The sequence below is a fragment of the Lytechinus pictus genome, chromosome 3 (genome assembly GCF_037042905.1).
Source record: "Lytechinus pictus isolate F3 Inbred chromosome 3, Lp3.0, whole genome shotgun sequence".
Classification (NCBI taxonomy): Eukaryota; Metazoa; Echinodermata; class Echinoidea; order Temnopleuroida; family Toxopneustidae; genus Lytechinus; species Lytechinus pictus.
In genome coordinates, this window is record NC_087247.1 from 72,153,848 (window position 1) to 72,225,936 (window position 72,089).

Genomic DNA, 72,089 nt, shown 5'->3' on the forward strand with positions numbered 1-72,089 from the left:
GGATTATACATTTCAGGGGTCGCAGAAGCGAGGGGGGGGTGGCTCCAGCCACTGCTTTTTTCCACAACTGTGTTAAAAAACGTAACAAGTGGAATGCCTCTGGCCGTCTCACCTGCATCACGCGATTCAATATAGCAGCAGTGCAGATTTTGAAAACTACTATAACTCGCACAAGATGTTCAGTGATACTTGGTTACTCTTATTTCCAAATTTTATGAACTACATGTAGACCAATACACTTATAGAGATATGATGGCAATTCAACAAATACCCCCAACGTGGCCAAAGTTCTTTGACCTTTCATGACCTTTGACCTTGATCACGTGACCTGAAACTCTCACAGGATGTTCAGTGATACTTGATTACTATTATGTCCAAGTTTTATGAACTAGACCAACACACTTTCAAATTTATGGCTGTAATTCAACAAATACCCCAATTTGGCCAAAGTTCATTGACCCTAAATGACCTTTGACCTTGATCATGTGACCTGAAACTTGCACAGGATGTTCAGTAATACTTGATTACTATTATGTCCAAGTTTCATGAATCAGATCCATAAACTTTCAAAGTTATGATGGTAATTCAACAGATACCCCCAATTCGGCCAAAGTTCATTGACCCTAAATGACCTTTGACCTTGGTCATGTGACGTGAAACTCATGCAGGATGTTCAGTGATACTTGATTAACCTTATGTATAAGTTTCATGAACTAGGTCCATATATTTTCTAAGTTATGATGACATTTCAAAAACGTAACCTTAGGTTAAGATTTTGATGTTGATTCCCCCAACATGGTCTAAGTTCATTGACCCTAAATGACCTTTGACCTTGGTCATGTGACATGAAACTCAGGCAGGATGTTCAGTAATACTCGATTAACCTTATGGCCAAGTTTCATGAACTAGGTCCATATACTTTCTAAGTTATGCTGTCATTTCAAAAACTTAACCTCAGGTTAAGATTTGGTGTTGACGCCGCCGCCGCCGTCGCCGTCGGAAAAGCGGCGCCTATAGTCTCACTCTGCTATGCAGGTGAGACAAAAATGACCATTTGATTGTGATTTTTTGCATGGTCACCCCCCAAAAAAAAAAATTTGACTCAGCCCCCCCCCCCCCCCCCCACTTTGAAAACCATTCTGTGGCCCCTGCATGCATTTATGTTGTTTTATAAGAATAAAGCCGACTGTTAGGTCTACACCCCTAAGAAAGAAAGAAACAAAAATCAACTCAGAGCGCGAGCGGTCGATCGTGGAAAATAATGGGTGAAAAAATTCTGCCCCCCCCCCCCTCATATTCGTGGATCTGCAGTGGCGTACCTAGGATTTTCCACAGGGGGGCAAAATCGCCCGCCAAAAAATTTGACAAGCAAAAAAAAGTCTTCAATCTAAAATAAAGGTTTTCGTACCAGAAAAAAATTGACAGCTAGGTCTTCAAGCTCGTCAGGGGGGGGGGGGGGGCCAGGGATATGTCTTTTGTATGGGTTGTGGCTCGTCAGGGGGGGGGCAGATTCGTAAATGAATAAGTTAGACCTAAATTTAGGCCGTAATTTAGAGGGCTTGGCTGGAAATTAAAGGCCAAACCCACACCCGTACCCGTTTGGAGTTGCCAATTTTAACACGCAATTGACTTTGTTCTTACAAGTTACTTGCCTTTTGAGTTTGTCACTGGTTTTTGAGAGCGAGTATTTGTCGCCCAAGGGTTCGGGTAGGTGTAGCATAGTGTAGCGGTAGTGAAGTGGAGCCTACACGAACATCACTTGAGGTACATCTAACTTAGATCTAACGTACTTACAGATTGTTTTGAAGAGTGCCAACACTCACAGAACTAACCAACAAGGATAACAATGTATGGGACACATAGATCTAACTTAGATTTCAAATCAAACAAAGTCGTCACGATCACTTCCAACAAAATTACAAACTCATGTAATTATTACAACAACAACAGATAAGTTTCCACCCACCCCCACAAATTATACTTACTCTGGAGAATAATTTGCTGTACAGCTCGAATAACTTTTGATGGTGTAAGGGAGTTTGTAGGGCGTGTTCCTCTGCTCCTCGAAGCAAGATGCGCAGGTAACTTCCGCCATCTTGTTTTTCCCGCTAATAAACTTTGAACATGCGATTTGATTGGTTAGCGAATCAAATACTGTTTGGAGTTTGAGAAGACAGTTAGTTGTGAATGCATGGATTTTATACCGAACATTCAGAATTAAAATTCAATCAAGCTATAAAGACCATTCGATTTATATCTATGTCATTGTTGCATCAATAAGTGAATATGTGAATTTTTAGACTTTGTGTATATTAACTTCCTTTTATCTCCTTCACCTTGCTTCAATTGTTTATAAAAAAAAAAAAGGTTTACAACCTCCCCCAATGTCATGAGAATTCCAAATCCCCATTACCATTCAACTCCTAAACACTGACCATTAAACAGGCGCGTAGCCAAGGGGGGGGGCGGTCGCCCCCCCCCCAAAAAAAAAAAAAAACGTCCCCAAAAAGAAAAAAGAAAAGGGAAAAAAGAGAGGAGAAAAGGAAAAGGGAAGGGAGGAAATGGAAGAAAGGTAGCTTTGTGTTTTTTTTTCTTTTTATTCTTTTTTTTTGTTTTTCTCAAAAGAGAAACTACTTCACTCTTGCTTTAAATTTATATATGAATTTTGCTTCCGCGCTGCGCGCGGTTAAATGACAATACTGAAGTTCTCCATTGTTTCCCAACACTGTTTTTCCACCTCAGCTATATGTGTTTCTTGCCAGTTAAAGTTCAAATTAGGGCATGGAATTAGAGTAATTAAGGTTAGGCCGAAGTATATGAAGTTATCTTTTTTTTAATTGATCGCGCAACTTCTGTTCGGGTCCGCTCCGGGCGTGTAAAATCTTTATATCAATTTCTGCCATCACCTCCATAAAGTCAACTTCTCCCGCTTTTCAGCTCATTACTAAACAACCATAATTTCGGGGCAAACAGGTTCCTAATTCTAAAAGAGGAAGGTATAAAATTTGTGTCGTATTAAATAAAAAAGTACAATATTTTCTATCAAACTTCATGTCATTTCCCTGCACATTCATCTCCTGTCCTGTTTTGCGCCCTCGATCAGTTTGAAATTTTGAATGACACTTAAGTTTCTTTATAATTCAAAATGAAGCGCTTCAGGATAAGTCAAAGAAATTAGGCATCCTTTTTTATATAATTTCAATCCCAGAAGGAAAAACCAGTAAGACCAGTAAGAATTTTTACTGGTTTCCAGTAGAATTTTACTGGTTTCCAGTATATTTTTACTGGGCCAGTTGATTTTTAACTGGACCAGTAAAAATCAACTGGAGACCAGTTCCAACAATTGCATTCCAGTTGAAGCAATTAGTAATACCAGTTAAATTGTTTTTCATCAAACGGGCGTTTCTGGTCCAATAAATGGTTTCCAGTAGATTTTTACTGGTTTCCAGTATATGTTTACTGGACCAGTTGATTTTTAACTGGACCAGAAAAATCAACTGGAGACCAGTTCAAACAATTGCATTCCAGTTGAAGCAAAGTAGTAATACCAGTTAAATTGTTTTTCATCAAACTGGTGTTACTGGTCCAATAAATGACTTTATTTCAAGTCAGATCATTTGACGAATTATGGAATATGAATCTTGCAATTCAGAGAAAGTTATTATCGTTATCATTGTTATCATCATTCTTCTTATAATTATCATAATTATTATCATTATGATTATTATGATCATTCTTATCATTCTTATTACTGTTATCGTTGTTATTGATAGTGTAATTATTATTATTAATATCATAATTATCAAATATTAACATTATCATTAAAATAATTATTTCCTTTAATTATGATTAAGATCAAAGCAAGATGTATTCCTCTGATATAGTCAACTGGTCTAAAGTAATTCATTGTTTGAAATTGAACTGGTCAAGACCAGTAATACCAGTTATTCTGATGATGCTGATCACGTGGTTTACCTCATTTGCATATTTCCTATTTTAAAAAGAAAAATCAGGATTTAGAATGGAATATCCTTGCAATGGCACTCATTGTTGTTTAAAAACTTTCTAAATAAGTGTGTGAACTAATTCACAATGAAAACGTGTAATTTCATATATCACATTTAAAATAACAGCAGAAACATTAATTTACTAACCATCTTTTCCATCACATTTCACTGACCATGGTATATAACAAACCAAATGCATGTAATAAATTGATCCAGTAAGACCAGTACGAGGACCAGTTCGAGGACCAGTCAGACCAGTAGAAAATACCAGTAAAGACCAGCTTGAATTGGATACCAGTATGAAGACCAGTGAGACCAGTAACAACCACCAGAAAAAAGACCAGTATAAAATTCCAGTAATTCAAGACCAGTTTAATTTTTAACTGGACCAGTAAAATTTTAACTGGACCAGTATGACCAGTTAGACCAGTAAACCGATGTTCCAATTTCCAGAGTTACCAGTTAAAATTCTACTGGTCTAACTGGTCCAGTGGAACTGGTTTTTCCTTCTGGGATATAAATCACAGAAGTTTCAACTTTTGGCGCACTATTTTCCTTGTAATGAAGTTCAATAATCTTAGAAAATCAATTGAATTAGAGACGATGGGGTATTAGAGATATCTGCATTTGATGAAACGTCTGCTCTTTGAAATTCCAGAGTTTCATTGCTCTGCGCGGGGAGGAATATCTTCCTTCCGGCATATACACTTCTTCTCCTCTGTTTTGCGAGTTAAATATGTGCACTGTCGCTAAATTGTTTGTAATCAAATCTGATCTTTCCAAGGGAAGTATTCAATATATCATTGAGATTACCCTTTTCTCTGGACCCTTTTCATGGCAAAAAAATTGATATAACGCTTCAGCTTCCGCGCGGGGTTATTATTATATTAATTTCCTCCATTGTATTCCTTTTTTGTGCGTTCACAATCACTTTTGAAAACAAGGTTCATGAAAACAAGGTTCAAAATCACAATATAGTCAACTGAATTGGAGCTAATATAGCTACTAGAGACAAGGCTCCTTTTCATTTTAATTTATGAAACACCAAAAGCTTCGCGTGGGAGGGGGGGACTCCCCCTCCCTGCACCCACCCCCTAGGGAGCGCGCTCTGTAAGTGTTAGCACGCTTCGCGTGCATTTACCGCCCCCTCCAAAATGAAATCCTGGCTACGCGGTTGCCATTAAAGACCAAACGTCAGCTAACTTCAAAGGAACACCGTGACTCAATTTTCTAAGAAGTACGAGTCATACTCGTCTTTAACTTTTGTTCCCTCATACTGAAGAACTATTGTTCTTTGAAGTTGGCTGACATCACTGAGGGTTGGTCTTTTACAGTCAGGGCTATTAGGATATATAATGGGGGTTTGGAATTTTTTATTGGGGGAGTTAATTTGTAAACAAGTGAAGGTGAATCATGACCAAAGGGATTAATATAGATAGGCCTAACGTTCAAATTGCCCTGTACTGAAAGGACTGTAATTTACGTTGCAAAAGCATTATAGACCATATGAACCCAAAGAAACAATTTTGCCCGGGGTGGGCACACATGCGTGACCAAATTATTTCCAAACACCCCTTATATAAACGAGTGTGCAAACTAACCCCCTAAACAATTTTTTGCGGGCTTCAGTTCATTGTACATTTTTGGCCCAGCCTAAAAAATTAAGTTGTCGCCAGAATATGACCCTAAGGTATTACAGACTACATTTAAATGATAATTATCTCAAGTAAATTTTAGACCAAGTGATATGATTAGATAGCTGATGACACATGAAACAGGTAGATGGCACTGTACGTAGAGATGATGGTGTTTTCAATAAAATTATATACAGGTGCATGTGGTTTATTCATGCAGGAAGGTTATAAGTTGCCATGGTTGCAAGTTAAAGTGTGTAGATATCAGTACTGATATGCTATATTATACCAAATATATAGTAAGACCAAATTGATAGCAAAAAAATGGGATTAGCAATGATACAATTTAGACCACATCTGCTGGTAGCCTGGGTTTTAGTGCATACAAACCAATTAAAGGGGTACTCCAGGCTGAAAATATTTATAACTAAATAAACCAAGTAAAAGTTACAGAGCAAAATGTTGAAAATTCCATCAAAATCGGATAACAAATAATGAAGTTATTGAACTTTAAAGTTAAGCAATATTTTGTTTAAAAAAGTTATATGCACATCATGATGAATATTCATTACATGTAGGTGGGCTGATGATGTCACATCCCCACTATCCCTTTTCTTATGTAATTATATGAAATCATAATTGTTTCATTTTTTTCATACATGTGTGAATAATGTGTCTCTATTATGATAAAATGGGTTGCAGCAATGAATATCCAATGCACTAAATCAGTTGTCTATCCAATTTTTTAAGTTCTTGGTAGAAAAATTTGAATAAACCTAATTTCATATATAAGATACAAAAGAACAAGTGGGGATATGACATCATCAATTTACTCATTGAATATTCATGCCTATGACATACTGTTTCACCGGAATGATGCAAATCTTTAAAATGCCATAACTTTGTTATTCGACTGATTTTCTCTATCTGTTTAAATCCTATTATTTTCAGCTCAGAGCATCCCTTTGATGGCCATTTTTTCAGATAGTTTCTTCATTTTTCAATGCTTGCATGGCTTGCTGCTGCTTACTATAATACTATGATAGCAATCCATCTTAAGTTCAATGACCTTCTCTCATTGAACTATTGCTCACTGCGACATATTGAATTAAGCTATAAGAAAAAAATCAAATAAAAACATACTGTTTTGGGTCATAGTTTTAATATCCATCCACTGTTTTTTTATTGTGGAACATTACCATATGTATTCACTATTGCAAGATACTTCATGAGTTGGCCTCAAATCCCTCAATAACCTAAAACATGGTTACAAAGAGTGTACACAGCAGACAATACTTGACAGAACCAATTATTGAATTATAACCTTTTGGAGGGTGCTGTATTCACATGGTAAGTCTGAAAAATAAACACTAAGCACCTTATCCACCCCTCCCCAAGAAATTTTGAAAACGTACATGTATTGTTTTACTGAAAATCATTTTGCATAATTCACCAATATTGTACATCAAATGCTTTTATTTCACTCAATTTCACTTTAGAAAACACAAATATGCCGACAAGCTCAGTCGCTTCACTCCCTCATTTTTTAGTTTCTTCAAAAATTTTTAGGCATCTTGCCCCCCCCCCCCAAATTTTGTTGTTGCTGCGTACAACCTTGATTCAAACTCATTCATACACAAATAGGTTCTGCCTAAAATCTTTTACATTACATCAAGACTGAGTTGATTTAGAACTATGTCATAAAGAATGAGAATTTGGCAGATGTGAGCTAACTCCATATCTGTTTATATCACAAACATAGAAGACAATGTCAATCATGATACGAATGATAAATACATAATCTCTTTTAATGGGTGGGGGTATGGTATACAGGTTTTTTTTTATTTGGTTCATGAAAAATTATATTCTGTACCTGAAACTGAAATGTACCTCAAAACAAATAATGTGGATCTCATTGCCTTAAGTATGACTATTCTCTTTCAATCTATTGCAATGAAATTAAGTACTACTGATAGTATATCGCCACACTCAACTTTACTACAAATACATCACATTAAACAGGACTCTTATGGTGAACATTTACAAGACTGCTCCACTTATAACAAAATTATTCTCATTTAAAATTATCTACATAGAAATATAATGACACACATTACAATCTAATCATGATTATTATAATAATAAAGATACCCGGTAATATATAGGATTTGTTTAGCGCACACATCCACCTTGTTGGGTGCTCAAGGCACTCCTATGTTACCCCGGTTAAGCTAGTCTACCGATTCTGGTGCTCACGGCTTTATGAGGAATTGCTTCCTGCCAGTACCCATTTACCTCACCTGGGTTGAGTGCAGCAGAAGTGGGTAAATTTCTTGCTGAAGAAAAACATGCCATGGCTGGAACTGGACCCACGTCCCCGATTTAAAGAGGAGAGTATTAACCACTAGACCACAACTAGATTTTGAAAGCATCTGATTGGGAAGTGCAGAAGCTAGCATTAGGATTTATCTCATGATTGTTTAAAAACTTTTGAGTGCACTCATAAAGTAAATTCAAGTTAAGATAAAACATAAAAAACAGGTTATCTTAAGGCAGCTGATAACCTTTATAATATTAGTTATAACCACACATAATTACAAATAAATGTAAAATGAAATAAAAAGGGGATTGCTTTGCATGATATGCGATAAGGAAAGACGACAATGTCTGTTCATGCAGTACATTCCTTTAATCAGGATATAAAATATAGATATGACACGATCCTAAATCCCACAGTAAGTATGTATGAAAGATTATGAAAGATTATACCTTTATCTTGTACTGATTTAACCTTTTTGTGTGTATTTACTTTAATCAGTTTTTATGTGAAACAATATAAAAGCATTTGTAATTCAGCCTTTGGCTGCAAGAAATGTTTTGAGTTATCAATAAAGACCACTATTATTATTTATTATAACATGTTCAGCTATATGTAAGTACATAAAAACTATATGACAAAAAATACAAATCATACTGTTTGAATATTCTTTTCAAGGCACATTTCAAATCCCAATTCACTCCCAACTAAATGGAGAATAGTTTAATATTCTCAATTGTGGGAAGATCATAAAAGATCCATAAAATGGATTCCAATTTCACACAGATTTATAACATTGTCAATGTCTTTGCCTATGCTTTGTTTCTGGCTATGTACATTACAAGTGACAGTAATCATAATCTCGAACAAAAAAATTCAACAAACAGGAATATGCAAATACAAAAATAATGGAAGATAAATCACAGCTTCTTACTTACTGGCAGCACAACAATATTTTTTATATTTGGCAGATATAAGCTTGCTAAAGCAGAATTTAATCAAATAAAATTAACAAGTGGAATGCCTCTGGCTGTCTCACCTAGCATCACATGATTCAATATAGCAGCAGTGCTGACTTTGAAAACTACTATAAAATAATTATTCACAAAAAACACCATTCATAAAATGATACAATACTACGATCATTGACATTTGACCTTGATCATGTGACGTAAAACTTGTCAGTGATACTTGATTACCCCTATATCAACATTTTATACACTATATCTATAAACTTTGAAAGTTATGACAGGAATCTAATAATTACCTCTAAAATGGCTTAAGTTCAATGACCTTAAATGACCTTTGACTTCGGTCATGTTTTATGAACTAGACCAATATACTTACAGAGTTATGATGGTAATTCAACAAATACCCCCAACATGGCCAAAGTCCATTGACCTTTGACCTTGGTCATGTGACCTGAAACTCGCACAAGATGTTCAGTGATACTTGGTTACTCTTATGTCCACGTTTTATGAACTAGACTAATACACTTACAGAGATATAATGGTAATTCAACAAATACCCCCAACATGGCCAAAGTTCATTGACCTTAAATGACCTTTGACCTTGGTCATGTGACCTGAAACTCGAACGGGATGTTCAAAGATACTTGATTACTCTTATGGCCAAGTTTCATCAATCAGATCCATAAACTTTCAAAGTTATGATGGTAATTCAACAAATACCCCCAACTTGGCCCAAGTTCATTGACCTTTGACGTTGGTCATGTGACCTGAAATTCGCACAGGATGTTCAGTGATACTTGATTACTCTTATGTCCAAGTTTCATGAATCAGATCCATAAACTTTCAAACTTATGATGGTAATTCAACAGATACCCCCAATTTGGCCAAAGTTCATTGACCCTAAATGACATTTGACCTTGGTCATGTGACGTGAAACTCAAGCAGGATGTTCAGTATTACTTGATTAACCTTATGTCCAAGTTTCAAGAACTAGGTGCATATATTTTCTCTAAGTTATGATGACATTTCAAAAACTTAACCTTAGGTTAAGATTTTGATGTTGATTCCCCCAACATGGTCTAAGTTCATTGACCCTAAATGACCTTTGACCTTGGTCATGTGACCTGAAACTCAGGCAGAATGTTCAGTAATACTTGAATAACCTTATGGCCAAGTTTCATGAACTAGGTCCATATACTTTCTAAGTTATGCTGTCATATAAAAAACTTAACCTTAGGTTAAGATTTGGTGTTGACGCCGCCGCCGTCGGAAAAGCGGCGCCTATAGTCTCACTCTGCTATGCAGGTGAGACAAAAATCATTGCCTTCATAGGCAACACCATGGGTGATTTCAAATTTGGTGTTGGTGTTGGTTTTGAGAGTGTGAAAAAGGCTGCCGATCCAAGCTCTAACACAGAGCAGGGTTCAGCACGATGATATCGATCGCATTATCCATGACATCATGCCTCTCTTGATCATCTCAACATCACCTAAGAAATCTCTATGATGAAACTGAAATCAGAGAGAAATTGCAGTAAAATAATATCATACAGAATGCAAAGTCTTAAATCACATCAGTAATCCAAAAGTTAGTGTTATTGCTCATTAAAATCATTTTAATTCTTGGTTTCTTGATGTGATTTACGACTTTGCATCTGTACGATAAGATTTTACTGCAATTTCTCTCTGATTTTAAGACTTGAATGTATAAAGCTCCGACAATTTGTACCCATCTAGCTAATTTGACTGTGATGAGTCATTCTGTTTGTGAGCTTGAGATCACCAACACCAACACCAAACTTGAAGTCCCAATTTCCCTGAATCCTACAGGTTGGTGCTGGTAAATGGGGAAATTACACGCAGATCGTCAACACCAGCTGTAATGCTTGATTCAGCAAACAACATTCAACACCAGCACTCAATATGAACTGCCGGAAATACGTCTTATTTACTGAGGTCAATCCCAACACCAACCTATGACCTGTCACTTGTCAATGGTGTTGCTACAACACCAATACTAGATTTCAATACAATACTTGAAATATCCCAATGTAAGTTTAACAATACATACACCTGACCTGGGTTACTGTATGCAACATTCACAAATAGTTGATTATCACTGATGCATCTGAAAATTTGTTATATACTCCAGAACAATGGAGAATTTATTATATAAAAGCAACTATCTGATAATAAATAATCTAAAGTTAATCTAGGTAAATATCATTATCGCTGATACAAGGCAAACAGAGATGAAATGCAAGTCATAGGGCATTCATGCGAGGACTTGATTTTGAACCAGTAATTGCCTTGTTCAGGAGAAAACTTCTATCTGTATTACTTAAGTACAAACATATTGCACCTCCTGTTCATGGTCCAACACAGGTCATAGATTGGTAATGTAATAAGGTTTATCATAATCCCTGATAACCTCCCATTCCCCCTCTTTTGGATTGTTCCTGTCTGTATGCTAACTGAAGATCTTTAAGGTTTGCCTCTAACATGTTCACTTCATCCCATCGACCAGCTTCTTGAGCTTGATTTAAGTAACTACTGATAATGTTCATTTGTTGGATTAAAGGATCATCAGACAAAGCCTGGACAGTATCCTGACTAACTGCACTTGGTTTCCAACCTGATGGTGGATTATTCAATTTCCCTTCACTTCCACTGGATGTCAGCCCTACCATCATTCCAGCACCAACCTCGTGTGCCTGCTCTTTTAATTTGTTCAGCAGACCCCAGCTGGACTTTCGTTCATGACCTCTCTTAGGGCTGTCTAAGAGTTTTGATTCTGCTTGTTGTTGCGCCCTCTGTTGAGCTGACTTCTCTAATGCTAGAGCTTCTTCTTGCATCCTCTTGGCTCTTGCTTGACGTTCTTCCTCCAGTCTCTTAGCAATGGCTGCTTTGCGTTCTGCTCTGAGCTTGATAACTTCTTCTTCAGATGGTAAAGGTTGAAGCCCAAGCATGTGGTCTTGCAGGAAGCGAACAACCTCGGTCCGGATGTTTCTCCTGAGTTTCATCTGAGCAGAAGACAATGTCTTTTCTGTCCCTGAACCAAGGGAGTATATCTTTTTGCTAGTAATAAAATGTTGAAAGATACAAATCTTATGTTGTTTTCCCAACAAAGGTAAAATACAAACAGATTCATTCAAAACTTGAATACTTGAAAAGTGCACCTTCTATTACTGTTTATCATAAATATAGAATACATTTTATGAAACATAGATGTGTAAGTGGGTTACTAGATGGATTGACAAGGCTTTATAACAAGTGTTTAGTGAATATTTAATTTCTTTGATAACCCAAATTTGTGCTGCCAAGCTCACATGTACTAAGGATGGAGTCATCATGACAATTTGAATGAGATTCCAGTATACAAATGATGCCAGCCATTCTTTTGGCTACCCTAAAAACTATTTTTTACAGAAAAGTCTTATCAAGTCTTATCAACCCATCGCTGAGAAACATGGCCTAAGAAACCACTAGAAGAGTAGATGCAAACATTAATAATATTATCTTTCCACTATTGCCAAATGCCTACAGAAAACTTTGAAAAGATGTGCTTTGAAATCAACTGAAATAAAAATACAAAATTTTGACCCGTTTAAATCAATATGCAACTCTACACCAAAACCAAGTTGACATACCATTGACTTTTCTATTGATAAAAGCCATATACAACAAGGCAAAAGCGATTTTGTGTCTCGCCAACCTATGAAAATAACAAGAAATATCGTGATTTGTGAGGGCACGCAACAGAATTGTATCAAAACTTTATTGTGAAACGACTGGGATGGAATAACACTTGTCATAAGAGTCTTGCATGTAAACTTTACTGTTGACCTGAAAATGTATTTTCACTTTACCATGTGACCTCCCACTGCAGCATAACATGCAGGTCGCCTACGTACATCTACCATCCAAGTTTGGTTGAAAAGTGACTTACGGTTGCGGAGTTAGGTGTCATAACAGTCTTGTATGTAAACTTTAACGTTGACCTGAAAATGACCATTGACCTTACCATGTGACCTCCGACGGCAGCATAACATGCAGGTCCCCCAAGTCCATCTACCATCCAAGTTTGGTTGAAAAGCGACTTACGGTTGTGGAGTTATGTGTCATAAGGTTTGTGACGGACGGACGACAGACGACGGACGGACGACGGACGGACGACATTTGGATCCCTAAGTCTCGCCTTCACCTCTGGTGGGCGAGACAAAAAGGAGCTGTAATTGTGTCTTACTATAAATTTTCTGATTTAAAAATTTAGTCTTTCTGCATATGTAAAAAGAATTTACACCAGGAAAAACATATTGCTGATACTTCAATTTAATAGACAATAAACTAGTAACCCCCTCAAAATGATACTTCATACAAAATCCTTTGATGGGGTTTTACTTACCTTAAGAGATCTAGAGCATCAAAATATTTCAAAAGCACTGTTCTTTCTCGTTCTGCTCTTTCATAAGTATATTCCTCTTCACCATTTCTAAAATGATAGGGAATAACATGTGATAACTTTTAAGATTAAATAAAACAGTTAATACTTGCCATATACCATTAAAACTTAAATCATTAAGATGACTGTTTTGATAAGGAATGTAATCAATCATCCATCATTTAAAATGTTCTCTGCTCTTTTTTCAGTCAATGGGGATCCAAACCAAACCAAAAATTGATTTAAAAGAAACTGGGAAAACTCTGAGAAGCACATCTAGGTTAACATTTTCAGACATTAAATCTAAAGAAAATAATATTTCTACACTTCCTTATCTTTTCTATATTTTTAATACTAAAAAAGTGTAATTGCTACACCTTTGGGGATTGCAAATTGGTCACATAGTTGTACCTGTAACATAGGGTAGGGTTAACTCCTCTTTTTGCACCAATACACAAAATGAAGAATAAGTCATTTTTTCAGATGTTTACCCAGAATTATATATTTTCTCTTAAAGAAAATGCTATCTATAAATATTTTTAGGAGTAACCCATAAATTCCTCATAAATACAAAAAAAAAATAGAGAGAAGTCTTTACTGACTGCGTGATATATTTTTGTTGAATAAGATTTTCTTCTTTTTTCTTTTTTTTGGTCTGCTTTCTTTCTTACTTTCACCATTCTGTTATAATTTTTCTTTTATAACGGACAAATCATTTTATCACCTTTAATCTATGTTCAGTTGCAGAAAGAATACTTACAAAATGGATGTAGCAATTTTCTCATAAATTGGAAGTTGTTTTACAATCTGCTCTCTCACTTCAACCATTTTCTGTATAAAAATTAGAAAATTGAAAAAGATATATGTAACTTTAATACCTTCAAGAATCATTTATTTTTATTGAATTTTATTTTTTTATATTTTGAAAATAACATGATAAAATATCAAGAATTCATTCTTCAGTCTTCTCTCTAACTTTACTTATGACATTTGACATCACTTTTCTTTAAAACCAGTGTATATCACTCCGAATCCTGAGATGAAAATCAAAGGAAAGCTCCTTTTCCTTTTGTCATAATAATTATGCATGAGTGAGATTGAGATAGTGGTTTTTTTCTTCATACTTGTAACTCAAATGACAAATCAATGCATTCAAATTATTGATGCTTAGGCAGTGCAAGTTACTGGAGAGGCAAATGAAATGCTACCTTATTGGAAAAGCAAAATTTTTATTGTCATTATTTATTTGGCAAATAGAGCAACACCAATTAAATGGAATTCTATATTTTTAGAGCAAGGCCAATTTTCTACAGTGCGTATAAAAAAAAAGTTTACACTTTGAAAAAACCCTGGGAATTAAAAAATATACAACGTATGGGTAATTTTTTCACATATAATCTTGGGTTTGGGTCTCATCTATACAATGAAAGTAAAAGTTTTGTTAGAATGTTACACTTGAGTGAGCACTGTCCATTTGTGTAAAGCTCGCAGAAATCTGTTTGCGCAGAAATGCTCATTTTCATGCTGTGTCAAGGGGAAGGGCAAAATGAAACTGACCCTGCAAAACATTTCTCATACATTTCCCTTGCACTTTTAGTCAATAAAAAAAACGGACACATTCAAGCATTTTGTAACAATTTTGCCACCCAAATTGAAATTTCAACACTTAGTAAGCGCAACCTTTACCCTTTTTGTGCCAGCTGGTTCTGATGACATAACTGAATCTGAATGAAAGTTTATATCAGACATCTCCATCATTTTTTCTCCACACTTTTCCTATGCTTGGCAATGATTAACTCGAATCTCACAAAATGCAGCAACTCTGATAGACAATATTTTCACCAACTGTATCCATAATGATTTCGATGCTGGTATCTTGTGCTCAGATATATCAGATCATTTGCCAATTTTTTGTGTTAATAAGGGTGATTTTGTTGATGACAGATCAAACAACCAAGCCTCATTTAAACGATTAATCACAGACCAAAGGATTTTGACCTTTCAACAAAATCTACTGCAAACTGATTGGCAGGATCTGTACCTGCTAGATAATCCTGATGAGTCCTATGAATATTTTATTCGTATATTCACTGATTTGTATGATCAATGTTTCCCTCTCGTCAAAGTGATAAGTAAGAAGAAAAGCAAGAAACCTTGGGTTACTAGTGGTTTATTAAAGTGAATCAATCGCAAAAATAATCTATATTCCAAATATGTCAAAACGCCAAATTATTCAAATAAAACAAAATATGTTAGATATAAAAATGTTCTTGTTAGGACGCTTCGCTTAGCAAAACAGGTATTTTATGACCACCTATTTCAAAGTGTTAAGGGAGATATTAAGAAAACTTGGTCACACATCAATTAATTATTGGGCAGGGGTAAGAAGCATTTGATCCCATCAGAGATGTTCCATGAAGGCTCATCTTTATTGTCTAGTAAGCATAAGGCTGAATGTTTTAACAAATATTTCATTGGATTGCCTGCGAAAATAAGTAGAGAAATTCCAACAGTACCAGTCTTTTCATGAGTATTTAAAGCCAAACATTGATAATACTTCTCTGTTTCTTGAACCAACTGCTGTCACTGAAATCATTAATTTTGTTTCATCACTTAAGTCATCAAAGTCAAGCGGTTCTGATGATATTGCCCCTAGGGTTGTTAAGGAATGTATTCATTATTTTGTTGAACCATTGTGTGTTATTTTTAAGAATTCTTTGTCACATGGGATAGTCCCATCGAAGTTAAAAGTGGCTAAGGTTGTTCCTGTTTTCAAAAAAGATGACAAGAAGAATATTGTTAATTACAGACCTATAGCTCTTTTGCCAATATTTTCTAAGCTCTTGGAGAAGATTGTTTACAAGCGATTGAACAGGTTTTTGTTGGAAAGAAACATTTTGATCCCTCAGCAACATGGTTTCCGAAAACACTTCTCTACTAGCATGGGTGTTTTCAATTTATTAAATACTATTATAAAATCATTTGATGATGGTAATTTTTGCCTTGGAATTTTCCTTGATTTGTCCAAGGCATTTGACACGATTGACCATGTCATCCTTCTTAGTAAACTTGAGCACTATGGAGTGCGCGGAGTAGCATTGGCTTGGTTCCAAAGCTATTTACAAGATCGTACACAATATGTCATGGTTGATGGTGTTAAATCGCAATCTGGTAATATTCATTATGGTGTGCCCCAGGGTTCGGTACTTGGTCCTTTGTTATTTTTAATCTATGTCAATGATATCATTAACTCATCAAATGTGTTTTTGTATTCTCTGTTTGCTGATGACACAAGTTTACTATTGTCTAATAGAAATTTTGCTACTCTTATTTCAGTTGCAAATGTAGAAATTAAAAAGTTACTTGCATGGTTCTGTTGTAATAAACTTTTGCTAAATGTTAAGAAAACTAAATGTATTATTTTTCGATCACAAGGCAAAATTATTCCAGACGTTGTCAATATTCTTGATGTTGGGGGCCACAATGTTGCTCGTAGTGAGCATATTCAATTTCTAGGAGTAATTATTGATGAGCATTTGACTTGGAAACCCCATTTAGAATCAGTGTGTACAAAGGTTTCTCGAGGTGTAGGTGTTATATGTAGGTTAAGGTGTGTTTTACCTGGGTCTATTCTAAGAATCTTATACACCAGCATTGTGCTTCCCTATCTGACTTACTGCAATGTTGCACGGGGTAATACTTTTAAGACTTACATTGACAAACTAAAAGTTTTACAAAAGAAAATCATAAGGCTCATCACCAATTCGACTTTCAGACACCCTAGTAAACCTTTATTCCTTCAGCTAAAATTGCTCCCTTTTGACGAGTTAGTTGCATTTAATTGTCTGATTTTCATGTTTAATCTTCATTTTTGCCCCCAAATTTGCCTACTAAAAGACTTATTTCCCCTTAACTCTCAGATACACAATTACAATACACGTCAACATAACTTTATCCACCGACCTTATGTAAGAACTAATGTATCCTTAAATTCTTTCATAACAACCTGTATCAAGGAGTGGAACAGGTTACCTTCTGATATTAGGAACTGTACAACTCTTTATCGGTTTAAAGTGCAATGTAAAAAATACCTCTTTGACAATCTTTTATCTTAGTTAAATTAGAAAGTTTTTTTCTTCCGTAGAGTCTATTATGTTTTACAGGTATCTCGTAGTTGGCCACCCTAGTCATGTGTGTTTGCGTGTGTGTGTGTGTGTGTGTTTGTGTTTATGCTGACACTTGTTTAATGTACATTTTGTACATATTTGTAGTCGATATATCTGTTTATTATGTATTCTCCTTTGTCATTTTATACATTTAGATCTACATCTTATTTAGAGGTATAGGGCCCCACTCACAAGCTGTGCTTCTTCGGGGTCCTAGAAAACCGTTCATATTGTATCATGTATTCTTTTGTACCATCTGATCATTGATTTGTACTCGTAATATGTCTGGTTTTTGAATAAATTGAACTTGAACTTGAAATAAAAATCAAGCTTAAGCCATTCCATGTAAATCACAGCTCAGTGTAAAGCAAATATCGTCACGATGGCCTCGGTGTGTGGGGGAGTAGGGTGGGGCAAAAAGCACTCTTCAAAGTGTTTTGGGCAAGGAAACAAGTCAAAAAAGGTAAAAGATATCTTCAAATCGATTTTACTAGCTAAATTCCACGTGTTCTTCATGATTAAGGTACTTTTATTCGCATAACTATTTCAGAGTTCTGCGCAAATCATTTTTCACTAACTTTTCAAAAGTAAGTGGTGCTCACTCAAGCGGAAATATTTTTCGACAGTTATATCGTCATTTGCTTAAATGGATCTGTACCAATGTTAAAATTTGGAAAAATCTTCAGGATTTTACAAATTTATACTTTTACAGGATTTTTTCAAAGTGTAAACTTTTTTTTGATACGCACTGTATAAGGCAGATTTTTATTTTACAGCACAAAAGAATTTTTTTTTTTTAAGAGATCAAATCCAAATTCAATAATATGGGCATTGAGGCCAATCAACAGGGCATTGAAGGTCATGGAAATGGATAGCATTATAAAAGAGAAAATGATGTACATGTTCTGGTTACCATCTTATAATTGGTGAGAAGGATCTTTACCTGGTATAACTGTACAATGACTGGTTTGGAATTTCTTTCTCTGACCATCTTCAACCTCTTCTCCATAATGATTGTACAATGTTCACAAACTCTGAGTGTGACTACATCACTCTTCTTACTTGGTGATGATTCAACATCAGCTTGTTTAGAAGATGTTTTTCCTTTGGTTTCAGCTTCTAGCACTTGCTCTGTACACAAACAGGTAACCATGTTTAATCATCAATGGCTATAGGTCACTGGCTATCTCTTCATTAGGTTTGTTCGTTTATTATTTTATGTTAAATTCCAATCACTCATTCCACAATTCAATTAGTTCCTACCTAAACACTATGCCTCAGAATGCCTTGTATTTAACTATTTCACTTAATATTTTCATTTCCATATGTCACAATGCCAATTCCATTCATAAAGAGTGTGTTTTATAAATTTCAGGCATTTAATGGGCAAGTATATTCCTAAGGCATAGTGATAACAATAAATTTTATCTCTTATGATGTTGCTTTTGAGTGTTTGACATAGCAACTGAATAAAATGAAACTGAATGGTTTAGGAGAAATGTGAAGCTTTTAATAGTTGAAGAGTTGATGGGAAGGGACATGCCAATATCTTTTATATCAAGCTATCTGATTGATGATTGGCATGATAATGTTACTGCAGAGGCGTCGATCCTAGGGGGCAGGGGGCGGGCAATCGCCCCACCAATGAAAATATTGGGTGGGCAAACATATCGTTTTGCCCCCCCCCCATAATTCTGGATGTGCAAAAATAAAATAAGATTGTAATGTTACACAGAAATCGGATAGCGAGATCGAGATACACAACTTGCTCTTTATTCAAAATCGTGCTAAAAATTTCCGCTTTTCAGATTGGAATATAAAAATTTTCAGCTCGCGCTTTGCGCTCGCATCATCTCTTTAGCAAAAACACATATTTTTCATGATGAAATAGGTGAACAGAATGTGCTGTTTTCAGTTCTAGACCTAAATAGAACTCCCACTTCGATTCGCAATAATCGTTTATTAGATATATTTCTTGTTCTTTATTAAAAACATCCATTAAAATGTCAATTTCTTTCAGATCGAAATATAAAAAATTTCAGCTCGCGCTGCGTGCTCGCATCTGTTGTTCTTTCAGATACCCATCAATTAATCATTGAAAAATGCTTAGAATATCAAGCTTTTAGGTCAGAATATAAAGAAATTTCAGCTCGATCTGTATCCTCCTCATGAGTCACTATACAAGCAGTCCTAAACGGGTACCCTTTTCCTGTTTTCAGGTCAGTATACTAAAAAATTGTGCTTCGTGCTCGCATTTATTTCTTTCTCATGAGTCATATATAAACATATATATATATATCTATATATAAAGGCCCATGTGTGTGAGTGTGTGTGAATGAGTTTGTTTGTTTTGTGTGGTCGATCGCCTTTGAAACGTTGTTTCATGATTTTGCCCCCCAATCTGAAAAATGGATCGATGCCCCTGTGTTACTGAAGTCATTTGCTATAGGAAGATATTTGGCTAGGGCTAAACACGCAATTGTGATTTAATGTCCTTCAAATTTTCACCATTACATTTTCTGAATCACTGATAAACCCAACTTCAAACAGTGAAACACCTTCAGATCATGACATTATAGATTTTCATATCTTACAGACGTATACAAAAACCTAAACACAAACATATTGCTCACCACAGAAAGGGATACCAACAAAGTTGGAGCACTTGTTGCACATAATGCTACCACACAGACGACAATGATGACGCCTTACAGCTAAAGAGAATTTATCACCACAAGATGGGCAGAACCTTACATCAGAGTCTTCTGCCCAAGGCACAATGGTCTTTTCATATACTGTGAAGAAAACAAAAGTTACTAAGTTTTGTTTGCTTTGATAATTATCACAAAATCAATAAATTCAAGTTGCTTTTATTACCTATTTGGGGGTTTGTATCTATGATTTGGGTTTAATGTTTGTGTACACTAATAGTGCTTTATTTTGTTCATATCAAATTTTTTAGCAAGATCTTTTTCACTTGTGAATATCTTTTCTCACTGTTTTACATTTCAGATTCCTAGAAGCGCTTTCTTGTTTTGTCCACAGTCCCCTCCCCCCATTTCTTTCACAAACACACACTCACCCTACGCTTATAAACCCCATACTGTAATTTCCTTAAACTTCAACGATGTAAAAATAGAAAGATTAAATGAGAACAAAGTTTGAAATTTAATATTTATTTTATGAGTAATTCGGAGGGAGAGATTACAGGAGATCCCGCCCGCGCATGCGCAGTCATCATTCAAAGCATCAAATATGACTCCTGATAAAACAGCAAGAAAGATTAAACTAAGATGAGAACAAGTTAGAGCTAATTTCGCCCTTGAGTAATGGGAGGGAGTGGGGGGCCTGTAATCTCTCCCTCCGAATTACTCATAAAATAAATATTAAATTTCAAACTTTGTTCTCATTTAATCTTTCTATTTTATTTCGTAATTCTCCTGGAGAAATTACAGGAGATTTCAAAGCTCAGGAGGCATATTTGATACCAAAATTACTCCAAGTCACCACCCTGGTGTAAACACAACATAATACCCCTATACAACCGAGAAAGAGGCACTGCCTAACAAGGAGGCTGAGAAGTCACTTTTCTGATCCAAAGCCTTATGGTAGAATTGTTGAAAAGTTTTGTCACTAGTCCATCCAGCCTGTCTGAGAATAGCAGCGATGGGAACTTCTGACCTCTCAGCTGCTGACACCGACGCAGCCCTCGTGGATTGCGCCTTGTAGATATCCCAGCTGCAGCTAGATTTACTCTTATCCTCCCATGAGGCTTCTGATAGCTGATAAAAAGGAACTTTTCTGATCCCCTCAGACGTTCTGTTCTTATGATGTTTTAGATAATGAAGAACACACAGTCGTTTATCTAGAGGGTAAGCTTCCAATGTCATATCTCCAGTGATATGCCCTGGTCTGTCTTGTTTAGTAGTTGACCAAACCAAAACGTAGCTCCACTACTAGTATCTTTAAGAGTCATATGCTCAATGTTTAACTGATGAAGCGACTGCACCCACTGCACTGAGGTTAGTGCTAAGAGGGTGACAATAATTTTCAGGCTCAAGTGCTTGAGGCTAAGGGTTTTCGCAGGTGCTAGCTTTCTTAAGTGTTTCAACACAAACGTCCCAGATATGAGTGTACCTGGGTTTGGGTGGTCGAAGTTGAAAGGTTACTTTCATAAAGCGGTGCACTAAGGGATGAGTTCCCACTGTAAAAGGACCATCTAAAACTAAAATTTTAGACAAGGCACTTCTTGTAGTGTTCAAGGTACTATAACCAGCTCCGTGTTCAAACAACTTGTAAGGAACTCCAATAAATGTCTACTGATGATTGAACATAACTCCCAACGTTTGTCCAAACAAAATTTTTTCCATTTTCTTCTGTAGATACATATTGATTTTTAGTAGCGTCTCTCCATGAAGACATTATGATCTCCGTAGTCTTTTTATTCAGTCTCTTTAAAGGTTTCCGGAGATCCTGCAACATATAGATCAATGTGATCCCAAAAGGGATGAGTGACATTTGAGAAAGGTAAAGTTAGTAACCCTTTCCTCCTCTAGAATTCTACAGGTTTCCCTATTGTCATAATTTGGAGCAAGGGAAACCGAGACTGTGAGGGCCAATTTGGGACAACTAGTAAGCCCGTAGCCTTGTCATTCAGAATTTTCTGCAAGCAACTTGGTATGAGACAAAATGGTGGGAAGGCATAAAAATTCAACTTGGCCCAGTTTAGGGAGAATGCATCAACCAAGAATGCACTAGGATCGGGTTGCAAAGAGACATACCTAGGCAATTGATTATTTAGTCGAGATGCAAATAAGTCAATATCTGGTGAGCCAAAGTAATGAGTAAATTGGTTAAATGCTTGCTTATCCAGTGTCCACTCTGTCCTATCATTGAATTTCCGAGACAGCTTGTCAGCTTCTACATTTAGCTTGCCTGGAATATAAGAATAGACAGCCAAATATGTCTCTCTAAACACCATTTCCAGATTGTTTTTGCAATTTCATTGCAACTACATGATCTATGCGTAGTAGGATATGGCATTTTTTCACAGATGTACAAAAGGACTTTAGTCCGAAAAAGGCTGCCTGTAATTCAAGATAATTAATCTCATTATTCTTAGCTTTGACAAGCTCCTCGGCATTCCATCGCCCACCTGTGCTAGAATTTAGCTCTATACATGGAGCTCCCCATCCCGAAACACTTGCATCGGAGTACAACTCCAGGTCCGGTTCTTATCTCTGAATAGACGAGTATACAATGTGTAGGTTTGCTATCCACCATTCAAGATCGTACCGAACTGCCTGCGAGAGTTGCATGGGTCTATCAAAATGGCTTTTGTTAATTTTCGGTGCTACAATTTTGTCCAATTCCAAAGCCCAATAGAAAAGAGGGCCATATTGGGCAGCAGGGAATGTTGCTACAATATTCCCAATTGTTCTGGAGACTGCTCTAATACTAGGCAAGTTAGTTTGGAGGAGGTCTAAGCAACACTTTTTAACTTCATTTACCTTGTCAGAAGGGAGTGTAATGGACATATTCACTGAATTAAGGACAAATCCAAGGAAAGTAATTTCCTGTAATGGTTTGAGTACCGACTTATCAGGGTAAATAATAAACCCAAGCTCTGATAAAAGGCCAACCGTGGCATCAATTGCCTTGTACTTGGCCTTATTGTTACCAATAATGATGGTGTCATCAAGATGACCCACTAAGATGTGATTTGCTTGGTGCAGTGTGGCGAACACTGGTTTCAAAATTTTGGTAAAGAGCCGTGGTGCAGTACTCAAACCATTTGGTAAATACATAAATTGAAAGAGTGTCTTGCCAAATAAAATTTAAGTACTTTCTATCTGAAGGGTGAACTAGGACCGAAAAGTAAGCATCCCGGAGGTCCACTGAGGCAAGAAAACAATGTTCTGACATTGTGTTGCTGTATGTATGCTATCCATCTTAAAATGCCGACAGCTCATATACTTGTTCAGGTCAGAAAGATCCAGAATAACTCTTAGGCTAAGAGTTTAGCCCATCAATTTTCTTGGGCCGAGTAAAAATGTTGGACACGAACTCTCCCTTCTAATGGGAGCATTGTTCAATCACCCTTTTCTCAAGTGTATAATTATTTGATTTTAATTACTTCAGCTGTTCTGATATGAAAACAGCGTGGGGTAGTGATTGGTATGGTTTAATAGATAAATTTTCACAATCTAATTTATACCCTTCAACAGCTGATGAGATGACGTGATCAGAAGTAATATTTTTTCCAATTGTTTACAAAATGCCTCAGTCGGCCACCAATAGGAAACTTTGAATAATCATTAAGTAAACTCGCCTCTTCAGCAGAAGTAGTTTCTTTGTTTTCTTCGAAGGTGTACCCTACTTTAGGGGAAAGGGGCTGTGGGAAGGCATTCTGCTCTGCGAGCCTGGGTTCTGCCACTGGTCTTGACCCTTGTTCTTGCGTCGTTTCCACTGGGGCTGCCCTAAAAAAGCACCCTCTGGGTTGCCTGACCACAAATCATGTTGGGCTGATTGAGCCCATCCAGATTCACGAGTACTGGTTTTACTCCTGGCATATGGGTGATATGTGCGAGACTTGAATTGCTTGTCTTTCAATAATATTGGCCTCTCATCCCTGTAACTGCCTTTTGTTGCTCACTCAGGTCTTTCACTTGCTTAGCAAGATCATCTCTGAACAAGAACTTGCCCACTTGGGAAGATTTGCACAATGGTGAAAATTTCATATTCATATCAGGTCTGATAAGACGTTTCCTTGTGCAATTTAGCTCAAAATTGACATTGCTGAGCAAAGCGAGGCAATCTTGTTGAGCTTCAGAAATATTCACTGGGTCTAAAGATTGCGTGAATGCTGTCAAACCTTTTTTTTTTTTTTTTTTGTAGTTACAGGTCTCTTTGTCTAGTTTAAGTTTGTCCCAAATGGAAGCATTAACTATTGGCACATTGACCAAGGTTATCATCAATTGCTTGCCCCATCTCTTGGGGCTGGGCAAATTAAACTTAGCGGCTAATGCCGGTATGCTTGGGCCTTAATTGGCCCACATCACATTCACCTTCCCCACTCTCGTAATCTGGTGCTTGTGAATTGTCATCAGACATGGACCTGACCTAGTTGCGTGGAACTGAAAATTCTGATCATCATAACCATAATTATATACTATCATCGTAAAAAGACTCAGCCGCAGACGGAATATTACCTTGATAATGGCTGACCTATGCCTGGGGAGTAACTGGCTCCCTGACTGGTTCTGAAAAGCCTGGTTCTCCAGTGCTTTTAATAGTCAAAAGCGATTCTAATTTAGTAAGTCTCTCCTCAAACTCAGAGTGTGAAGTTGAGGGGGGAAGATTTATTCTTTTTGGGCTTGGCTTTTGATGGTGTCATATCGGTTCCTATGCCCGAAGAGCCCGACGGAGATTTTATATCTCCTTTATCTTTATGTTTTTTGACAATTTTATTGGGCTTGGCTTTCAATAGTGCCATATCGGTACCTATGCCCAAAAGCCCGACGGAGATTTAATCATATCTCCTTTATCATGAAGTTTATTCGACGAAGTCGAAGACGTAGACTTTTGATGCGAAGCTGGTTGCTGGCTCGCGGAACAGGTCCCTGCGCCCGGCTTCGCCGGCGTCTGGCCCGGTGGAGAAACCGCACTCCGCTACGACTGAGTCGCCGGCGGGCTGGTATCCACATTCAAGAGATCACGATTCATAATCGTATTTTCGTCAGGAAATACTTCAACTCGAACCCAATGTCGATGTCAGAAGGAGGTTGTTATAGAAAAGGGTTCTAGCGCATAATTCCAGCAACCAACTCGAAGAAGGGGAAGAAAAAACAATTTTTATCTTACCCCAAATGGCGGAAAATGACTGCCAAATCAATGCTGCGAACGTAATGACTGCGCATGCAGAGATGCCAACCTAAAGGGATGGTTGTCAGGAACATTTACCATATTTGTCAGGAACAAATGGGAGTTTCTCAGGAACATCCCGCGAAGTAGCATCGTTTATACAGGGATGCCACTAGCTAGGTGTCCTCCAAAAATACTGAAACTCATCGCGGGCCGGGACAGTGTCAAAGAAAAAAATTTAGGGGGGTCCACCTTTAATTTTGGGATGGACACATGTCACAGGTAAAAAATTGGACAAGCAAAAAAAAAAAAAAAAAAAAAAAAAAAAAAAAAAAAAAAAAAAAAAAAAATTTGGAGGGGGGGGGGGGGGTCTGCCCCCACCTCAAATTTAGGGGAGGGGGGGGAGGACCAAGTGGCTTCTTACCTTGTTGTGATTGATGACTTTGAAGTCAATTAGGTTTGAAAAACTGACGGTAGTTAGTTGTGTGTTTCTCATACATGTAGAACGCTAGACCAAAAGCTTCAGTCTCTGTATTTTGGTTGTTCAGCTGAACCGCGTTGGCTCCACTCACCAATACATAGACTGAAGAGTTGTTGGCCCGTACATTAAGACAACGTATCAGCTAACCCATGGAGATCTGGGCTAGCTGATACGTACGTAACCCAAGGAGCTCCGGCCCGCTTTTCGGGCCGGAGCTCCCCGAGTTCCGTATCAGCATGCAGCAGTAACGTTAGATCTAACATTCGGCGGAAACCCGATTTTCGGATCGTTTTTGGTACATCAAATGTCACATTATGAAAATATAATTACATCCAAACTTACGAGAAAATATATAAAATTAAGAAACATCGTACCTTAGACCGCAGTTACCGCTAATTCCTTTCAAATGATGATCAAAACTTAGTCATCCTCGATTCCTTCGTTGGTCATCGTAAGTTGCCATCTTGGATGACGTCATCATCTTTACAATCGTATTTACCAGTCGCTATTATACCGCGATTCGTGCCGCTGATTTGTGCTTGTCTATGTGCGTGCGTTCGGAACTTGTCGCTCGCATTGATTGGCCAGGATATCGATAATTTTAATCAGAAAGCCTTGATAAAAGCATAACTCAATGAACGTAGTAGGCAGTGCGCGCGTTTATAAATTATAGTAGAGAAACTCCCGTTGGTTTACCGTTGGCCACACACACGCTGCATGCACGATACATGTATACACACTACACGCATATACATGCACAATACACAATACACGCATATATACACATGCACAGCAAAGCAATACACAATACACATGTATTGTAGTTGTTTTTTCCGTAACCTTTTTATTGTTGCCGTAACACCGTAATTGGAGGAATAAAATCGGAACAAATACGGCGAATCCGTAACGGTTGGCATCTCTGCGCATGCGCGGGCGGGATCTCCTGTAATTTCTCCAGGAGAATTACGAAATAAAATAGAAAAGTTTGAACCAAGGCATAAACTTCTAGAGATCTCCAGTCAGGAGATCTATTTACATGTTCCATTTAGAGTACATTGACCAAAAATAAACAAAATGGTTACTTTTATGTTCTACCTTTTCTTTTAGCTTGATCACTCCAAGGTGGTCCATATCTGATAAGCTTCTCAAGTCTGATGACAAGCTTGTTGATTTCAACAACTGTTCTATCAATCCTATCACTGCGTATCCGCCTCAGAGACTCAAAATGACTTCTAGATGCTCCTGATAGAGACAAAATTATTACAATTTATCAACATGTGTGGTTAAAGGAATAATGAACAAATAGACTAAAAATAAATATATCAGTATGTAATAAACCATTTTGTAAGGGAAAACCACATAAATAACAACTAGCTAACACATTCAATATGCAGGTAACTTTGCTCAAATCAAATCTTTCGGAACTACGGTGATGATGATGATGATGATGATAAGGATAATGACGATGAAGATGTTGATGAAGACAACAATGATGATGAAGGTGATTGATAGTGATGATGGTGATGATGATTGATAGTGATGATGATGATTGATAGTGATGATGATGATGATGATGGTGATAACAATGATGATTAATAGTGATGATGATGGTGATAATGATGACAATGATGATGATTGATAATGATGATTGATAGTGGTGATGATGATGATGGTGATAACGATGATGATGATGATAATGATTGATAGTGATGATGATGAAAATGATGGTGGTGGTGGTGGTGATAATGATGATGGTGATAATGATTGATAGTGATGATGATGATAACGATGGTGGTGGTGGTGGTGATGATGATGATGGTGATGATGATTGATAGTGATGATGATGATGATGATGATGGTGATAACGATGATGATTAATAGTGATGATGATGGTGATAATGATGACAATGATGATGATTGATAATGATGATTGATAGTGGTGATGATGATGATAACGATGATGATGATGATAATGATTGATAGTGATGATGATGAAAATGATGGTGGTGGTGGTGGTGATAATGATGATAGTGATGGTGGTGGTGATCATGATGATGATAATGATGATAATGATGGTGATAACGACGATGATGATGATGATGATGATGATAATGATTGATAGTGATGATGATGATAATGATGGTGATGATGATGATAATGATGGTGGTGGTGATGATGATGATGATGATGATGATGATGATGGTGATAACGATGATGATTAATAGTGATGATGATGGTGATAATGATGACAATGATGATGATTGATAATGATGATTGATAGTGATGGTGGTGGTGATGATGATGATGATGATGATGGTGATAACGACGATGATGATGATGATGATGATAATGATGGTGGTGGTGATGATGATGATGATGATAATGATGATGATGATGGTGGTGATAACGACGATGATGATGATGATGATAATTGATAGTGATGATGATGATAATGATGGAGGTGGTGATGATTATGATGATGGTGATAACAATGATGATGATTGATAGTGATGATGATGAAAATGATGGTGGTGGTGATGATGATGATAGTGATGGTGGTGATGGTGGTGATGATGATGATGATAATGATGATGGTGATAACGACGATGATGATGATGATAATGATTGATAGTGATGATGATGATAATGATGATGGTGGTGATGATGATGATGATGATGATGATAATGATGATGATGATGGTGGTGATAACGACGATGATGATGATGATGATTGATAGTGATGATGATGATAATGATGGTGGTGGTGATGATTATGATGATGGTGGTGGTGATGATGATGATAACGATGGTGGTGGTGGTGGTGATGATGATGATGGTGATGATGATGATGATGATGATGGTGATAACGACGATGATGATGATGATAATGATTGATAGTGATGATGATGATAATGATGGTGGTGGTGATGATAATGATGGTGGTGGTGATGATGATGATGATGATAATGATGATGATGGTGGTGATAACGACGATGATGATGATGATGATTGATAGTGATGATGATGATAATGATGGTGGTGGTGATGATGATGATAATGATGGTGGTGGTGGTGATGATGATGATGATGATGATGATGGTGAATTGGTGATAACGACGAAGATGATGATGATAATGATCGATAGTGATGATAATGATGATGATAATGATGACAATGATGATGATTGATAATGATGATTGATAGTGGTGATGATGATGATGGTGATAACGATGATGATGATGATAATGATTGATAGTGATGATGATGAAAATGATGGTGGTGGTGGTGGTGATAATGATGATGGTGATAATGATTGATAGTGATGATGATGATAACGATGGTGGTGGTGGTGGTGATGATGATGATGGTGATGATGATTGATAGTGATGATGATGATGATGATGATGGTGATAACGATGATGATTAATAGTGATGATGATGGTGATAATGATGACAATGATGATGATTGATAATGATGATTGATAGTGGTGATGATGATGATAACGATGATGATGATGATAATGATTGATAGTGATGATGATGAAAATGATGGTGGTGGTGGTGGTGATAATGATGATAGTGATGGTGGTGGTGATCATGATGATGATAATGATGATAATGATGGTGATAACGACGATGATGATGATGATGATGATGATAATGATTGATAGTGATGATGATGATAATGATGGTGATGATGATGATAATGATGGTGGTGGTGATGATGATGATGATGATGATAATGATGATGATGATGGTGGTGATAACGACGATGATGATGATGATGATGATGATGATGGTGATAACGATGATGATTAATAGTGATGATGATGGTGATAATGATGACAATGATGATGATTGATAATGATGATTGATAGTGATGGTGGTGGTGGTGGTGATGATGATGATGATGATGATTGTGATAACGACGATGATGATGATGATGATGATAATGATGGTGGTGTTGATGATGATGATGATGATAATGATGATGATGATGGTGGTGATAACGACGATGATGATGATGATGATAATTGATAGTGATGATGATGATAATGATGGAGGTGGTGATGATTATGATGATGGTGATAACAATGATGATGATTGATAGTGATGATGATGAAAATGATGGTGGTGGTGATGATGATGATAGTGATGGTGGTGATGGTGGTGATGATGATGATGATAATGATGATGGTGATAACGACGATGATGATGATGATAATGATTGATAGTGATGATGATGATAATGATGGTGGTGGTGATGATGATGATGATGATAATGATGACGATGATGATGGTGATAACGACGATGATTGATAGTGATGTTGATGATAATGATGGTGGTGGTGATGATTATGATGATGGTGGTGGTGATGATGATGATAACGATGGTGGTGGTGGTGGTGATGATGATGATGGTGATGATGATGATGATGATGATGGTGATAACGACGATGATGATGATGATAATGATTGATAGTGATGATGATGATAATGATGGTGGTGGTGATGATAATGATGGTGGTGGTGATGATGATGATGATGATAATGATGATGATGGTGGTGATAACGACGATGATAATGATGATGATTGATAGTGATGATGATGATAATGATGGTGGTGGTGATGATGATGATAATGATGGTGGTGGTGGTGATGATGATGATAATGATGATGATGATGGTGAATTGGTGATAACGACGAAGATGATGATGATGATGATAATGATCGATAGTGATGATAATGATGATGATAATGATGGTGGTGGTGATGATGATGATAGTGCACTGGTGTTGATGATGATGATGAAGCTTGATAGGGATGATATTGATAATGATCCAATGGTATCTCTGAATGGGATAGGGGAGAGTGATGTTGATGATGTGGATAAAGTCAAAGTAGATGATATTTGGGGTGATGGTCAATGCTGCAGTTCAAGCTATTGTAAGAATTATATCCAGTCAGACCACAGGTCCCTAGGCTAATGAGCAAAAAGGCCAGATTCATCCAAATCATCTCGTGGCTGAATCCTCCTCCTTGCAAAATCTTGTGATTCGTGAGATTTTCTTTCTCTAAGAATTTACCTGTTTTAACCTCAAATTAAATGAAATATTATTACACGATCAGATAGAGTAAACGTTACTCTTTCATATTGGTCATTTACTTTGTATACAATATTTTGTTAAATAAGTAAATTTCTGGCCTGAAAATGTGCCTAAAAACTGAATTTTCTTCCTCTGTTTTCTTTTGCAAATTGTGCAAAACTTTTTATTTTGAGCCTCAATGATATCTATATCACCATAAAGCTGAACATCTGTACTTTCTCACAATGCCACTCTTGATATGCGGCACCTTTTAATCGGGTCAAGATCACACTTTTCCCACCTCTCTTGTGTTCTTCCTCCGCTAAGGTCGGAGATCAACGGCGCCGTTGGAAGGGCCGCAATTCATTTAAGACTCTAAGTTGCAATCATGAAGTACTGAGTAAGTTTTGACGAGTTGTGTGGAGGTTGCGTAAGAAGTACAGAATAAGCGTATGTAATTGGGCTTTGGGTTGCAGCTAATACGCCCAGGAGGTAAAAAAGGACCGACTCTACAAAAAGAGCAGGGGTAGATTCAAAGCATGGTCCAAACTGCTTGGTGTTGGGATTAGCTTTAACCCGCTGGATAAGGTTCTGTCGGACAGGTGCTAGGGCTGGACAGGTAGCAACCAGATGTTCCACATCCTCGCAGGCTGACATGCACAGACGACAGCAATCATCAGGTGCTTTGCCAATCTTGGCGAGCCGGACTTGGGTCAGATCCCGGGGGGGCCACTTACATTGACGAGTGGATACCATGCGCGACCAAAAAAACACGTAAAAAGGATGTCTTTTTCAAGATGGGGCACGTTACGTACGTAACGTGATAAGGGTGTCAAAAACATAAAAATATTGAAAAAAGGGTATCTATTTCGGTCGGAAAAATATACGTGTTTAGGGTCAAATATGCGGGGATGATAAAACAAAATCAAAATGTTTTATAAAGGATGTCCTTTTTGCCCCAACACTACGTGTTTAGAGTCCGATTTGCGCGAGGTGTGGAAGGTGGGGCCGTAATAAACCAAAATAATGGTGTGTAAAGGTAAAACCGACGACCGACGGACCCGTGACATAACAATAAAATATCGCTGTACTTGTTTAGGGGTTCATTTCAGGGAATACTTGCCAATAGTATTTGTTTCCAATACTTGTTAAGGGGTGCATTTTCAGAATATGGAAAATACATCGCTGTACTTGTTTAGGGGCTCAATTCTGGGAATACTTGCCAATAGTATTTGTTTCCAATACTTGTTAAGGGTAGGGTTTCAAACGCCAAAACTTGTTAAGGGGTGCATTTTCAGAATATGGAAAATACGTGTTAAGGGTGCTTTTCGAGACCCCGTGGTCGCGCATGGTATCCACTCGTCAATGGAAGTGGCCCCTCCGGGGGTCAGATAGACTTGACAAGAGATCTGGGCACGGATGGTGATGGCTGACCGCAGACTTGGATTGTACCACCAAGGTACAAGACGAGATTTCTGAAATTTTGTACTTGCATGAAATCCATAGTTCTGATTGGCTGGATAAGGTTACAGAACAACAGGCGCGGGGTATTTGAGGAGATTACCACATGGGAAGTGTGACCTTCCCACAAACCCAGGCACTGGAACCGTTGGAATTTGCCATTGTGTGGTCTCTTTGACCAATCAGAGTGCAGTATTCTTGTTTTCAAGCTGCTTTATGTACTTGGCAAATGAAAAGTGTGATCTTGACCCAATTAAACCAGTTCTTATTTTGAAACCTATATCATTTCAAAGCATACATATTCAGCTTTATCATGATATAAAAATCATTTTGTCTCAAACAAAAATAAAGTGTGAAAATAGCAGCTTTTGTCAGGTGAAAATTTTTTTTTGTAGCATATTTTAGATCAAAATTTTAACCTATATTACAAAATCTTTGAATAAATCCAAACACATGACCTGAAAGAATGATTCTTCTTCTTTACAATGGTACCAAATTCATGAAATTTGATGCACAATTAGAGCAGCAATGACCGAATGAAAAGAGGTGTTTTGGTCCGCATCAAGCTCATTAAATATGCAAAACATCTCAAGTCATGAATATCACTTGGATGAAAGAAGCCACTTTCTTGGGACCTGCAGTCTGACTGTATCCAACTGTGTAATAATGAAAAAACAAATACCTAGCTCTGGATTATCCCAAGTAAAAGGGTCTGAGCCAAGCAGTTGTAATTTCTTGGGAGATCCTTCTCCTTGCTCATTTCTGGAGACATCACTGAACTGTTCCTCTGATCTGCTGGTGATGAGATTCTTAGCTTTCCCAAAGAATCCTTTCAACTTACTTAGTACAACCTTATCTTCACTACCATGAGCAGCTACACACAAAAAAAATCAAAATAATTAATCATGATAGTTCAAAATACAAAATAATCTCCAAATAAGTTTATGAATAATTAGACAAGTCAAAAGAAGGGATTTTTTCCCTCAAAAGATTATTTGGTAAATTATAGTAATGGATGGTCTTGGAAAATAGAATATCAATGTATTGATCAAGATATTTTATGATGTATTTTCTTTTGTCTTCATGAATATTCAAAATTATTTGTAAAATACTTCAGATTTACAGGACAATTAACAGTCTATCAGAAACAACTACATTTTTCTTTCAACTGCAACTCTCAATGACAGTTTGAAAAATATGCAAATTAAAATATACACGTAATTTATATTACTACAACTGTATGTAAAACTGGTATGTTCTTTCTTTCTTCTTTGTTTTCCTTCATTTGTAACCTTGAGGTCCAAGATGGCTTTCATGAAGTCTTTGAATTATATTATTCAAAGGTGAAATTATTTTCATCAAACATACTTTCCACATGAGATTGGAGTTGATAAACAGAATCAAAGTTTTGAAGGCACATTGGACACAGGAATCCCTCATAAATTGGGCTATCATCAGTTGCTGCCATGCCTGCCATCTTAACTGTAAAGCAAGAATAAAGAACACAAGTCTTGGTTACTTTAAGCAAGATGCATATATCATTGTGCATTTACTTCAACTTTAAAAGAAAAAGTACTGGATAGATATGTAAAATGCAGTAGACCCTGAACCTGTAGGCTTGAGCTTTCCCTATCCCTGTCAAAAAGAATAACTAAAATCGGGGGCTATGAAGAAAAAGAACAACAATGAGCTGGCGACACCCAAAAATCTATGTTAGTATAGTACTCCTTTACAGACCTTCATAAACAAACAATATACATGCCTTGTACTCCAAGTGCTTGCTGCTTAGACCAAAATGGTTTTTTTTGACATTGCAAGAAAAAATTGCCAATAGTGATGCCATCATCTTGGCTTTTATCAAGGAAAATTATTCAAAATCAATATTTCTTTGAGGAAGTAACCATGCAGGGTCTAGGCTTGGCAAAGATTAGACTGAGAAATCTGCTCTTTCACAGAGGAGATTTTTAAAAACATTTTCTGATTGTTCTCAGTTCTCCTCCTACACAAACAGAAGGCTCCCATAGGACTCGTAATGTTGGTGGTTTGCTCTATTGGCTTCATCTAAGTTATAGGCCTAGATCTATCATCTAGATCTAGGGCCTGGCCCTAGATGTACATTTGTATTTTTTTTCTTCTTTCTTTTTTACACAACAATTTGACTAACAAACAAGGTTAATCCCCAGGGGGGCCAGTCAAATGTATTGCTGTACACATGCATGACCAAAATTATTTCCCTAAACACGGACCTAAACAAGTTTTTCTCTGTGTGCAAAATAACCCCCCTAAACAAGTTTTTTGCGGGCTTTATTTACACACTTTGGCACTTAAACAATTTGTCGCCAGAATATGACCCCGCGGAAAAAGCTTGGGGAAAAAAATACCCTAAACACGCTTGGCTAGCTTTAAAAAAAGCTTTGGAAGAAAATTTTTTCTACCCTACATTGACAATTGACCAGTCTTTCAAAACCACCCTTTCTTGAAAATCAGTGTTTATTATACTTAACGAGTGCACGTGCGGCCCGTGTCCAAACCTGAAAAACACCCCTTTAAACACTTTTTTTTGTCACACATGTGTACAGCAATATAGATCTAGTCTATTTGACTGCCCCCCCCCCCTCCCCCGGGGGTTAATCTAGTAGAATAGGATCTAGGCCTAGATAATACCAAAAGCTTCGGTCTCTGTTTTATTGGTTGTTCTGCTGAACTCCGTTGGCTCCATCCACCAATTACAGAGACCAAAGTTCTAACTCGATCTGTACAGGGACTCAATGGCCATATGTTATTAAGTTCGGATAAAACAAGGAAGTGGGAGTTGCGCGACAGCCAAAGTAAATCTAAGTCACTGTTTTTTACCTTTTAATTTTTTTTCCCATTTTGGTGCATTTTCGGCCAAAATGGAATAATTATCTTTATTTTGGTCCAGTTGTTTATATAGATCTATATTTTTATGAAATAAAGACAAATATCGACGAGCCCCGTCGGGGGGATTTTGCATTGTTAACCCCCTAATGGTGGCTGCACGATCGCGGGCCGTCTGTGTACGGGGAGATTTTTTTTTTTTAATGTTCAAAAACTCCTCGAAACCACAAGCTCACTGCAACCATCCTGCCTGTGGGGAATGTACATGTAGGACTATGGTATGCCAATGCTGTACAGAGCACACACTTAAAAAAATCATTAAAATATCACTTTTGTGACCAAAATTACTAATTTCCTTACAGTTGCAATTTCTTTTTCATTAGTAACTTGGGAATAATTTTTGTATTCACCAGAGCACTCAAAAACATGAATTTTGGGCATATTTTTGTGTACGCCCTCTATTGGTGGAAAGTAATATGGCAAGAAAATTTTCATTTTTCAATCTCTATTCTAAATTAAGAAAAAAACAATTTAAAGAATCAAATTTACTTAAGAGCCAATTTGTATGATGAATAGGTGTAATAAAAACTGTCAGTGTAAAAAAATCAAGCATTTGTCCCAAACAAAAAGAGAAAATAAGCCAAACATTGCCACCCTTATTTTACCACACATGGAGATACAAACAGAGAACAAGGTTATATCATAACCTTGTTCATTGAATGAGTGCTCGAAACAGACGTCAAGGCTATCATGTAGATCTACTAAAAAAAGTACTAACAATGACTATATAAGTCTAAATGCGGCCTGCCCTAAAAATGCTAACATTAGGGCCTAGACTTATATTTTAAAAATCTACTAAATTCTAGGGCATACTCGTGATATAGGCCCCGCTCGAGAAAAAAATTGTAATCGATCATACCTCAATATCTAGGTTGCTAACTTCAGCTCACTATATATACTCGTGATATAGGCCCCGCTGCTGTGTTGAATGGCTTAGAATGTCCGTTCGCGGGGCCTGTTTCACGAGTATAATACTATAACCGTTATATAGGCCCTGCACTACGGCACTTCAGACACTCCAACACAGTAGCGGGGCCTATATCACAAGTATATTATTAAGCTTGCATCCTAAGATAGTCGCGAAACCGGCCCCGTCCAATGCGCTTTTCCCAGCATTCGCACATGTGTGGGGCTATTGATTAATTAATGTATTTTATTCATAATTTGATTTATTTGTTTCAGTTTTTTTTCTTTTGTGATATAGAGAGTCAGAGTTATCATTTATTTCAATCTATTTTAATTGATTAATAAATCATTTAATTTATTTGTTGTCAGTTTTTTTTTTCTTTTGTGATATAGAGAGTAATTAAGAGGTATCATTCATTTTTAATTATTTCTATGTGTGGAAGTTCACTTATTTCAATCTATTTTAATTGATTAATTAATGTATTTATATTGATTAATCATATTCATTCATTAATCATTTAATTTATTTGTTTTCAGTTTTTTGTCTTTTGTGATGTAGAGTCAGAGGTATCATTCGTTTTTAATTATTTTTATGTGTGGAAGTTCATTCATTTATTTATCAATCTATTTTAATTGATTAAGTAATGTATTTATATTCATTCATTAATCATTTAATTTATTTATTATTTTTTTTCTTTTGTGATATAGAGAGTCAGAGGTATCATTCGTTTTTAATTCTTTTTATGTATGGAAGTTCATTTATTTACTTATTTACTTATTATCTATATATTTATTTATTATATTTTTGGGGGTTATTTGAGAGGCGTGCGTAGGCCTAGGTCTTATGTTGATACAGGCTCGTACATTTCATTTATTTTTATTCATTCTGTAAGTTCTTGTGGCTATACAAAATGATGACGGCAATCATTGTAAAGCTCAGAATATCTAATCTTTCACCTGGTATCCTCAGAAGATTCCTCGATCATTCAGGCATGAATGACTTTAACAATTTGAAGAAAGTAACGATATATAATCTAAATTTAAAAATAATCGTTTACCTTTTTTGAATTAGTCGTAGTTGAAGGGTGTTATAACCTTATTTTTGTTACATAAAATGAATTAATATTTTATTTAAAGGTCAAAGAAAAATGTTGATTTGAATAGAGAAAAATCAAACTAGCATAACGCTGGAAATTTCATCAAAATCGGATGTAAAATAAGAAAGTTGTGATATTTTAAAGTTTCGCTTATTTTTCACAAAACAGTGATATGCACAACTCATTTGCATGCAAATGATACAGTTGATGATGTCCCTCGCAATTTCTTTTTTTTTTGTTGAATTACTGTATACAATATTTCATTTTTCACAGATCTTACAATAAGGGCCAACGTGAATGAACCATATATTCCACATGTTCAGGGAGGAATTAATCATTGTTTCACTTGACAATGAGGAGAAAATTGGAAAATATCATATTTAATATTTCATATAATACTACAGAAATAGTGAGTGGGTGGCGTCATCAGTTTCCTCATTTGCATACCGACCTGGATGTGCATATATAACTATTATTTTAAATTAAACTAAACTTCAAAATGTTATAACTTTCTTATTTTACATCAGATTTTTATGAAATTTTCAGCGTTATGATCTTTCGATTTTTCCTCTTTTTATTCATATCAACTTTTTTGGGGTGGACTTGTCCTTTAAATTATTTTTTTTATTGATGTATTTGTTTGTATTAAACTTTTTGTTTTATGTGATGTTAGACCAACCATTATCGTTAATTTCTCTTTTTTGTGTATGGATTTGATCTCTCTCTCTATACCGTATATCATTATATATAACAAACTATATTTTGTTACCTTACCACTGAAGCCAATACGTGAAACGTTTATATATATATATAGAGAGAGAGAGAGAGGGGCCTAATACATTACTATTTCAAGTTCTCCTTCGTATTGCTTCACTTATTCATTTCCTGGTTTATTCATTTATTCGTTCATGTTTGTGCTGTTTTGGGAAAAAATGTTGTCTATTAATTGACACGATAGGCCTACCCTTAAAGGGGACAGTTTACCCTGACGCAAAGTTGATGATAATTAAAGCAGAAACATAGAAAAAATATTCTTAAAGGTTTGCTGAAAATATATTTTTTTAATTGTCACGCATTTTGGTTAAGAAGTTCGATATTCTCTAATCAAATATTTCCATTCTCACACTTTAATTAGTGTTTATTATATTAAATTGTATTCTACTCATTTATGTAATGAATGTCTTGCTAAGATCAATTGTGAATGTCACTTTCACTTGCCCAGTAACCTGCACAATCAAGGTACTTATGGGCTATTTCACGGTTACTCACGTTACATTTGGAGACACCTTGACTCATACTTGGAGCTGTAACTCCATTATTATTGATAGGAACTAAACATCTCTTTATCACAACAAAGTACACAGTCTGACTATCCTTTGTATAAAAACAAAACTTGGGAAATTTTATTATGCTCCTGGAAAATCTTTGAAATGTGTCGGTTACTCACGTTACATGATTTGGACATGCATAAAATGAAAAGTCGACATAAGTGAAAAGTGTCCTCATACAAGGCTTTTATGAAAGTTGATTATATCCATTTCAAAGAAGTATATTAGGGAGACAATCTTTGTATATAATTTAAAAAAATGAAGAACACATGGTTTTTAATAGGGGTTCAGATAAAGTGGTTACTCACGTTATGGTTACTCACGTTACATTTTGTCCATGTATGTTCAACAACATAAATGTCACTAAAAATTCAATAATTATAATAATAAATATAATAATTCATGTTTCTGTTTCTGTAATAATATGAGTAGGATTTCAGACACCAGTTTATGTTTAAAGTTAACATTCTGAATAAGTTTCCTCCTCTCTTTTACTTATTGGTCAGTATATTGGTAATGTATTCACTAAACTGTACGAGATCTGGCCTGGGCTGTGTAAATCAAAAATGTAAAACCCTCAACATCAATTAAAGAACCAGCTATGAGTATAGGCAAACACAATTAAAATGTACAGTTCAGATGGGCTATACAGTACAAAGACACATTGAGCTTCCATTTCTTGATACTCTCCGTGTCATTTTAACCTGCATAATTTTGACTGTACTATACAGCTGATTAAAAAAGTGTCTGTGAATTTAAAGTGTCCGCTATTATTAGCAATAGACGGTGGATCTAGTTTCTTTGACATGAAGAGTGTCAGTAATATTGATCCTTGCAGAATGACTGTCAAAGTAAAAATGAGATCCCGATACATGTACATCAACACTGGTAAATGAAAAAAAAGCTAGAAACTGATCAACCAATCACACCGTCATATAAGGATTAGAAAAGGAGCAGGTTCTTCAAAGTCAATGCAAATTCTGTTTTCAACCAAAAATCATAAATGTATGATTATTTTTAGTTTTGCTGGTCTAAATGTATTTATTTTATGCCGTTTATGATCTCAGAAGAGTACCCAACAAATTTCATTTAAAAAACAATGAAAAACAAAAGGGGGAAAAAAACATAGAAATACATAAGAAATTGCAAAAAACAATAAAATAAATAAGAAATTGATCTGATATCGCAATTTTTTTCAAGTACACTTGCTAGGAACACCAAAAAGAGTTTTTATACCAAAAATTGGAACAATTGGAGCTTTATTTAGGGAGTAAGAGGGAAAAGAATGATTTCGCTTACTAATTATGCATAAATTAGCAAAATCGCTTAATACCAATTTGCATGAAATATATTACTGTACAGTTTTGTAGATTATGTCCAAGACAACCTGCGTGCCAATCTCGGCGCGATCGCTTGGCCAATGGCAGAGATCTCAAGGGGGGGCTTGGGAGGCCCCCCCCCCCCCCCCCCCCCCCCGGCCATATGAACTCCCAAACTACCCCGGCCTAGATAGGGTTAAGGGCATTCAATGTATTGTTCGAAGACTTTTTAAAGTTTGGTTAATCTAAGCTTTGAGTCTTACTGATGCACTCTCGCATTGTGAATACTTCTACTAGTAATTCAATTTTTTGTGTGATTGTATGACCACTAATATTTTGATGAAAAAAGAGTCACATCAAAGAGGTGTACCCTCATTTTGCTTTTAATTAATCAAAAATAACTTCACAACTAACCATGAGACTTAAAACTTGATATCCCACAGAAAATGTTACCTAACTTCATAATTTTTACTGGTTACTCACGTTACATGATGGTTACTCATGTTACACAGTTACTCACTTAACAGTTTTTCTTCATCATTTTTATAAAAATTAGTATTTTTTAATGATTTTGATAGTCATCACCATGTCAAAGATTGTTTGAAGGAAGAGAAATTAAAATACCACCAATTAACTGTGAAGAATTTTTCTCTCAGAAAACAAAGTCAGTTTTTTTGGTTACTCACGTTACATCACCTGAGCAGGTTGCAATATTTATTTTTGAATGAGTACTTCAAATTTAATTGAACATCTGTTGTGTATTTTAAGTAATTTGACTCTTCTAAACTTCAGAAATTATATAAAGTGGTATGATGTTGCAATAACAAAATGGTAATAACGCTTATTTAATTTTTCACTATATTTCTTGTATTTTGGTACAGAATGGAAGACACAACTTTTGACCATTTTTTTCCAAAGTATACATATGAAAATAATATTTTTATTTTTTGTTCCTGAAACTATCATGTATGAAGGACTTAAAGTATTTAAAAATTCAAGAAAATATTGAATTTGAATTTTTAAGCTCATGTCCACCAACCTATGGAATTGCCCTTATGGATAATTTGTTTTTCTGTTCCAATCATGAAGAAGCGAAAACGGAAATCAGCCCCTTAGTTTCGGGTTTTTGAAAACACGAAAACAAAATCACAACAAGAATAACGTGTTGTGATTTGGTTTTTGTATATAAAAAAACAGAAAAATTAAATTAGAAAAACTTTTGTGCTTTATCTGATTTCTCATTCTAAATTTGTGTTTTTATATATATAAAAAACAATATCAGAACATGCCACGATTCGTGACCTCACTGTCAACTACGTATGTAAGTATATGTATGATGCAACTGCATGAAAAACAGCACCTATATAATTGTTGGATGTCGCCTAGCAACAGGATACTATGTTAGTGGTAATTAAACTACATGTAAATCGATGTAAAATATTGATATTTACAGATGAATCCAACGTGACCAAGCAATATCATTTTGGATGTACATGTATATCCTAAATATAATGCTAATCAAATAAAGCTAATTTCTTACCCTCCAGAAACTATTAGACGAAACTGACAAGGTAACAAATGTCACTTAAACACAACAGTCATATCATTTTGTCTTCAAGAAATATTATTATACAAACAAAGAAGTTTATGAAGCATAATCTGACTAGTAAACCAAGAATTATGTAAATCTCAAATATAGAGAAAAAAAAAAAATATCCACGCAAATCATGTTCGATAAACGATCAAGCAGGGCACTGGGAACAATTTTTAGTAGGGGGTGCTGTGGGTTTTGTTTTAAAAAATGGCAAAAAAAGAAGAAAAAATATTACACTCCAAGATGATGGGGATTTTGGTAAAAAATTATTGCTCCCAGATCAAAAAGAATTACAATCGATTATAGACCTATAATTTTATGCTCCCATCAATTCAAAGAACACAACGGTTCAAGGAAAACTTCAATACTTAAATCATTTTAAATGCATTATTATCCTTTGTAATGGATCAAATTCAACAAGGAAAGTTAAGTGTTGAACAAGATGCCCCCCCCCTCCTCTCTCACTTCTACATGTCAGCAGTGTTTAAACACATACCCTTTTCGTGTCGATATATATTAACAAAATTCATCTCGAACTTCGATTGCATTCGCATCCTATTTTCAAGTGTGAAAAAAAATCAGCTCGCGCTCCTCTTTCATATCCTGTTCATGCGTCACTGTAAAGTCCTTTTCCCTTTTTCAGTTCAGTAATTAAAATATTAAATAAACGTTTGTTGTTTAGGGTTAAAAAGAGCTTAGTGTGCTCCATTCATAGCTTTTAACACATGGATTATAATTATTTTTTTTTCAGTTAGCGTTCTCGTTTAGTTCGGCTGTATAGTCATGGTAGGCCTATCTTGTTGGTAAATATTAAAGTAAAATGTACATAAACTTCCATATTACAATGCCCCCCCCCCCAAAAAAAAAAAAAACTTTTACATTTTCCTCTTTGAGTGGCCGACCAGGGATTTCATGAATGGCAATGTGTCCAACCGGCCTGTACCCCCGCCCCTTTAAAAATCCTGGACCCGTACCTGTGTGTATATTTTTTCCTGACGCTTCAACCAGACAGACCTATGCGCCACACACTGTCTTCTCAAATTTGCGCTCCCCCCCCCTTCGAAATCTCGGAACTGAGGGACACATTAAACTCCTGAAATAAAATATCACAGAAAAGGAAATAGTAGAATAATTCGTGCATGAGAATAAATTATAAGAACACATTGAGACACTTTTTCCGAAATTACTAAATCTTAATAAAATCGGGGGCGAGGGTGTATGAATTAGTTAATAAATGAATATCATAATAGGCGAAGAAAAAAAATGCAATATTTGGATGGTGAGTTAATGAAATGACGATCTATCAATAAATGTTTTTTTTTTTTTTTTTGTTCATGCGGAATGCTGTTATTTCAGGCCTACTACCATGTATACCAGCAAACAATCGAAATCCATCATTATTAAAACCATGCCATCAAATAAACTTTACAAACAATCTTCAAGTGGATTGATTAAAATGAATGCAGGATGAGAAAATAATTTAAGTTGATAGGTTAATTAGCTGAAGAAATACTGGGATATCAATGAACGGTATTATAGTAAGCTCTTTAAAAAATAAAAGATTAATAAATTGATATTTAGGTAAAAGAGAAAACGTACTTAACGTACTTATATGTAGATAATATAGTAATATATAATAAACACTAATTAAAGTGTGAGAATGGAAATATTTGATTAGAGAATATCGAACTTCTTAACCAAAATGCGTGACAATTAAAAAAATATGTTTTCAGCAAACCTTTAAGAATATTTTTTCTATGTTTCTGCTTTAATTATCATCAACTTTGCATCAGGGTAAACTGTGCCCTTTAAGGGTAGGCCTATCGTGTCAATTAATAGACAACATTTTTCCCCAAAACAGCACAAACATGAACGAATAAATGAATAAACCAGGAAATGAATAAGTGAAGCAATACAAAAGAGAACTTGAAATAGTAATGTATTAGGCCCCTCTCTCTCTCTCTCTCTCTATATATATATAAACGTTTCACGTATTGGCTTCAGTGGTAAGGTAACAAAATATAGTTTGTTATATATAATAATATACGGTATAGAGAGAGAGATCAAATCCATACACAATAAAGAGAAATTAACGATAATGGTTGGTCTAACATCACATAAAACAAAAAGTTTAATACAAACAAATACATCAATAAAAAAAATAATTTAAAGGACAAGTCCACCCCAAAAAAGTTGATTTGAATAAAAAGAGGAAAATCAAAAGATCATAACGCTGAAAATTTCATAAAAATCGGATGTAAAATAAGAAAGTTATAACATTTTGAAGTTAATTTTAATTTAAAATAATAGTTATATGCACATCCAGGTCGGTATGCAAATGAGGAAACTGATGACGCTACCCACTCACTATTTCTTTAGTATTATATGAAATATTAAATATGATATTTTCCAATTTTCTCCTCATTGTCAAGTGAAACAATGATTAATTCCTCCCTGAACATGTGGAATATATGGTTCATTCACGTTGGCCCTTATTGTAAGATCTGTGAAAAATGAAATATTGTATACAGTAATTCCAACAAAAAAAGAAACTGCGAGGGACATCATCAACTGTATCATTTGCATGCAAATGATTTGTGCATATCACTGTTTTGTGAAAAATAAGCGAAACTTTAAAATATCACAACTTTCTTATTTTACATCCGATTTTGATGAAATTTCCAGCGTTATGTTAGTTTGATTTTTCTCTATTCAAATCAACATTTTTCTTTGACCTTTAAATAAAATAATAATTTCTTTTATGTAACAAAAATAAGGTTATAACACCCTTCAACTACGACTAATTCAAAAAAGGTAAACGATTATTTTTAAATTTAGATTATATATCTATACTTTCTTCAAATTGTTAGTCATTCATGCCTCCATGATCGAGAAATCTTCTGAGGATACCAGGTGAAAGATTAGATATTCTGAGCTTTACAATGATTGCCTTCATCATTTTGTATAGCCACAAGAACTTACAGAATGAATACAAATAAATGAAATGTACGAGCCTGTATCAACATAAGACCTAGGCCTACATGTACGCACGCCTCTCAAATAACCAAAAAAATATAATCAATAAATATATAGATAATAAATAAATAAGTAAATAAATGAACTTCCATACATAAAAAGAATTAAAAACGAATGATACCTCTGACTCTCTATATCACAAAAGAAAAAAAAATAATAGAAATAAATTAAATGATTAATGAATAAATATAAATACATTAATTAATCAATTAAAATAAATTGATACATAAATGAATGAACTTCCACACATAAAAATAATTAAAAACGAATGATACCTCTGACTCTACATCACAAAAGACAAAAAAACTGAAAACAAATAAATTAAATGATCAATGAATAAATATAATTAAATGATCAATGAATAAATATAATTAAATGATCAATGAATAAATATAATTAATCAATATAAATACATTAATTAATCAATTAAAATAGATTGAAATAAGTGAACTTCCACACATAGAAATAATTAAAAACGACTGATACCTCTTTATAATTACTCTCTATATCACAAAAGAAAAAAAAAACTGACAACAAATAAATTAAATGATTAATTAATCAATTAAAATAGATTGAAATAAATGATACCTTTGACTATCTATATCACAAAAGAAAAAAAATGAAACAAATAAATTAAATGATGAATAAAATACATTAATTAATCAATAGAAATAGATTTATAAATAAATAAATAAATTAATAACTATATTATTTAGTAAATCGACAAATAAATTTCTGAAGAAGTAAATACATACACAATTTTATTATTCTCTCTCCTTGTTTATTTGGAAAATAAATTGGAGGCCCTCCCCCCCTCTAGCGCCGCCCATGATAACTCTCACCGGCCGGGGAAACAAGCCCCATGACCATGTTATTTTCCATGATATCAAACAGCGATAACGAGTATACTAATAGCCGTCATCCGAGCCCCACACACGTGCGAATGCTGGGAAAAGCGCATTGGACGAGGCCAGTTTCGCGACTATCTTAAAATGCAAGCTTAATAATATACTTGTGATATAGGCCCCGCTACTGTGTTAGAGTGTCTGAAGTGCCGTAGTGCGGGGCCTATATAACGGTTATAGTATTATACTCGTGAAACAGGCCCCGCGAACGGACATTCTAAGCCATTCAACACAGCAGCGGGGCCTATATCACGAGTAGTGCTGCCACCAAACGGATATCCGAACGGTTTCCGCCTGCGTGGACGGATAACGGTTTTCATTTTTCGGGTTCGGGTATCTGTGGACACTGATTCACCACTTTCCTATCACAAAAACTCATTAAATTTAGTAAGACTCACCAACAAAATACATAAGTTTTAGTCGCCAATATAATCACCAATATCAATTAATCTTCTTCGGTAATATATTCTAGCCGAAAACCATCGTTTTTAAATCCGTTTTGAAACATGACCTTATATCAGTTTTGGAGCATGACTGTCCGTGAATGGAGTAAAGTTCCGTTCTGACAACGATGGCGATTTTACTATGGTGTCGCTTAAGATCGTTTTTCTTTCCCGTCTTATGTTTTGATGATTTCAAATGCGTAACTCATCGTTTATTTTCTTACCTCGACTTTCAATGCGAGTGAAGAATGAAGATAATTTGAAACCATTTAAGCGTCAAATAAATGTTGATCGGGTTACTCGGATGTGTTATGTTGTTTCTTGTAATTTATTCATCAAATCCAAAATGAATTCTACTTTTTCTCACAGCAACTTTGGTTACCAATGAAGATGATTATTTTTGAAACTATGAAAAGTTGAAAACGTCGAATGAATGTTGATTGCGTGTCATGTTGTTTCTTGTAATTTATTCATCAAATCCAAAATGAATTCTACTTTTTCTCACAGCAACTTTGGTTACCAATGAAGATGATTATTTTTGAAACTATGAAAAGTTGAAAACGTCGAATGAATGTTGATTGCGTGTCATGTTGTTTCTTGTAATTTATTCATCAAATGCAAAATGAATTCTACTTTTTCTCACAGCAACTTTGGTTACAAATGAAGATGATTATTTTTGAAACTATGAAAAGTTGAAAATGTCGAATAAATGTTGATTGCGTGTGTCATGTTGTTTTTGTGATTTATTCATCAAATACAAAATGAATCCTCCTTTTTCTCACGGCAACTTTCGTTACAAATGAAGATGATTATTTCTGAAACTATGAAAACGTCGAATGAATGTTGGCTGCGTGTGTCATGTTGTTTTTTTGTAATTCATTTAGATTGAAATGCGTAACGAAATATTAATTTTCAGTACTTTTTTTTCACATCAACTTTCGATATGAATGAAGAATGAAGATAATTTTGAAATCATGTAAACGTCAAATACATGTTGATTGGCCGTTTTATTTTGTTTCTTTTGATTTATTTATCAAATCCGAAATAATGAATCATCCCTTTTCTTTCTTGGACTGTCATTAATAATGATTATTGTGGTCGGTTGTGAATCGACGTGTTTTGCAGTAAAACTTACTGGTGATGAATGAAAGGGATTAGTTACTGTTACTGTGATTAAATCTTGTCTTGAATCTTTGTTAGAAGTGTGATTATGTTTCAGAAGTTGAGAAATAAGAAGCTTGGCTATAATTTGGGGAATGGGGAGAAACCCGACATGAAAATGAAAATATTCCAAGTACGATCCCATTTGAAGGTGTAGCGAGTGTAATGTTACCAAATATATATCGGATGATTCACTCCAAACACGTCCAGACAGGACAGCACGTGCGTGAGCTGAATGATGTAGGCCTGTCTGGTTTTTTACTTTTATTAATAGTAGACTCGCTCTTACACTCGCCTCGGTCAAATTCATTGCATCTTATTTCATTACCGGGCCACCGCTAATGTCAAGCCTTGCATTTGTGATGTTTCAGCTGCTTTGCATTACACTTTATTTGCAGATGATACTAATGTTTTCATTTCACATCGTGATGTAAATGTTCTAGAGCACATGCTGAATTCAGAACTTCCGAAGCTGACATTATGGTTCAGAAGTAACCTATTATCCCTGAATTTAGGAAAAACAAATGTTGTTCATTTTCAGGGGAGGAAATCTACTGGTAACAAACAAATAAGCATTAAAGTAGATGGAGTTGAAATAGAACAAAGGCAGTGTACACAGTTTCTAGGTGTGTATGTAGGGACAGTGATTTTCCGCAATCGCGGAAAACGGACGGAATTCACGGAAAGGGCCTTTTGAAACGGAAAGTGGCATTTCAAACGGAAAATCATGGAAAACGTATTTTCCCTCAAAATACACAGAATAGCAACAGAAATTACTCCAAAATCACAACAAAATGAGAATATTAAATGGCCAAAAAAAAACCAGAAAACACGATCTCACTTCGCTACTATCATGACAATTCACACATCGTGACTGCACTCGACATCAGCACACTCGATTGTACCCCGCAGCGTACCCGTACACGGCCGGCCGGGTTGGGCTTCACATGCACACATATCGTTCAACTCTTTACACGGTCGTGTGTTGCTGCCCTCTACGTTTGAAGATGTAACAGCACGATATCGTGGTCTTAAAATCCAAGATGGCGGATTGGCAATAGAATAGCCGTTGACTGATGATAACGATGTCCAAAAACCCCCCAAATTATCGATGAAATATCATTTCACCGTGAAATAATGCTAATAATATGAAAGGTGAGGATGTATGCATGCAAAATAGGTGTGTAAAAATATTTTATGCACCCGCATACATGTAGATCCGATTAGAACGGATTTTATTGTGTTGTTGGTACAGTAGCAGATACAAATTTTGACCAGTGCGAGTGTGCGTGTTGTGATTTTGCTATTCAATGTGTAAACGGAATTGTCACTTTTCCGTGTGTACAAAGTCTATGGGGAAACGGAATTTCCGTTTTCTGACATGCTGAAACGGAATTTGAGATTTTCTAAAACGGAAAAAGCAATTTTTTGAAACGGAAAATCACTGTCCCTATGTATGTTAATCAGAAACTAGACTGGAGTGATCATGTCACTCATATTGTTACCAAAATTTCTAGAAATATTGGTGTATTATATAGGGTAAAAACATTTGTTAATGATAGGATATTATTGATGATATACAATACTCTTGTACTGCCACATATTTCATATTGCAATGTTCTTTGGGCTACATCTAAAGTGTCAACTACCAATATATTTCTCCTGCAAAAGAAAGCAGTTCGCATATGTACTGGGTCTGGTTACAGAGACCATACAAATCCCTTATTTGTAAAGCCGAAGTGCTTGAAGGTAGAAGATATAATTTTTTTGCAAACTGCCTTATTTATGTTTCGTTTTAATGCCAATATGCTACCCGACTCATTTTCTGCAATGTTTCAGCCTAACAGCACTGTCAATTCATATAGCACAAGACAGTCATCGAACATACATTTGGTTAATCCCCGCACCGCATTAGCTCATGAATCAATCAGACACCGTGGTTCAGATGTTTGGAATTCTCTTCCACATAACATTCGAAATTTGAAAACCTCACATTCTTTTAAATTGGCTGTGAAGCACAATCTCCTTTCAAAATTACAGAATCTGTAAAGTGCTAGTAACGTACATGTATACATGTATTTTGTTTTCTTTGTTTCTTCTATTCGTAACTGAAGATTAAGAATTTAACTTTGTTGAATTACTATACCATATATTCATAACAATTTGAAACTTAATTGTTATATCTCGCTGATTGGGAGAGAGGGCGCGCTCGACGGGAACCGGACGTGATCTACAAGAGCTCCTGATTTTCACTTCAGTTTTGGAGAAATCCTTGCTTATTTTACAGATTCTGTCACAGATTTTTAGTATTAATTGTCACTTGAATGTTTGTATTTTCTCACGGAACGTAAGTTGAGCATGAATATGGAATTCTAAGTCCTTTTTTGGGTTGAGCTGTTGCCTCCCCCTGACCACTGAAATCCAAGATGGCGGCTAGCGTGAGTTACCACCTGCACCAGCAAGTGAAACACAGTACCGGTACGTACATGACTGATATTGTGTGTAGGATGGGTAAATGTCAAGCAAGTACCATCAGGCATTCAAACATCCTTCTTCACTTTTTAGCCCTTGTTGCCTGCATCTATGTAACTTGTAGTTGTATGTATGAGAAACATCCTACTTTGCCAAGCATCTGCCTGTCAGTTTTGAATGATCATGTGGTGCAAATTAAGAACAAATTTGGTGTCTTACAGTTCCATCAGTGTGATAGAGTGTCAAGAACATGGAAGGTCAACTATCCACATAGTAAACTGAGATTTCTAGCTCTGTTGCTGATACTGAGTGGGGACATCCAGTCCAACCCTGGCCCAAGAGTGAACAATGTATTCCCGTGTGGAGTATGTGAGAGGCCAGTTACCTGGTCGCAGATCGCGGTATGCTGCTCTAACTGTTCAGTCTGGCACCATAAATCATGTGAGAGTATCACCACGCAAGAGATGTCTCATCTTGAGAAGTTGGATGTTGTATGGCACTGCCATAAATGCGACAGTAATAACATCGATAGCTTTACCTTTCACAGCTATGAACTAGAAGTCTCCAACACATACTTCCCACTTGCCAATCTCGAGGATTCGCTGGATTCACTAGGCTCTGACGAGCCTTTCAGCCCAACTCTTGCCAGCAGCCCGCGAAAGCGGTGTTCACGGGATAAAAGAAGTGAGCGGACCTCATCGATGAGCCTGCCCAATATATCAGCGAGATCTGCTCCAAGTCTCGATGAGCGACTTCGAAGTACCTCCTCAGTTTCTGTGCCTGTCAGCAACAGATCGAGTTCAAGGCGGCTCTTCAATATGTGAAACCTGATGTAATCTGTGGGACAGAATCATGGCTCCATGGAATGAAACCTGGATCGAGTCCAGGAGAAGATGCCATCAAGAGCAGTGAAGTGTTCCCAACATAGCACCAGGTTTACAGGAATGACAGAGATGGTTGTGGTGGTGGTGTCTTTGTAGGAGTACGACGAGAAGTCTTGTGCAATGAACTCCCAAATGCAGTCACCAAGTGTGAGGTAAACTGGACGAAGATCCAACTACCAAGATCAGCTGAGGCATACTTTGGAGTCTTCTACATGCCCCACCGTAGACTTGCATATGTCAAGCGACTAGATGAGTCCCTCAGGAGACTCAATGGAAAGCAAAACAAAACCATTGTGGTAGCAGGTGACTTCAACTCTCACCTTACGTCAGAACGCACAAGACAGGGAAGTTCAACAGGCTGTGATTGACCTCTCATTGGAACATGGGCTAGTTCAAGCACACAGCCAAGCAACGTGGCTCAGAAACATCCTGGACATTGTGCTCACAAACAACCCAGCACAAGTGAAATCATCTGATAGCATCCCTGGAATCAGCGATCATGCCATGGTGGTCACAGACTTCGATATAAAACCAGTTGTTGTCAAGACACCACGGAAGAAAATCTACAAGTACTCGCAGGCTGATTGGGATGACGTCAGGAAGGATGTAGCCGAACTCTCTGAAAGGGTCATCGAAAGAAAGAGGCAAGGAACCAACGTACAAGATCTATGAGACATGCTGCGAGACACTTTGCTGAACATCATAGAGCAAAAGATCCCATCAAAGTCGAGCAGCAGCAGACAATCTCTTCCCTGGTTCAACCACAAGCTGAAAAGGATGGTGAAGAGGAAGGCCAGAATGTACAAGAGAGCGAAGCAGTCGAACTCCTGGAATGACTACAAAGCCTTTCAGTGCTTGAGTAGACAAGAGTTCAGGAGGGCTGAAAGAGACCACCTCACTTCCTCCATCATTGATGAACTCAAAACCAACAAGAACCCCAAACCTTCCTGGAGGTACATCAAGGCAAAGAGGAATGAAAGGAATGGAGTCCCCCCTCTTATGCAGGATGGAAAGTTAGTAAAGGAAAGCAAGACAAAAGCAACTACCCTCTTGGAACAGTTTACATCAGTGTTTACAAGAGACCAGTCAAGCTGCATGCCTAAAATCAACAAGAGTTTTGACTGCTCCCTTCCTCCTTTACAGATCACAGTTGATGGAGTTCATAAGCTACTGCAGAATGTTAACATCCATAAAGCTTGTGGACCAGATAACACCCCTAACATCATCCTGAGACAGTGTGCTACTGAACTTGCACCAGCACTGAGTGAGATATTTCAGCTCTTTTTAGACACTGGGACACTACCTCATGACTGGCTGCAAGCTAATGTCACACCAGTTTTCAAGAGTGAGAATGTCCACCAGTCGGTAAACTACCGCCCTATCTCACTTACATCAGTCACCTGTAAGCTCTTGGAACACATCATCTGCAAACACCTCCTTGATTACATGGAAGACAACAACATCCTAACTTCCCTTAACCATGGTTTTAGGTCAGGATTCTCGACTAAAACCCAGCTCATCACTGCCCTCCATGACCTACTGAGAGCGAATGATGAAAGGAAGCAATCTGACATCATAGTACTGGACTTCTCGAAGGCTTTCGATAAGGTGCCCCATGAGAAACTCCTACACAAACTTGCTTCCTTTGGAATCTCCGGCTCTACCCACACATGGCTCAGGAGCTTTTTGACCAAACGTCACATGAGGGTTGTTGTTGATGGAGAGAGATCTCATAGTGCGCATGTTAAATCAGGCGTACCGCAGGGGACAGTGCTCGGTCCCCTGATGTTCCTGTGCCACGTAAATGATCTGCCAGACGCTGTGAAGTCACAAGTAAGACTGTTCGCGGATGACTGCCTCCTCTATCGTCAGATCAGTAAGCAGCAAGACCACCACATCCTTCAAAGCGACCTCACAGCACTGGATTCTTGGGCACAGAAATGGGGTATGCAACGTTCTCGCTACCACGCGTCACGGCTGGCGGGCGCCGCCAAGCCTGAAAATTTTCAGGGCAAATCCGCCAACCCTGAACTTCCCCGACAACCGTGGCCGACAACTGTAAAGCAGGCCTAGATCTACACAAAAACTGAATAATATATAAAAAAATAATCTGCTTTTCAGATCCTAAAATAAACTTGTCGATTATTTCGTCCATGATTTCTTCCCGGGATTTCTTTGACTCACTACTACTAGTGCGCTATGTACGATACGACCTCGACTCGAGGCCCAATCTCTTTTATGGGAAGCGCGAAGATGTTTACCTCGCATTTGCGTATCGCATTGCTCACATTATTTACGTCTTTAAAATGGTAGTAAATACGCTCAAAAACAAGTGAGGGGAGAGAGGTATCGTGGGTTACTGGCTTGGGCAATGTAATTTAGATTATTACAAATTTCAGTTGATATTGTCACTTATTATGTCAAAAATAAAGTATGTGAAAATTACTATCAAAATTCGATCGAAATATAGTTTCATCTCGTCCCAGGCCCCAGCCTTTATAGCTACTTCTGATGACACTGCCGTAGAGCGAATTGAAAAAAACTATTCAAAGATCACGTTAATAATGACAAAGCCAATGGAATGGATTGATATAATGTCCAACTCATTTACTTACATCAAAATGATTTATTCACATTTAAATTCCGATTTTACTCCATTATTTCCAAAGTCTTGATCTCTACGTCGATCTTTTGAAACTGTTGATTAATTTAGCGACGGCGTGTCTACCAAGTTCTGTGCCACTGCACTCGCGGTCACATTAATAATACAAGTCGCACATGGCATCAAAATCCTTGATCCGGGGATCCGATAGTCTTCCAAAATTAGATGGGATCCAAAACTAATTTAATTTGATTTTTTTCATATATTCATTGAATCTGTAATAATTATCTTAAGTAATAATCTTTATTAATATTTTTCACATTTTTTATCATTACGACTCATTTTTTAAATGTGAGTTATACGTACAGTGTATTTTCATTTGTATTGTTCTTTATTACTCTTTGCCTCCCAATTAAATAATGAGCGCTCCTGTCGCGGGCCTGAGAAATATTTTTAGTCATCACAGTGAATGCTTTATGAATTTGTTGTACAATTGCTTAACTACGATTTAAAACAAAATATCATTTGAAATTTGAAAATTTGTGTAAAGGAAAAAAAGAGAATGGGGGTGGCCGTGGGCAATGTAGATGAAAATGATGGGATGTTTGTGACTTTGTGGGGAGGGGATTAAGTTCGTAGCGAATGAAATTAATATTCATTTATGGATGTGTCTACTGTGATTGTGGCTGCATAATCTTTATGGCGATTGGAAAATCCACCTTGGGTCGGGAGAGGTACGTGATTCAATAGATTTCGATAGAAGTACACATTCAACAAAGTGGAATTGGCAATTCATTCACAGATATTCGTTTCAAGTACGAATTATTGAAGTTGATATGTGTGAACGTTTTAGAGGATATCGGATATGTATATCGTTTTTTCACGCCCACAATGAGTTGCTAGTATAATTTGAATATCGTTGGATGAATTTTTCAAGTTCACTTATGTCTTTATGTTTTATATCGGAATTGTGCTTTTAATATATGAGTTATATCTTGGCAACGTCGTTAGCCTAATTATACTGCGAGTGGATGATATTTATGAAATGAGTTGGAATGTGAACGAGACGCCCCAAAGCTGATGGCGAGTGATCTAATTAGTATTCACTTTCTGGGTTGAGCCAATCATTGTGCTTGAAAACGGGTTTCCCCGAATTCCCGCCCTTGGAATGTGTCCCACGTGTGTGACCTGTTAACCTGTTGTTTGAGTGTGAATCAGCTGATTTCGTGACCTCAAAAACTCTTCATGGTGTTTACGCTGGATGGGGGCTATAAAATTAAGAAGATCTTTCTCTTTTATTCATTTTTAATAAACTGTTCGTTATTCTCAAACTACACCTATAGTGATATTGTGATGCAATTTATTGAATCACGTACCTCGATCATCCCACTCATGGTGCAAGAAAATATTTTTTTAATTCACCAAAATATACATGTAAGAAAGATTATTCGGCCGTCATCATCGGTAGAAGTATAGACACGTCTATAAAAATGTATTCGCTTCGAATATTGACTTCTTCACCAATCCCACACACACGATCTCATCTCAACATCCCCTTGTCATTGTCCACGCCTCGACCCCTCCCCTATCGCTCTCTCCCTTCGACCATCCTACAACCCCACCCCTCTTCCTCTCTTTCACATGCTGTATTTGTAGGCCTACATAATGTATTATGTAAAAATAGAAATCTTATTTCCTGTCAATTAACCTATACTTTCAAAACATTTTAAATCGCAGTTAAGAAAAACAAATTCGTAATATTAGAGTATAATGAATGACTAAAATATTTCTCACGCTCGTGATGAGCACAGCACATTCATTATTTTATAGGTGAGTAACGAACAATACAAAGGAACACAGCAATAATTGACAGTGATAAAAGAATCTCGATTGGAAATTATTAGTATAAACATCATCAACAGAAGTCTTATGAGAGTTATAGTTTCAGTGAGTATCGAATAAACCAAACAAAACCATGCAAATTATATAAGTTGGGGACCCCGTCTCATGAATACCGATGCCCATTATTTGGAAGCCTCGGAAGAAAACTTCCGAGGCTTCCAAATAATACCTCGGTCACATTTGCTCTACGGCGAGTCGAAAACAGCCGTTTTATTCATTTTTATTCAAACCACGGTAACCACCTATATTCAGCTGGTACAAAAAAATGTTAAAACGGCTGTTTTCGAATCGCCGTACGGCCGCCGTAGAACAAATGTGACCGAGGTATAAAGTCGGAACAATCTTTGGATTTAGTAAGGGCGTGACGCAGCGCAAGCTCAAAGGGCTACACATGCGGTCCGTAGATGCAGTCATTGACATAAGAAACAACACGCATTCACAAAATTAATCGCACTTTCTAAGGATGTAGCGATATCGATCTGAACATTGGAAAGTATGGAGTTAATTTATCGATGTAAATAGTCTATAAACTGAAAGTATAAAATGAGATTGACTTCAATTTTTAAGTTATCAGTAATTGCCTTTCTGCTTCAATCGCAATTCGCGCAACCGTTACGGCTGTGTGGCCGGAGAAGCATTAAATAGACATAAAATGTGGTGCATTTAGCAGCAATCTAAGCTCGTCGATATTGATATTTTCGATAGCTACCGCGCCCTCCCGAACCCTCCCCCCGTGCGTGCTTTGCACGCACCGAGGCCGCTGTGCGGCTTGCGTCGCTTCGCGCCGCCAAGCGTCAGAGTGAACCTGGCGAGAACGTTGGGGGTATGTGCTTCAATGCAAAGAAGTGTTACACCATGAGCATCGGCAGCAAGTCGTCCTTCTTCTACCAACTAGGTGACCACATCCTGCAGCATGTCCAAGATACACGCTACCTTGGAGTTACCATCTCAGAGGACCTCAAGTGGGAGAAGCATGTTGCAAAGACTACCCAGAAGGCAAACTGGGTCTTATCCCTCCTTCGTAGAAACCTACACTTCTTCCCTGCTGACGTCAAACGCACAGCCTATACTGCACTCGTAAGATCCCTCCTCGAGAATGGCGCAGTAGTATGGGATCCATACCTGCAAAAGGACACAAACAGACTCGAAAGTGTCCAAAGGAGAGCAGTTCGCTTCATCACAGGGATCTATGTGTCTAGGGATGAGGGTTTCATCACAAACAAGCTAGCGGAACTACATCTCCCAAGCCTGAAGGAAAGAAGAAGGAACCTCAAACTCACCCTCTTCTTCAAAGTGGTCGGGGGTTGGTGCCAGCTCTCCCAATCCAAAATTTTGCTCAACCTATAAAATCCAAAAGATGTATCCGTGCCAAACAATTTGAAAACTGTGATACTACAAATATCATAGATAGGCAAGTGACAAATAATAACAAGTGCTATAATCCAATCAGAGCTCGAACTGAACAATACAGAAACTCGTTCTTCCCATCCACTATCATTGAGTGGAATCACCTGAGTGACGCTGTCATCAACTCAACATCGACAAGCTCATTCAAGAAGGCCATTGACAGAACCTTCTAATCCTCACTTCGCCCTCTCTCACCCGATGCGTTTATGCCCAGGAGGGCCCCGCATCGTACACATCCAGATCCAGATCTCGGCAGTCTATCACTTTTACATTCTTCTCTTTCTTTCCTCTCTTCCTTATTCTTACATTTTTATTTTGTTTTCTTGGATGCAAAACCAGTTTAAAGGTGCTTCAACCAATCAAGCTTTTAGCTTACGTTGTAACACCTTTGTATGTTCATTATTTACTTGTGTTTCATATATTATCTGTGTATTCTTTTACATTGTACATTGTGAACATGCATGAATAAATAAATAAATAAATAAATAAATAAAAAATTTACTCATAGCTTACAGTCATACGATCTACATTTGTAGCCGGAGCCTCACGCTAACTCACATTAGTCAAATCCGATTGCAAAACAGATTCAACCCAAAATATTCAGCTTCTCGTAATTTCGTGGTTTTCAGAAATATTTACTTTACATTAGAAAGGCATAGTTTTCCAGTCTTGATTCAAAATTACATTAAGAATTTGTATGGTTCACTCTCAGGTCAAGTTCGAACACAAGAGTGGACCTCGAACGAATTTCGATTTCAAAGGGGTATTTTCCAAGGGGACCCTTTGTCCCCACTAGTGTTTCTACTTTGTTTTGATCCAGTCATTCAGTTTTTGAAGGTCAACTCGACATTTGGATACGATTTGGACGGAAGGCGTATTATCACTGCCCCTTTCGCAGACGATTTTTGTTTGATCACTGGTAACAAACGATCCCATTAAAGATTATTAAATGAGACCGCCAATCACATTTAATCTTTGGGTCTTCGTCTCAAACCGTCCAAGTGCCGTTCGTTGTCCTTCTCATCTGGTAAATTTAATGATATCATCTTCTCAGTTGATGATGACCAAATATTATCAGTTGGTAATGAAATACATAAGTACTTAGGAGCTGTAATAACTAAGAACATTTCTTCATCGGATATTTATGAATATCTTTCCTGTAAAATTACAAAGAGTTTGAACAATATTGATGCATCCCTTATTCGCAATGAGTATAAATTGAAAGTCTATTCTCGGTATTTACTTCCATCTTTAAGATTTGATTTGACAGTAAACAAAATGACATATTCACACTGTAAATCCCTAGATGTAATTGCAAATAGATTTCTGAAGAGATGGTGTGGTCTTCCAAGACCTGGAACAATAGCATTCGTTCATATGCCAAATGGTTTAGCAATACCTTCCATTTCTGATTTGTATACACAGTGTCACACTTTAGCATACATATCCATGAGAGAAAATGCTTATGATTTGGTAAATCACTGTCTTGACTCCAAATTAGATCGTGAATCAAATTGGGTGAGGAAAAGATCCACTATTGTAAAAAGTGACAAAGTTTACTCATCCGTTAAAGAAGCACAACCAACAGTGCAAGGAAAGAAAAAGGAAGCACAAAAGTATCCTAACACAAGAAGTCTCTTCCATTTGGCATTCGCATGTAAAGGAGTTAATTGTTCAGGGAAGATGTTTTGATCTGTTGTCAGTAGAAGACAACTGCATGGTTTGGAAGAGTATAATGTACAACTTGCCAGTCAAAGTTCTGAAATTTCTTGTTAATGCAGTTAGTGACACGGTAAACACAAGAGCGAATCTGTTGAGATGGGGTAAATCCACTACTAATAAATGCAAACATTGTAGCTGTGTCGAGACACTCAACCACGTCCTAAATAATTGTTCTGTATTTCTCTCCGAAGGCCGCTATTCTTGGCACCATAATAATGTTCTTAAATGTTTTGTAGAAGTAATCACAGAAAATATCTCGCCAGATACAAAAATCCTCCACGACATTCCGTTCTTAACCGGCTATTCCCCCGTTTCTACAATTCCACCGTGTTGTACCCAAACAAACCTAAAACCTGACTTATGTCTGTACGATGAAAGTTCGAAAAAAATAATGATTATGGAATTAACAATTCCTTTTGAACTAGGGATAAATAAAGCTCACCAATTTAAATCGGATAAATACTCGCCCCTTGTCACTGACATCCGGAGTAACGGTTATGATGTAGAGTTTTTGGCAATAGAAATCGGTTCACGTGGATTTATTTCATCGGACAACATTCAAAGATTGAAAAAGTTGTTAGGCTACCTGCATGAGCGTAATACAAAACCGCGTTGGTTTCGGGACAAGCTCAGCAAAATGGCTATTGTCTCTTCATTTGCACTATACTGTGCAAAGGATGAATCGTCCTGGCAGGATTTTAATAACTTTTGATAAAATAAGAAATGTCTCATGCCCAGGACTGCATGCAACAAAGAGAATTAACATCTGTTTTCATATAATTCAGCAATTGAGTTATAGAAATTTGGACCATGATGAAAGATTGGCAACTTCTCTACAATAGTGGTAATACTGATTACGTTAAGGAATAAATAATGAGTATCACGTTGAATGTTGATGACAATAATAATAGTATTAAAGTATTGTTATTAATAGTAATAATACTTCTGACAATGTTGATACTATTTATAATAGATATAATAATAAAAACAATATGATAATAACCAAATAAAAACAAAACAATAATATTAACAATAATAATAATATAGTAAAATATCAATAAAAGCAGTTATACAAATAAACAATATTAATAGCGAAGATGATAAAGACAAAATACATGTATAATAAAATTAATTCTATATAGAGTAACTCGCTTGTTCATATGTCTACCTGTTTACATGATTTTTTTTAATTTGACTATGGAATATAAGAATTTACTACGAGATTAATCGCAACCAAGATACATACTTATATGATATATTATTCTGTTCTCTTTTCTATTTTGTATGTTCTATATTGTATGTCCTGCCTCGGCAGTTATAAGCCAGGACCTGGGCTACTTTTAGTTTTACTTCCTTTGTTAATCGTGTTTGTAAACTACAATGTAATTGTTTTATTTTATATGTCATCTGATCCTTTATGAATATTGAAATAAAGTGATACAAAATCAAAAAAAGCGCACGCTGACTCTCGCCTTCATCGGATAGGTAAAACTCAAATATAACTGAAAATCTTAAATATAACTCAAATAAGTGCAAATGGATATTATTTTTTATATTTCAGCAGGGTAAAATTTCTGATACCCGTCCGCCGTGGCGCCGTCCGGTTTTCAGTGTCGGGTATCCGAATATTGAAATATCCGTTTCAAGTCAGGCCTAATCACGAGTATATATAGTGAGCTGAGGCCTGAGGCTGAGCTGAAGTTAGCAACCTAGAAAGAACATTGAGGTGTGATCGATTACCAGTTTTTCTCGAGCGGGGCCTATATCACGATTTTCCCCATTCTAGACATAAATATTCACTTTGACTTGGTCTTATTTACCGCAGATTAATCAATGGCTGGACGAAGCTAGGCCTGCATGCTCGGGCTAGCCTAGGGCGCGCGCGCAGGAACTGCGCCCTGTTACAACCGATAATGTCGCAGCGACACATAATGTCGCAATTGCGACATTATGCGTTGATTGTGACATTACGCATTGGATGATTTTGGCATAATGTCACAGTCAACGCATAATGTCGTAGCTTAAATTACTAACGCATAACGTCGCAAGTCTTAACGCATAATGTCGCATCGGTATTTTATTCAGGATTCGATGTAAGATATGTTTTCACTCAGTAATTTGTTCAAGCTCTGTCATTTGAACATTTTAGTAAGTGTGTTTCGTGGGACAGGCGCGAAAACAGGGGGGGGGGGCATTATTGAATTCATTATGATGAAAAGTGGTCACTTTTTAAAGAATTAATATTTTATCGTTGTTCATGACATTTTAGAAAGAAATTATATTTCGTATTGTAACTCGGAATGTACTGTATGACAATTTTGTAAGCGATAGGTCCTATACCAATTTCCTCCGGGGGAGAGGGGAGCACGTGATAAATTAAAAACGCGTTGGTAAGTAGCGTGAGGGGGCAGAATTAATGCCCATCCCCGGAAAAAGTGAAAACCTTTCTTTCTTACTGAAGAGTTTCACAAAATTTAATAAAATGTGCACGAAATCATTAAATATCACTTAAGATTCGTCTTTCACACTCCTTCTCACAGAAAAAAATATGCGTATGTATTTCTTTTTAAAAAACCCGGGCATTACAATGTTTTACATGCATTGAAAACCTATTTTCATTTCTCTTTTAAATAACAAGAGCCCACGAGCAGTGGCGGCACCATGATCTTAAAACTGGTGGGTGGCAAATGAAAAGAGGGGGGGGGGGGACAAAATTTATTTAGCATGTTTCACAAAATGGAGTGTGAAGCGCGAGCTTAGTGACTAGGGCGCTGGATCCAACTAGTGGGTCCCTGCTGGAGTCCAGGGGCCCGTTTCTCAACACATGGACAAGTTAGTCATATCTTTATCCACCAACCACGGAGTTAGTTCCAATCTTACTAAACCTGTTTCTCGAAAGGCTTCCTAACTAGAATACCTTGATATCGATACTATCGGTAAAAAGAGCAGACGAGACGTAGCCTTAGTCACAAAAAATCATAATTTTCAAAAAGAAAAATTATGACAAAATTGCAAATATTGTGATAAATTAGGAAATAAATCTTTTCAAAATAATAGCACAGGTGAATTATGCATCATACATACTTAGACCATGAAGACTGGAGCATTCAATTACAGAGAAAATTAAATTATGAATCATTCATTTCATGACTAAAAAATCACTTGTGGACGTTGAGATGGGTATCCCCGGATATCCAATTTTGATAGTTTACGAAAGTAAACCATAACGGTTTTCTTTGTAAAATGATGATAATTATACGGTCTTTTACGATTCCAAACGTCATCAAAATGTAGTTCAATGAAACATTTTTAATCATTGATACCGAAACATACAATATTTGACAAATTGTATGCATGAATTAGAGATAGAATTTATCCAACTGTCTGAAAGGCGTCTGAAAACAACAAATATGAGTTCACTTATGGATGGCCTGACGTGGTAGAATCTTTATCGATCAAATCATTTTACTATTTCAAAATGAATGGTTTTGTGGCGTCTTACCAACAGTTTTTATAGTTTCATTGTATTACAATTATCATTGAATGCATTAACCCACTTGTTTTGTGATGTAATTTCAACCTCTATGATTGATTACGTAAGATTATAATTGCAAAATTTCTAGGCACTTTTGCATGTCATAGTCTACCCACGTGATGCCATACGTCACTAAGAAAGAAGTTATGACAGGTTCGGAGGTGTCATAAATATTTAGTGAGGTTGTTGTACCCGATCTTGGTAAAGAGGGCTTCGTGAAACGGTTAGCGGACAAGTAGCTCACTATCTCCGATTTAGTCAAGAAGTTAGACTTATGACGGTGTTGAGAAACGGGCCCCAGGGGCAGAGCACGCATACATAAGTGTTTCTAATACAGTATATACATGTATATACAGCGGGATTTCGCCAAAAGGGGGTGAGGCGCTGAATGTTTTCATTCATGTTTTCCCGATCGTCCGCCGCAAGCCATTTCTTGCTGTTGGTTTATAGATCGAGAGAGTAGTCCCAACTAAAGACTGAAGTCTTAAGTACACTTAATTAGCTTTATTCTTACAAACAAGATAGGCTATCTCACATTGCCTAAATAGATGAGAGCGCGAAGCGCGAGCTCAACTTTTTGGATATTTGATGCATTTAGACCAAAGCAATGAACATTCTGAGCAGTTTTTGGCAGTATAAAATATGCGAGCGAGAATCGCGCGCTAATTTTTTTAAATATTGATCGCACATTCCGAGTAATTAACAATGCAAAATATAATTTCTTTATTAAAATGTCAAAAACAACATTGAAATGTAATTAAAGTTAGATTTAATTTTCAGTTAGATGACTTTACTCTCTTGTAAAATAAGTTAAATTGCATGTATAGCGATATGCACAGATGATTGGTGGTATGCGTATACTTGCGTTTCACTATTATAGTCCACACATTAAAATTTTTCAAAGTCCACCCCCTTCTCCTGACAATGATTTCGATACTGACCCCCTCCCCTGCATCCACACCTGCCCCACCAAACACGCTCTTAAAAAACGTTCAGATGACAGAGCTTGCACAAATAATCAGTGAAAAAATATTTTATGTCTTATATTTAACTCGAGTCCCGAAGCGAATACCGCTGCGACATTATGCGTTAAGACTTGCGACGTTATGCGTTAGTAGAAAAGCTACGACAAGCTATGACATTATGTGTTGACTGCGACATTATGCGTTGGACGCTCTTGGCATAATGTCGCAATCTGCGACATTATGCGTTGGTGTGACATTATGCGTAGACCAAAAGCTTCAGTCTCTGTTATGTTGGTTGTTCAGCTGAACTCCGTTGGCTTCACTCACCAAATACAGAGACCGAAGTTCTAGCGCGATCTGTACAGGGGACTCAATGGCCATATGTTTATGTACTTAAGAGCGGATAAAACGGGGAAGTGAATTTGTGCGACAGCCGAGGTAAGTCACTGTTTTTGTTCCTTTTAACTTGATTTTTCTCTGTTTTTTGGCAATTAATGCCAAGAGGGAATATTAATTTGCATTTTGGTCGCGTTAATTTTCAAAAATTTTATTCATTAAAGACAAAAATTGAAGAGCCCAGACGGGGGGATTTTGCATTGCAAGTCCCCTAATGGTGGCTGCACGATAGCGAGCCGTCTGTGTATGAGGAAAAATTAAAAAAATAAAAAAATGTTTAAAAAACTCCTCAAAACAGACGGCTGCCAGCTGTCTACATTATGCGTTGCTGCGACATTATCGGTTGTAACACGCCCTAGGTATACTAATACGAACCTCGCAATACGTGTGAGTGGAACTGAACATGTTTAACGTTAGGTTCCGCGGCGCTGCCGCTGGGCCAACAATCCCCCGTGCGAATCGGTCGACCTGCTGGCAATATAGTGGCACTGGCATTATTACTTAGCCTTTCGACGTCTTCGATACATCAATCATGGTTATTTTTATTTTGAGGATCGTGATGACTCTCTTCATGCCTTCAAACCCCACAGTACGAATCACTGACAATCGATACAAGCAAAAACACTGAACTCGAGATCTGCTTACCTTGTAACAAAGATATTTCCACTCAAACAAATCAAAGTGTGGTTCATCGCTCTAGATCCTGGGTTTTCTCTCATCTTTACCGCGCAATATTGTGCGCAAGTGAAGTGGGCGTGTCATACTTTCGCGGACAGCAGTCAACAAGCCCAAAACAACCAAGTTTCCTGTCGACATATTTGACGAATTAGTTCAGTTTTTATCACTATGGATGCAATCAAGCGATTTGGACGTAAGGCTAGGGATAGTGTGAAGGTGAGGGAGTTGAATTGACGACTTGTATTTGTTAATCATTATAATTAAGAGAATGTAAAAATTATAAACACAATAATCTTCCAGAAACATTACACGAATGTGTAAGGATGGGACTGAAGTGAATTCCGCAATCTCCCACGTATAGCCATAGGTCAACTCGGCACTTAATTGAGCTTGAGACAACTCGGGCCCCCCCCCCCCAGGGGGGGGGGGGCTGTTACAATCGATAATGTCGCTGCAATGCATAATGTCACACCAACGAATAATGTCACAGATTGCGACATTATGCCTAGACAGCTGGCAGCCGTCTGTTTCGAGGAGTTTTTCAACATTTTTATATTTTTTTTAAGAAATTAAAAAAATAGAAAAATGTTAAAAAACTCCTCAAAACAGACGGCTGCCAGCTGTCTAATCTACGTATAGAACTCTGTACTGTAGTGTAGATCTTACCAGTGTAAGCACCAATGTTTAGAATTAGACAAAAATAATATAATCTGTTTTGGGAATATTCTTACATACTGATATTATCCTCCATAAAAAGAAGAGAAACAATGGTGAGTGGAGCCAACGTAGTTCAGCGGAACAACCAACATAACACAGAGACCGAAGCTTTTGGTCTACATTATGCCAAGAGCGTCCAAGACATAATGTCACAGTCAACGCATGTATTTTTCTTATTTCAAGAAAATATCACATTTTCTTTGTGAATTTGAAGAGAAATGACCTTCAGACTGACAGAAATGTAACATTTTTGAAAAAAATCCAATTATTGGCTGCAAAAAAGAAGAATGAAATTAGGTCATTTTTCAGCATTTCTCTGTCATAGACTGTGTAGTTAAGAAATGGACACACACAAATCCAAATTTTTAGCTTCCGAGAGTTGTTATAAATTTATTATTAATGCCAAAAACTTGTCCATAAAGATTCCAATAGGATTTTTTATGCTCTATCTGATGGTATGATTTTTATAAAGATTTGGAAACCAGATCACAATGAAAAATTGCGACAAAGTGAAAAAAATTGTGCAAAACAGAAATTTTATTTTCCCATAGAAAACGCATGGAGAAATGGCAATCTCAACACACACAAAAATAAGGCCTTAAGGGTTTGCAATTTATCTCTAAATCCTTATTTAAAATGATCATATAAACTTGTCCTTACTGTCAAAAGAAGCCCCTGAATTTTCTCTTTCCATACATGCCAAACACAAGTTAATAATCAATTCAGATCACATTTTTCTAGTAGCCTGAACTTCCCCGAAAAAATGTGCCATATTTTCCCCTAAATCAGCCTGTTTTATACTGACACTTTTCAGTGTGGCTTCAGACACCCTAGTGTAGTTTTTCTAAATAACGCCAACAGTACACTAAACAGTAATGCATAATAACGAACATCGCAAGTCTTGACTCACTCACACTAATACGAGGTTAGTATATATACTAACCTCGTACAAGGGACCGTGTTTGACCCTGGATTTGAAGTAGTCGGCAAACATCGCTTAATTGCTGAAGTAATATTTGCCGAAACTCCTTCTCGCTACGCATCGGGGCTCTTTCCGGTAAGTAGCAATACATAAAAAAATTATACATATGATTTTGAAATGACTTCATGATAAAAAGAGCAAATTTCGCTTACCTCGGCCTAGCAAGTGACTTCGTTTGTCTCTTCTACGGAAATACAAGGAAGCCCGTTGGTGGCGCTAATAAATTTCACAACCTTGATTCAGCTCCTCGGTAATTTTATAACTGTGTCTAAATTCTTTGAATGTGCAATTCTTATGATTAATTTACTAATTATGGGCACCAATAAATGAAATACCTTAAAAAATATAATTCAAGATTACTATTAAACCACATCAGCGATTGTACATACCACCATGCAAACCTTCAAACAACATCCGAAGATTACTCTTGGCGATGATAACACTTTTTTGCAATTAATTTAAAACGATGACTAATAAAATAAAATTGAAAAAAATACACATGCCTGGAACGAAACCAGCAGTACAAGCTTTAACGAACGTCAATAATACGGTATACCAAAGTCTATACAATGAAAAAATTTGACACTTCACGGACTTTGCGTAATGCCTTGCGTGGATATGCGTGTAAAATAGTGTAGGTGCCTAGTCTTTCCCTTGTGTCTTTGATATGAATATAAATCGCGCGCCCTCTTTATGAGAAAATTGATATCCACGCCAACCAATTTTTATCTCCGTGAAATCTTCACTAAAGATCAAGAAAATATACATATTTTTTTAAAGAAACTTCAAGGAGAAGTCACGGAAGGATCTAAATGATTCGGTAAGTGTCATAGCAGAATGTGAAATACCAGATTATGCGTGATATTTTATGTGGGCAAAAGCCCAATCTATTTTCAATGTGTCGTGTGAATATGACTGATATTCCTTCGCACGCAAGACGATATGAACCCATGGGTGGTCTTGACTTAAGTTCTTAACGCATAATGTCGCAGCGGTATTCGCTTCAGCCACAGGACTCGAGTTGAATCATCATTATCTTCAAAGGGCTCTGCATCTCGAAGATGAATATAAATATAAGACATAAATTATGTTTTCACTTATTATAATTTGTGCAAGCTCTGTCCTATGAACGTTTTTAAGAGCGTGTCTGGTGGGGCAGTTATAGGGACAGTGATTTTCCGTTTCTAAAAATTGCCTTTCCCGTTTCAGAAAATCTCAAATTCCGTTTCAGCATGTCTGGAAACGGAAATTCCGTTTCCCCATAGACTTTGTGTACATGAAAAAGTGACAATTCCGTTTGCATAGAAAACCAATACGCAATGAGTAGCGCGATGTCAAAATGCTAGCGCTGGTCAAAATTTGCATCCACCAATGTACTAAAATCGCTTTAAAATCCATTTTAATCGAAGAGATTCGAGCTCAAAAACTATTTAGAGAAACATAATCAACATTAAAGGTAAATCCTAGTTTTGGTAACGATATCAAAATGAGTTCGTACAGAATCCAATGAAATGACCACCAAAGTGTCTGTTTGTATAAATAAAACGCATGTGCCAAAGGATTCTGGAAGAAATTGTGTAATTGCTGAGAAATCAGCAAATAAGCACAGGATTCGGGTAGAGCGTCGGGCCTGACGCTCAAAGCAATAATTATACACTGTCCCACGTGCGCTTATCTGTGTTGGGGAAGTTCAGTCTGAACATTTTTCAGCGTAGATTTCAAGATTTCACAAAGTTCAGTTTATGTAACTGTACCAGATCTAGATCCTCGATGATATACTGACAATTAAGCCTGGTTTTACAGACTTTCTCATTAAATCAGTGTTTACTACAACTACTGGAATTTCTCTTTAATACATCCTCACCATTCATATTATTAGCATTATTTTATGGTTACATGGGATTTTATTGCTGATTTGGGGACTTTTCGGACATCGTTTTGAGCAGTCGACGACTTCCGTTTATCCGCCATGTTGGATATGTTGAATCACCGTGATCATTGTATTATGACCGAACGCAGAGGGCAGCAACTCACGGCCGTATTCTGCCTTATATGCGGACGTCAGTGTAAACTAATTTAGATACGATCGAGTGATGGAGGGGCTCGAGTGTAGTTACGATGTGTTGATTGTCATGATTGTTGTTGCAAAGTGAGATCGTGTTTTTTTCAGTTGATATTCGTATTTTGTTGAGGATTTGGGATTAATTTCTGTTGATATTTTATGCATTTTGAGAAAAAACAAGTTTTCTGTGATTTTCCGTTTGAAAAGCCACTTTCCGTTTCAAAAGGCCGATTCCGTGAATTCCGTCCGTTTTCCGCGATCGCGAAAAATCACTGTCCCTACAGTTACTGCGGCAGCCCGAACACAGTGTACTGTGTTCGGGCTGCGTGGTGTTTCACGCTGACTCACCAGATGAAACCAGGTGAGCATCACGAATCACTCAGAAATAAATAAAATTACACAAAAATATTCATACAGGAAGCGTGTGTGTGTATTTGAGTTTTGTCAGACGTGTATCAATCAGATATGATCATTTACGTCTGGGACCAACCTTTAACGTCACCATCCGAAAGACGTGACCAGGGCTCGAACCTCTGCATCAATTTGTAACTTCCCCACATTGCTTGGATTACAGGCGCACGCCACAACGCCCAGTCAAGCAATGGAGGATCGATATAGCCTTTTGATGAGGCAACAAGATAAATTTATTTTTATCACCAAACGGGCAAAAATAACCAAAAGATAAAAGAGAATAAAAACATACTTATAAGAAATTTAAAAATAAAATAATAATTGAATATGCAATTTTAGTAAGTTCATGTTATCATCAGATCCTGCCAATACCACTTAAGTCCATATCGAGAAATACAACAGAAGGCCCCGACAAAAGGCTATCATTTGATGCGTCGGAGAGATTGTTATGAATATTCTAGTATATACTAGTTATTCCGTAAATTCTTGCTTTACCCTTTTGCCTGGTAACCAGTCAAGATGACTATTTTAGCTTCGGCTTTGGGTTTTTTCTTTGAAAGAAATAACATATTTTTGTTTGAATTATCTGTTTTTCTTTCTTTCTCCTCCATTCTTTTCTTTTCTTCTGTTCTGTTTTTTTTCCTTTTTCCCCCTTTTTTCATTCCTATTTGTTCCTCTACCTTCTTTTCATTTTTTTTGTCGGTTTTCTTTTTCTTTCTTCCCCTTTTTATTATTCTCTTTTGCCTTTTGCTCTTTTTTTCTCTTTTCTTTTTTTTCTTCGTCATTTTTCTTCTTTTCTTTTTTTGTCTCTAATTTTCTTCTTGTCTTTATCCTCTCTTTTTGTCTCGCCTGCATAGCAGAGCGAGACTATAGGCGCCGTTTTTCCGACGGCGGCGGCGGCGGCGTCAACATCAAATCTTAACCTAAGGTTAAGTTTTTGAAATGACATCATAACTTAGAAAGTCTATGGACCTAGTTCATGAAACTTGGACATAAGGTTAATCAAGTATTACTGAACATTCTGCCTGAGTTTCAGGTCACATGACCAAGGTCAAAGGTCATTTAGGGTCAATGAACTTTGACCATGTTGGGAGAATTATTTTCAAAATCTTAACCGAAGGTTAAGTTTTAGAAATGACATCATAACTTAGAAAGTATATGGACCTAGTTCATGAAACTTGGACATAAGGTTAATAAAGTATTAGCGAACATCCTGCCTGAGTTTTAGGTCACATGACCAAGGTCAAAGGTCATTTAGGGTCAATGAACTTTGGCCAAGTTGGGGGTATTTGTTGAATTACCATCATAACTTTGAAAATTTAAAGATCTAGTTCATGAAACTTAGACATTAGGTTAATTAAGTCCCACTGAATATCCTGTGCCAGTTTCAGGTCACAAGACCATGGTCAATGGTCATTTAAGGTCAATGAACTTTGGCCGTGTTGGGGGTATTTGTTAAATTACCATCCTAACTATGAAAGTTTATGGATCTAGTTCATAAAACTTGGGATATAAGAGTAATCAAGTATCACTGAACATCCCCTGTGAGTTTCAGGTCACAAAACCAAGGTCAAAGGTCAGTTAAGGTCAATAAACTTAGGCCATGTTGGGGTAATTGTTGAATTGCCATCATAACTTTGAAAGTTTATAGATAGAGTGAATGAAATGTGGACATGGGTGTAGTTGACAAGTCTTAACAGTCAGACCGCAGGTCCCTATGCTAATGAGCAAAAAGGCCAGATTCATCCAAATCATCTCGTGGCTGAATCCTCCTCCTTGCAAAATCTCGTGATTCGTGAGATTTTCTTTCTCTAAGAATTTACCTGTTTTAACCTCAAGTTAAATGAAATATTATTGCATCATCAGATAGAGTAAAAGTTATTCTTTCATATTGGTCATTTATTTTGTATACAATATTTTGTTAAATAAGTAAATTTCTGGCCTGAAAATGTGCCTCAAAACTGAATTTTCTTCCTCTGTTTTCTTTTGCAAATTGTGCAAAACTTTTTATTTTGAGCCTCAATGATATCTATATCACCATAAAGCTGAACTTCTGTACTTTCTCACAATGCCACTCTTGATATGCGGCACCTTTTAATCGGGTCAAGATCACACTTTTCCCACCAAGGTACAAGACGAGATTTCTGAAATTTTGTACTTGCAAGAAATCCAGAGTTCTGATTGGCTGGATAAGGTTCACAGAACAACAGGCGCGGGGTATTTGAGGAGATTACCACATGGGAAGTGTGACCTTCCCACGAACCCAGGCACTGGGACCGTTGGAATTTGCCATTGTGTGGTCTCTTTGACCAATCAGAGTGCAGTATTCTTGTTTTCAAACTGCTTTATGTACTTGGCAAATGAAAAGTGTGATCTTGACCCGATTAAACCAATTCCTATTTTGAAACCTATATCATTTCAAAGCATACATATTCAGCTTTATCATGATATAAAAATCATTTGGGCTCAAACAAAAATAAAGTGTGAAAATAGCAGCTTTTGTCAGGTGAAAATATTTATTTTGTAGCATATTTTAGATCAAAATTTTAACCTATATTACAAAATCTTTGAATAAATCCAAACACATGACCTGAAAGAATGATTCTTCTTCTTTACAATGGTACCAAATTCATGAAATTCGATGCACAATTAGAGCAGCAATGACCGAATAAAAAGAGGTGTTTTGGTCCGCATCAAGCTCATTAAATATGCGAAACATCTCAAGTCATGAATATCACTTGGATGAAAGAAGCCACTTTCTTGGGACCTGCAGTCTGACTGTTAAGTCACCGTTCAAATGTCATTTATGGTCAATGAACGTGGTATTATGTCATTATATGAATGGTGTTTTTGTGAATGATTATTTTATAGTAGTTTTCAAAGTTAGCACTGCTGCGATATTAAAATCGCGTAATGCAGGCGAGACTGCCAGAGGCGTTCCACTTGTTCTTCTTTGTTTCTTCTTTCGAGAGATTATGCACATGGTGTCGTACTACAACTTTTTTTTAATTATTATTATTATTGGAAACTATAGATATTTAGGTAAATAAGCAAGTGAAGAAATAAATGAACACTCATATATTAAAGGAATATATTCGTTGATCAAAATTATTGAGTGATCAGCAAATCATCTCTTTAAAGGTCAAGTCCACCCCAAAAAAATATTGATTTGAATAAATAGAGAAAAATCAAGCTAGCATAATGCTGAAAATTTCATCAAAATCGGATGTAAAATAAGAAAGTTATGGCATTTTTAAGTTTCGCCTATTATTCACAAAACAGTGATATGCACAACTCAGTGACATGCAAATGAGACAGTCGATGATGTCCCTCACTTACTATTTCTTTTGTTTTTTATTTTTGAATTATACAATATTTCATTTTTTACAGATTTGACAATAAGGACCAACTTGACAGAACCATATAGTATTAAACAATGTTAGTTCCACATATTCAGGGAGGAACTAATCATTGTTCAACTTGATAATGAGGAGAAAATTAGAATATTTCATATTTCATATAATAAAATACAAAAGAAATAGTGAGTGGATGACGTCATCAGTCTCCTCATTTGCATACTGACCAGGATGTGCATATAACTGTTTTGTGAAATTAAGCGAAACTTTAAAATGTCATAACTTTCTCATTTTACATCCGATTTTGATGAAATTTTCAGTGTTATGCTTGTTGGATTTTTCTCTTTTTATTCAAATCAACTTTCTGTTGGGGTGGACTTGTCCTTTAATATATTGATGCCTATTTTCTGGAACCCAGCCTCTGAAAGGCCTGTGCTGGCTTAGCCTAGAGGACTCCGTGATATGTAAAATGATTAAAAAATATCATCATGGAGTCCAATGCTGGCTACCACATGTCTTTATTTTTTTTTCTCTCTCTTGTTATGTTTTCCATTTTGTTTATTTTGTATACTGTGCATGTATCCTTAGTTTCAATTTGAATTGTATGTTGTATGTTTTAATGAGAATTCAAAATAAATAAATGAAATGAAAATATATGCAAATCTCATTATCATCCAACAACCATTTTCATACAATTGATGCCTATATCAATATTAATTTAGTGTCACCATGATTATTCATTAATTCTTAAGCAAAAAGAATATAAAGAACGGGATGTCTTTAGAAAAAAAAGACACATGGTGACACTAAATCAGGGGTAATAATAATAATAACATCGTTCCTCGGAATAGAATATTTCTAG

General features: G+C 36.5%; 1 protein-coding gene across 2 annotated transcripts; it reads right to left on the reverse strand.

The window, feature by feature from the left end:
* Window positions 1–6,780: 6,780 nt before the first annotated feature.
* On the reverse strand, window positions 6,781–33,917 carry LOC129255351 (rabenosyn-5-like). 2 transcript variants are annotated; one of them, XR_010293183.1, is made up of 9 exons: window positions 33,797–33,917; window positions 33,111–33,302; window positions 26,975–27,121; window positions 20,169–20,330; window positions 18,479–18,666; window positions 14,130–14,200; window positions 13,334–13,420; window positions 9,676–12,006; window positions 6,781–9,359 (listed from the first exon to the last, which is right to left on the reverse strand). XR_010293183.1 is itself a non-coding variant. In XM_054893713.2 (8 exons), the coding sequence occupies exons 1-8, from the start codon at window positions 33,903–33,905 to the stop codon at window positions 11,343–11,345; spliced, it is 1,620 nt and encodes a 539-aa protein (XP_054749688.2). In that variant the 5' UTR covers window positions 33,906–33,917; the 3' UTR covers window positions 6,781–11,342. The 2 variants fall into 2 exon arrangements, 1 of the variants encoding a protein (XP_054749688.2); XM_054893713.2 differs by having other exon boundaries at window positions 6,781–12,006.
* Between the last annotated feature and the right edge of the window lie 38,172 nt (window positions 33,918–72,089).

Excerpts from the sequence above, each read along its gene's own strand:
- LOC129255351 (XM_054893713.2), bottom strand. The coding sequence starts at position 33,905 with ATGGCAGGCATGGCAGCAACTGATGATAGCCCAATTTATGAGGGATTC. Across the intron at positions 20,331-26,974 it reads TGATCAAGCTAAAAGAAAAG|TATATGAAAAGACCATTGTG; the intron begins GTAGAACATAAA and ends TTTTCTTCACAG. Across the intron at positions 18,667-20,168 it reads TGTTGGTATCCCTTTCTGTG|AGCAAGTGCTAGAAGCTGAA; the intron begins GTGAGCAATATG and ends GTTTGTGTACAG.